At 45.7% G+C, this 71369-nt stretch overlaps 2 protein-coding genes across 5 annotated transcripts; both read right to left on the reverse strand.

Annotated features, from left to right (window-relative positions):
• Positions 1-9309: 9309 nt before the first annotated feature.
• Positions 9310-24420, reverse strand: LOC142856592 (cytochrome P450 4F4). Of its 2 annotated transcripts, none has more exons than XM_075984230.1 (13): positions 24219-24420; positions 23836-24034; positions 21981-22125; positions 20343-20396; positions 20126-20253; positions 18163-18284; positions 15717-15987; positions 13838-13904; positions 13532-13661; positions 10669-10802; positions 10517-10581; positions 10291-10373; positions 9310-9914 (listed from the first exon to the last, which is right to left on the reverse strand). In XM_075984230.1, exons 2-13 carry the CDS (start codon positions 24031-24033, stop codon positions 9743-9745), a joined length of 1569 nt encoding a protein of 522 aa, XP_075840345.1. In that variant the 5' UTR covers position 24034; positions 24219-24420; the 3' UTR covers positions 9310-9742. The 2 variants fall into 2 exon arrangements, with proteins under 2 accessions (XP_075840345.1, XP_075840346.1); XM_075984231.1 differs by having other exon boundaries at positions 24186-24380.
• A 14245-nt stretch (positions 24421-38665) lies between these two features.
• On the reverse strand, positions 38666-58056 carry LOC142856587 (cytochrome P450 4F4-like). 3 transcript variants are annotated; one of them, XM_075984219.1, is made up of 14 exons: positions 57824-58056; positions 57229-57427; positions 53713-53857; positions 49697-49750; positions 49479-49606; positions 47748-47869; positions 46393-46663; positions 44482-44548; positions 44169-44298; positions 42746-42879; positions 42592-42656; positions 42372-42454; positions 41825-42029; positions 38666-38875 (listed from the first exon to the last, which is right to left on the reverse strand). In XM_075984219.1, exons 2-13 carry the CDS (start codon positions 57424-57426, stop codon positions 41852-41854), a joined length of 1575 nt encoding a protein of 524 aa, XP_075840334.1. In that variant the 5' UTR covers position 57427; positions 57824-58056; the 3' UTR covers positions 38666-38875; positions 41825-41851. The 3 variants fall into 3 exon arrangements, with proteins under 3 accessions (XP_075840334.1, XP_075840333.1, XP_075840332.1); XM_075984218.1 differs by lacking the exon at positions 38666-38875 and adding an exon at positions 39884-40918 and having other exon boundaries at positions 57824-58055; XM_075984217.1 differs by lacking the exon at positions 38666-38875 and having other exon boundaries at positions 39884-42029; positions 57824-58055.
• Positions 58057-71369: the final 13313 nt, after the last annotated feature.

The following is a 71369-nucleotide window of genomic DNA, read 5'->3' on the forward strand; positions in this document are numbered from 1 at the left end:
GCCACCATCAGATTGGTTTGTAGATCATGCTATGAGGCATTTTCTTGATTAATAATTGATGTGAGAGGGCCCAGCCCACTGTGGGTGGTCCCAACCCCTAGCCAAGCAGCTGAACCTGAAGAAACACAGCTGAATGTGAACCTGGAGAACAATCCAGTAAGCAGCCTTCCTCTATGGTCTCCACTTTAGTTCCTATCCCCAGGTTTCTGTCATGAGCTCCTGCCTCGATTTCCACAGACTGTAACCTGTAAGCTTACATAAAGCATTTCCTTGAGTAGTTTTTAGTCAATATTTTATCATAACAACAGAGAGGCTAACCATTAGTTAGCCATAACAGAAAGTTCCTATCTATACTTCCTGTACAGACAGGAAGTGATTTGCCTAGGTGGAGAGAAGAAGTGAACAGGCAAGGTAGAGAGAGGAGCTCACTCTCTTTTGGGGCTTAAAGCCATAGAGGTAAGATCTCTGGTGCCTGGCTGCTCTGTTTCTCTGATCTTTCAGCTTTCATCCCCTAATATCTGTCTCAAGCAACATGAGGGGGAAGGGGACCAGGGAGACGGGGAAGGATGTTTGTCCTCTGAATAGAAAGAGACTCATGTGGCCCATAGGCAAATGAGGCAAATGTCAGTTTAAAAAGGGAAGAAGGGAAACCCGTGTTAGGATGAGGTGTTTAATTTTAATCAGACATGTTAATTAGGGCAGCCAAAAGGGGCTTTTGATTGCTGGACTTCAGTTCTTTGAGCTGGACCTTGGTGGTCAGCCTCAGGTGGAGGAAGTGACCAAATAAGGAAGTAGACCTTGATGACTAGCTTTAGGGCTGTACTCTAACAGTTCAGCAAGGCAGAGGAAACCAGAGAGAAGGGCAAGGTGACCATTCCTGTTAGTTCTGAATTTGAAGGGGAGAACTAGATTTCAAAACACTCACTGTCTCTCTTGAGAGTGACATTGGGCTCAGGGGCCATGTGTCATTTGGAAGGTAGGTTGTAAATCTTTGTATATGACTCCACAAGTCATTGGGCTAAGCTAAGTAGTCAGTATCATTAAAGTGTGAACATTTTTGTTTTAATTTTTGTCTCTACAAATGCCACTTATTTGTGTGTTTGTATTTTTTTTTGGTTGAAAATGGAGAGATTGAGAAATTATGTGTAAAAAAAAAGTCTTATTTCAGATTCCTGAAGGTGGGGCTATAGTGTTACTTGCATGGACTTGAGTCTGGAAGGCAACCACCGACTTTCCAGACGCTCAAGCCTTTTCCAGTGAGCTGTACAAGAAAGGAGGAGAGCTTGTGGAACCAAAACAGGAGCCACGTTCTTGTTAAAGAGCCACAGTATTTGGCTTTTGAAGATCCTAGTCTATTTGGATGCACACCTTCCTAAGCCTGGATGGAGGGGAGAGGGCCTTGGACTTCCCACAGGGCAGGGTACCCTGCCCTCTCTTAGGACTGAAGGGGGAGGAGGGAGTGGGTGAGCAGGAGGGAAATGGGAGGAGGGGAGGAAGTGGAAATTTTGAATGGTATTATTTATAAAGCAATTAAAAAAAAGAGCCACAGTATTCATTGCTATTGTTTCCATCCCTTACAAAGGTTTCTGTTTCCTAAGCCTAATGTATACTATGTATACTGCAAAGCATCTTTTTCAACCTACACTGAACCTGTGACCCCATGATGTATGGCCACCCCTTTGCCTGGCTGAACTCCTGAACCTGCAATACACAACTCCCCTTTGTCATAGGAAAATGTCTTTCCAGATACCTTGATGACACCCCGCCCATATAATGTATTCTTCACGTAAGTTTATTGCCTCCTTTCTTCCCACGGCTATTTTCTGTCAACCCTAACTGTTCCTGTAAAAGCGAGCTCAAAACCAGTGAGAAGCTGCTCTCTGCAATGTGAGAGACAGCCAGCTGGCCAGCTCCTCGTGCATCTCTAAATAAAGCTTACTTTAATCAAACAGTTGTGGTACTGTTTCCCCCCTCAGGTCTAACAAGATGCAAAGGAGCTCAGGAGTGTGCCAGATCTTTCCTGTGGGCCCAGTGCCAAGAAAAGGAAGGGGAAAGGGGCTGTGTGACTTTTTTTTTAATTAGTTACTTTCATGTGCATTGGTGTTTTGCCTGCCTGCATGTTTGTGTAAAGGTGTTGGATTCCCTGGAACTTCAGTTACAGACAGTTGTGAGCTGCCATGTGGGTGCTGGAAATTGAACCAGGGTCATCCGAAAGAGCAGCCAGTGCTTTTAACCACTGAGCCAAGTCTCCAGTCCCAGATATATGACCTTTTATGAGTCATCTACACAGTATCCACCTGTCCCTAATTCCTACTGTTAGGTTTCAAACCTGGGACAGATGGCTGAGGTGTCTATTTAACATATCACAGTGAACCTGGCCAGCATCCCTCAGTCCTAATCCTGGCTGGCATACCCTGTTGCCTACCCTGAACATTCCAGTCCAGGGGGCTGGGTTGCCCTTCCCTATATAATCCAACCATTTTGATTCCCTGCTCTCTTTGTGCCTTTGGGTCTCCTGGCTGCTGCACCTGGTTCCTCTCTCTTCTCTTTCCCTACCACTCCCCCTCTCCTCACACGCTCAGTCTGCTGTCCACTCTGGACCCTCAGAGGTCCCCGCCTCTGGCTGCACTCTCCCCCATGCCTATAAGAAACTTTCTCCTCCACCATACTTAGGAACAGTCATGTTTCCTTTCCTTTTTATTTCTTTATTTTTTCATTCATTTGCTACCAAACCCCAGAACCAGTCACATCCCTTCCTTTATTTCATTTGCCTACAACAGGTTTTTCAAGTGCGCGTCCTTGGTTGAGAGAAGCCGGGGTATGTCAAGGGATTCCAGTCTTCCGCTGCTGCCCACTTTCTTGTATTGGTGCCTAGGATCACCTTCTCCAGCATCATCCAGCCCTCCCTTCTCCTCCAGTGTGACCTCACCTGTCCTATGTGGTCTTTCCTCTCTGATGTCACGTGCTGTCGCCATGGACACAGGGGTCTAGAACTCCCTGAGCATACCTGTGACACTTCTTTGCAGAGGAGGAAGCAGGAATTGCCCCAGGTGTTAAGAGCAAGTGTCAGGTCTGGAAAGCCAGGGCCAGGGAAGTGATATAGCTGGGCAGAGAGAGGGATATAAGGTGGGAGGAGACGGGAGCTCAGGATTCAGTCTGAGGTTTCATACGGATGCCATTCAATCAGAGTCATAAACACAGGATGCCCCATTTGGTCTGAGGATTCAGTAGAGGTAAAAAGTCTCTCCAGTGGCTGAGTGCTCTGCTTCTCTGATCTTTCAACATTTAGCCCGATATCTGACTCTGAGCTTTTATTAAGACCAGTTAGATTTTGCAACATGTAACTGTGTTTTGGAAGGAGATCTGCTGGAGACAGAGACAATGGTCTTGTTGCTTTGAACTGGGATCTGCTATCCTGTCATTTTCTGAGTGCTCACTGGGGTCTTCGAGGGCACCTGGGTGCTGGCATCACTGTGTTTCCACAGCCTGGGCAGTACCTGCTAGGGTCACGGCAGGGATTCCAGACTTAGGTTGGAGTTTGTATGCCAGAGGAGCTGTGGAGTGTGGTGCCCGAGGGTCTTGAGCCTGTATGTCAGAAGCATATTAGAAAAGAATATTCTCAGTGTCACACAAGGAAACACACAAGCAAAGCAACTCAGCAAGGCAATTTCTTTTTGTAAAAAGGATGCATCCTGATTCAAACCAGAAAGCAAGCACAGGCCAGGGTGGCGGCGGCAGGAAGTTCACTTTGTGTTTATTCTAAAGCAGATGCTGACTGTGTCTCACTCCATTGGTGGGAGTTCTGTTTCACCATCTCATGTGTTGACTACCTCTGAACATGTGGAAAGAGGGAGCACATGTTAGTCAAGTCTCGGAAGTGTCCAGAGGTGGGGCAAACAGGCCTTTCACAAGATGCCACATGCCTGTACTCCTCGCACTGGGGAAGCGAAAGCAGGAGAAGCAACCTGAAGAGCTCACGGGAGGGAGGAATGAGGACAAAGCATCAGGACACATGTATGGAAATGCCATAAAACCACTGTTGGGAGAGCTTATTCTGAAAGCTTGAGGACTTGAGTTTGAATCCCCGTGACCCACGTAAAGTTAGGCATGGCTGCATTTGCCCATAATCCCAGTCTCAGAAGGCAGATACAAGCAGATCCTGAAAGCTTACTGGCCCAGCCAGCCTAGTTAAAATAGCAAGCTTCTGGATCAGAGACTTTGTCTCAAGTAACTGGATAGAGCCTGTCAGAGGGAGACAGTGTCTTGTTTTGACTTCTGAATGGTTGTGCCTGGGCGTGTACACTTACACACTCACATGAATGTTCTATAGCACATACCTATCAAGATATGGTTCCACCATTGACCCATCAATGTCTGGGCTTCCGTCTCATTCTGTCAGGTGGTCTGATAAGTTATTAGAGCTGTGTGAAATCCCTTTTAGGAGGACAAGTCCCTCTTTTAAAAAAAGGTTTGGCAGAAAAAGGAACTTGCCAAGACTTATGACCTGCATATGCTCCTTGGAGTCCACAGGTGGGAGGAGAAAACAGACTCTCACAACTTGTACTCCAACTTTCATTCATATATGTATGGTGGTGTGCTAATAGGGACATGATTGAACACAAAAATTAATTAAAAGAACACTTCAAAATTAAAGATGTGAGGGGGTCCCCACAGGTGTCATGGTAGGCAGGTAAAATGATCCAAGAAGAGGTGAGAATGAAGACTCAGTTCAGCCGAGCTTTCTCTGCCAGGCTGGATTAGACTCCTAGAAAGTCTGATGCCTGGCAGTTTATTGCCAGTGTATTTAAACACAATAGCAGTTGGGAAAATATCCAGGCAACAATCATATCCATTCTGTAAGCTTCCAGTTTGTACTATTAACAGTGTCCTTTGTCTTATAAAAGCTTTTCAATCTCATGAGGTACTGTACCCTTTATTAATTGTTGACTTCAGTGCCTATACTATTAGTGTTCTTTCTGTCCAGGAAGTTGTTTCCTGTGGAATACATCCAAGGTTATTCCCCACTTTCTCTTCCATCGGGTTGAGTGTAACTGGTTTATATGTTGAGGTCTTTGATCCACTTGAGCTTGAGTTTTGTGCAGGGTAATAAATATAGATCTGTTTTCATTCTTCTACACACAGAATCCAGTTAGATCAGTGCCATTAATTGAAAATGCTCTCCCCCCTTGTGTATTTCTGACTTCTTTATATATAAAAAAAACAGGTGTCCATAGATGTGTGAATTTGTGTCTGGGTCTTTGATTTGATTCCATTGATCGACACGTCTTTTTTTAATGCCAACATCATGCAGTTCTTTGATTACGATAGCCCTGTAGTACAGCTTGAAATCAGGGAGTCTGTATGTAGAAGAATGAAAATAGATCCATATTTATCACCTCAACATAAAACCAGGCAAAGGACACTGTCAATAAGACAAAATAAAAGCTTACAAAATGCAAAAATATTTTCCTTAACACTATATCCAATGGAGGGTTAATATCCAAAATACATAAAAAAACTCAAGAAACTAGACACCAACAAACCACTCTATTCACATACCCCATTTAAGTGCTCTGTAGCAAGAACTCTCGAATGATCCAGAGCTGCCAGTACGAACTGTGAAGTTTTTGCTGCCAAGGCTGAGTCAGGAAGCCTTCTCTTAAGAGTCGCTTCTCTGCTCACCACCAGCAAACAGAGCCTATCTGAAAATATGTGGCTACCAAGAAGCTCAAACTGATTCCCATTTTTGTGAGTCTAGCAGCATTTTCTAACCTTTCTTAGGCTTTATGAGAATGTATGTTGCCAAACATTGGGCTCCATTATGTAAAAGGAGACTCCTTTTGTTTCCTGGCCACCTAGACCCAAAACAATCACAAAAATATATTAATTATATATATTTTGACTAACAGCTCAGGCATATTCCTAGCTAGCACATCTTTTAATATTTATTTATTTATTATTTATACAGTATTCTGTCTGCTTGTATGCCTGCAGGCCAGAAGAGAACACCAGACCTCATTACAGATGGTTGTGAGCCACCATGTGGTTGCTGGGAATTGAACTCAGGACCTTTGGAAGAGCAGGCAATGCTCTTAACCGCTGAGCCATTTCTCCAGCCCTAGCTAGCACATCTTAAGTTAATCCATTCTATTATTTTATATTTTACCATGAGGCCCGTGGTTTGTTACCTTGCATTTTCCTTCTTGGGTGGCTATATGGCATTTGCCTGACTCTGCCTTCTTTCTCCCCGCATTCCGTTTAGTTTTCCTGCCTAGCTATATTCTGACCTGCCATAGTTCAAAACAACTTCTTTATTAACCAATGATAATAAAATTTATTCACAGCATAAAAAGGGGAATCCCACATCACACACCTTTGAAGGAGCTCACTATGTCCCTGTCCTTTTGGGGTTGTGAGTTTAGTGGGATAGGGGACATTGCTGGATGAGTTATTCACATGACAATGTGTTGAGCACTACAGTGGAAGAAGGGGTATCAGAGACCTGCAGGACAACCCTGAATGCCAGGAACATGGGTTGCTCATGAGGTCATACTCTGCAAGGCAGAGTGTCACAGTACTGTCTGTAACAGTTGACTCTGTAACTTTTGTGTCCTGGGGAAACAGAGGGCCACCTCCAGTACTTAACTGTAGGTCTTCCTTGATAAATAGACTCTCAAGTTTAGGCTGGAAACTAAGCAGAAAAACCACCTGGGTAACCATCATTGCTCTGGTGTGGGTAGCATGGTTTCTCCATCTTAACCTGGGGCTGTGTATGCATCAGCCTCGGTTGTCTTCATCTCTGTGACTGGTCCTCAGAGGCTCTGTAATTTGAGCAAATGAAGTGGAGACTGGAATTGTCTGTCAACTTTTAATGAGTCCCCAGGTGCCACTAAAAATCCCCCTGCTGGGAGCCCTGGCAAAACTTGGAATTGGTTTCCTGGGGACTGTTATGGAAAGGAAGTTTGGGAGTCTGTAAGAAGATGTCCCATCTGACTATTTAAAGCCAGTGAAAATAATTGAACTTTGTTCTAATGTGTCCTCCAGGACAGAAGCCCAGGGGCTTTGCCTGATGGGCACGGAAAGTTTCTAAGCAAGGTTAGAGATGGCAGGTTCTTACAGAGCATTGTAACTGCTGGCACATGAATGCCAGGGCATCATCTCAGCTGGAGTCTCCTGGGGCTTTTGTGTTTAAACTGTGACCCAGCTGAGAAGTATTTTTGTTCATGCTTTTATTGTGTGGTGTTAGGGATGGAACTCTTTGGCAAACACTTTAGTATCAAGACACACTCTGAGTTATATTCAACTACTTAAACATGGATCAATTGTCATGGACTGGCCTCAACAAACATATCTCTTGCCAGGGTAGGGGTATGAGGTTTTAGAAATATTAGTAAAGATAAGGAAAATGTGGTACATTTACACAATGGAGTACTACACAGCAGAAAAAAATAACGACATCTTGAATTTTGCAGGAAAATGGATGGAGCTAGAAAACATTATTTTGAATGAGGTAACCCAGACACAGAAAGACAATTATCACATGTACTCACTCATAGGTAGTTTTTAAACATAAAGCAGAGGAAGCCAGCCTACAAATCACAATCCCAGAGAACTTAGACAACAGTGAGGACACTAAGAGAGACTCACATAGATCTAATCTACATGGGAAGTAGAAAGTAGAAAAAGACAAGATCTCCTGAGTAAATTGGGAGCATGGGGACCTTGGGGGAAGATTAAATGGGGAAAGGGAGAGGCAAGGAGGGGAGCAGAGAAAAATGTAGAGCTCATTAAATATCAATAAAAATGTATTAAAAAATAAAAAAATATTAGTAAATAATATTAAGACACATGTGAAAATAATAAGACAAAAACCAAAGAAAGTACTGGGAGGGCATTCCAGTGAATCCTGAAATCATCTGCGTTTATTTTTCCATAGCTTTTTTTTCTTTTTTTTATTCTAATTTATTTATTTATTAAAGATTTCTGTCTCTTCCCGGCCACCGCCTCCCATTTCCCTCCCTCTCCCCCAATTAAGTCCCCCCCTCCTCAGCCCGAAGAGCAATCAGGGTTCCCTGCCCTGTGGGAAGTCCAAGGAACCCCCATCTCCATCCAGGTCTAGTAAGTTGAGCATCCAAACTGCCTAGGCTCAAGAATGGATGAAGAAAATATGGTTTCCATAGCTTTTATACCCAATGTAAACAGGGAATGGGAAGGTCTTAACAAAAAACTTTATTAACATGATACAAAGGACAACTCAGTCAATCGCTTTAACACTTTGAGACATCAAATCATTACCATTCTATTGTTTAGGCAGTGAATCTGCTTTAGACAATGTATCCTGAAGGCAACCACTCCCCAGGTGACCTCATCATTACAAAAGAAGGAGCAGAAGTGCACTCTCATATCCTGACCACCTGTGAGGGTGGCATTGACTACCTGGAAGAGCTATCTTAATGTCAAAGGAATCATGTAATTACATCCTGAGTTGGCAGGTGCAACTATACTTGTCAACCACTTAGAGCAACCTCCAACTCTCTGACCATCGGACAAGGTGGAAATAGGCTCACATTTTTGGGCCTCCACAATTAGTAGCCAGGCATTACTACAATAATCAGATTAGGGATCAAGGACAACTGTGATCCCTATACTAAATTTTGCAGTACACAGCATGCAAGAACAGAGAGGAATGGGGGGGGGTCGTTTTCTCCAATAGTGTAGTCAATGATTACTTACCCATGCTCTGATAAATGAATTCATATCCATGTTCACTAAAGCAATCCCAATAAAGCTCAATGAATCATTAAAGGAAATCAATACCAAAAAACAGACATGGCATTGCCACTGTGAGGATCCCAAGTGAGGCTCTGCCTACTGTCCTTTGAGTTATTGAAGGTGTTCTAGGAAAAAAATATATATATATCCTACACTCTGCTTAAACATCTATATCTTAGAAATGTCTGTGCTTTCTGTTCTCTCCAGCTGCTGTGAGTAGTAAGGGTTATGTGAGCAGAAGAAAGGCAATAACAAGTACCTCAGGAGAGCTGCAGTACTGAAGTGAGGTTATTAATCTGTGGTATGAAAAGACAGTGTAGTAAGAGGATAAACCTCCCCCAAATGCAACGCCTACACTAAAATTCTTCAATTAAAGACTTGAGCATTCGGAAGACCAATAAATCAGCCTGCCTTCATCTTATGGTACTGGTACACGCACACACACACACACACACACACATGCACACACACACACACTACAGACAGACACAAAAGAAAAAAGAAAAGGAAAAGAAAAGAAAACCCGACAACAAATGCTTGACTTGTTAGGTTTAATAAACCGAGAAATGTAGTTTCCACACACTGCAGAATCCCAGAACGAGAGAAATTTGGGGAGTAGAATGGAGGTCAAGGCGATGGGAATGTACCTCAGTTTAAAAGGTTTTCTGAGCTCGAGACTGGCCTCCATCCTGCCCAGACACTTCCCCTTAGCTGTCTATTGTTCAAGAGAGTAAGTCCTGCTAGGCTGGAGGACAATGCGGGGCCTGTGAACAGCCAGAGGAAGTCAGTGGTCTTGGCCCAAGGACTTCTCAGCCCCATCCCTCCCCCAGACCCCAACTGTTGGTTCCCTGTTGTCCTCCAGCGCCTCCTGCTGGTATTCGGAGAGCCTCCAGCACAGGCGACTGCTCTTTTTATTTTGGGATCTACAGAGGTAGGTGGATGGGTGGGATGATCCATCCAAGCTTAGTGGTCACTGTGGGCTCAATGGCTCCACCCGCAACCACAGCCCGCCCTCCGCGCGCAGGATCAGCTCCGGCTGCCTGCGCGGCTCTTGGTCGTCGGGCAGGACGCGGAAGCGCAGCAGTGTGAGCGCCAGCGCCACCTTCATCTCATTCATGGCGAAAGTCTGTCCTATGCAGTTCCTGCAGCAGGGCGAGGTGGGAACTTTGTATCCTGATCTCATTCAGGACCCAGCTATCACTGAAACCTGACCTAGGTACCTGGTCAGCCAGCTGGAGGGGCACCCAAGGGGAACTAACATATTCGGGATTTCTCGTCTACATCTACATTCTGTATCCCGTGAACCTCAGTCAGACTCAGAGGCCAGCTGAAACTATCAGCTGGGTGGCGTGTGAGCACAGGGCTGTGGTTCCTGGACCTTCCCAACCCTGACACTGCACATCTTTGCTTAACCTGCGACGATGCAGGGACGAGACCTAGATCCTGACTGTCCCAAATTTCCATCTTCTCCATCTTTCCTAAACCTTTGCCCCATCACCTCAAGCCCTCTGGCCTCACCTGGGCCCAGCGGAGAAGGGAATAAAAGCCAGAGGTGATCTGTCCTTGATGTTCTCTGGATCAAAGCGGAAGGGGTCATAGACCTGAAAGAGACAATAAATGGCATCTCCAAGCACAGAGTCCTGAGTGTGGTAGGGAAGGGAAGTTCTGATTTCCCCAGCTAAAACCTGCTCCTTCTGCTGGGATCATTGTGGAGAAAAAGAATGGGGAAGGGCGGTTGCAGCACCTCAGGGTCAGGCCACACAGTTGGGTTGTGGTGGGTCCCGAAAATACTGATCATGCAGATGACACCTGTGGTGAAGTAGTGCCATGGGGTTAGACAGTTTCTGGATAAACTTTACTGTGTGCCCAGGTCCCTCCTTCCCTGTCCCGTGGCACCTTTAGGGATGACCCGGCCATCTGGGAGACCAACGTCCTGGGTGCAGCGGCGGGAGATGACTGTAACCGGAGGATGCAGCCGCAGACTCTCCTTGATGCACATGGTCAGGAAGGGCAGCTGGGCCAGGTCGTCCCTGAGGAAGCCAACACACAATTACCAGGAGTGAAACAGAGGCTGCCAGCCCCTGTGTTGCCCGCGTAACCTTTCCCCACAGTCTTAAACTATCCCCATGAAAAGAAGAGACTTAGAAAAGTAGTGGATAGAATTTAGCCAGGTATCTTTAGAAACTTTTTTTTTTTTTTTGGTTTTTCGAGACAGGGTTTCTCTGTGGCTTTGGAGCCTGTCCTGGAACTAGCTCTTGTAGACCAGGCTGGTCTCGATCTCACAGAGATCCGCCTGCCTCTGCCTCCCAAGTGCTGGGATTAAAGGCGTGCGCCACCACCGCCCGGTTAGAAACTTTTTCTGAAGTAAACATGTACAAATGTCTACCATAAAAAAGGAACTCAAAAATGCCTTTTAAAAAGAAATTTTCCTTTGGTAAGGCCAAAATCAAAGAACTAAGAGACAACACAGATATCATGTTTGCCTTTTTTTTTTCTTGGCTGTCCTGGAAGTCAATCTGTAGACCAGGCTGGCCTCAAAGTCACAGATCCACCTGCCTCTGCCTCCAGAATGCTGGGACTGAAGGCAGCGCCACCACTGCCTGGCGGTGCTTGCTCTTTATCTCCTTTCTCTCTCTGCTCTGCTGCCTCTGTTTGAGTCTCTCCCTCCCCGCTCACATCCTTGTATCCACACTGTCTTCTTTTTTCTCTGTTCCACTCTGCTCCTTCACAGGCAAGCTCTCCGTCCTCTCTCTTTTCATTTCTTCCCTTTCTCCTCCCTCCCTCCCTCCTTTCATTCTCCAACTTCTTTTTCCCGTTCCCCCTCCTCCCTATCCCCACCTCACTTCCTTCTTTCTCTTACACTCTCCCTATGCTTTTCTCACAACCCTATCTTTGCTATTTCTCCTTTTTTTCTATTCCCCTTCTCTTTCCAATCCTCTCCCCCTTGTTGTGTAACAAATTTGTCCAAACTAAGACATTCCACCCCAGGGGGAGCTCCAAAAGACTCAGGTCGTACACAAAACTTCTCAGGCTCAAGGTATGAACAACTCACAAGTCTTAGGAAATTCCTGAAACCTAAACGATCCTCAAGGTTAAGTAAAAAGTAATAACTGCTGGACAGAGAGCTCCGGGGATGCAGCTTTTTTGAGTCCTCATCCACATTAGGGTGGGGTTTTCAGCTGAAAATAACCCCTCACTCAAGCTGATGTGAGACATTCTTTTTTTTCTTTTTCTTTTTTAAAGATTTATTTATTTATTTATTATGTATACAACATTCTGCCTCCATGTATGTCCGCACGCCAGAGGAGGGCGCCAGATCTCAGTACAGATGGTTGTCAGCCACCATGCGGTCGCTGGGAATCGAACTCAGGACTCCTGGAAGAGCAGCCAGCGCTCTCAACCACTGAGCCATCTCTCCAGCCCCGATGTGAGACATTCTAATAAACTCCTTGTTTCACTAAATTGGTTTTTCATAGAATCATTTATTTGATCTGTTGTCCAGGAGACAAATAGACTTTTGCTCACATCTTCCCAAGAAAAGTCACACAGCACCACTCCTCTTGTCTCTACCCTTTCCCACCACCTCTGCTTCTCTTCACTGTACCCGAGTCCCAACTGGCTATCTCCTCCTTTCCACTAAGGGTTCTAGATCGAAACAGATCCTTTAACCCAGCCTCGCTTCTCTTCCTCTAAATCTCACAGCTGCCAGTGTGTCCCGGGAGTGCCCTGATGCAGGACTGTACTCCAGTCAGGCTTAGAGCTCCTGACAGCATTTCCTTCAGCTGCGTCCTTAGCACAGGATAGCTGCTCATAAAGTTGTCATGAGAAGGCATTATGGGAGGATTTGCTGAGTGGAAGCGTGAATGATGCAACAGATTCCACAGAGCACTGACGATGACTTTTGCCCCCATGTGTCCCTTATGAATTCCTATTCTTGCAGTGTGGGCCCATATTTCGATATGACACAAAAGCCATTAGCCTGGTCCGAGCTGACCACGTAGCTCTGCAGACAAGCTGTCTCTGCCCCTAACACAGGCCAGGATGCCTGCTCCTAGCTTCTTTTGTTAAGATGTGGATTACCTGAGAAGAGATGTTTGACTGAAGCTGATGACTTAAGAGCTCAGATATTTGGTGCTTCTTTCCTTTGTAATTTGGAAGGATGTCTTATAGAGATGCTAATTCAGGGCCTACCTGACTGCTAGATGCGGATGTGATTTGGGCCCAGGCACTTGGCTGCCTAAGGAATGGCATAATGTGTTTTCCCCCTTCCCCGCTCAATTTGGTGTGGGTATATAAAAGGTTTGGACAATAAACGGCAAATCTGGCCATTTTCCATGATGACGGTGTAAGCTGTGTCGGTTCTTTTCCTCGCGACTCCGTTCCAGCCGGTTTGAGGAATTAGGGAATTTATGTTGGACCCTCACGGGCCACGACATTGCAGGAAATAGGGAACAGAAGAGCAGACAGACAGAGAGGTAAGACAATGAAGCATGTTATATGAGACAGGGGGAAAGAGGAGGGAGAGTTTACATACATTGATTTTCTGATAAGTGACATCATCTGCCCTTACACACTACTGTATTGTCAGTAATTCTCTTAGAAGTTAAAATCCTTCTGTCTCAAAGCACAAAACTTCTTCTTTTTAGTGAGGTGGGCACTGTTCTCACCATTAAATAATGGAAGAATCAGCAAAAGAGCCCCTCTGCCTCCCGAGGAGTGGAGCCAGAAGAAGGACGCATTAATATATTAATATGCTCACCACTCAATCTCTGTAGACTCGCGGTTCTTCAGCAGCTCCTGCACCTCCTGCCGGCAGCGCTCCTGGTATTCTGGGTGCCTCGCCAGGTTGTACAGGATCCAGGAGAGCCCACTGGCTGTGGTGTCATGGCCTGAGGGGCAGATAGGTGGGCTTGGGTCTCAGAGTCACTTCAACACCACAAAGTGGGCAGCAGCCAGGTAGGATAAGAAAAAGGGAAGACAGATGATTGTGAGATTTTAGGGTCCATTCAATGTTCCCGAAATGAAGACTACTGCTCCCTCTATAGTCCCACACTGGGACCCTCACCCTCAAACATGAAGGTGTCAGCCTCTGCTCTGATGTCCTCATCTGACAGCTGCTTTCCATCTTCATCCTGGAGACAAGGCCAGACTCCAGATCACAGCAGATCACAGCAGTTCTGAATCTACGTCTAACCCGAGACAGCTCTTGAAGATCCATATACCAAGCCCACTGCACCTCTGTGCCTCTCTTGATCATCATCACAGTTCCTCAGACCCCAGGGACAGTTCTTGACTGTGCTCTTTCTTGTTTGTTTTTGAAATTGGTTACTACTGGCTAGATCACAATTTCTCTATGTAACCTTGCATATAGGATGATTGCACGACAGCATTCCTTTGAAACTGGAGAAAAAACATTACCCTCAAGACACTGCATCTTCTCCTAGGAGGGAGTAGAACTCTCTCTGTCAACCCTTCCATACTTGTCGTCAGCAGGGGCAATGTTACCCCTCAACAGAAAGGGTTGAACTGACAGATGACGTCTCCTTACATATGACCACTAACTGGACTTCTCCTCTTTTTCTTTTCACTTTCAAATAGTTTTCATATGTTTCCTTCCCCTGGCCACTTTTATCCTGCATTCAATTCCTACTGTACTTGCTTGTTTCATTCTTGGGTGTTACACGCAGAAAATTTATCTTATCTCCTCTGGAGGATCTTAGTATTACATACCTGTAGAATTTACCTGTGATTGGAGAAAACTTGCTTACATTACAGAATAAAGTCCTCCCTCAAAGTGCAAAATTATATGTTCATGAAAATGCTGTAATGAAACGAGTTAGTTTGCACACTCAAAAATTAATTTAAAATGTCCCCTCATGCTTATTTGTCTCGTATTCTCTTACCCTCTCAACATTAATTCTTCCCTACACACTCCCTCCTCTTCTTCTCTCCATGTCCTTCTCCCCTTTCACCTCTCTCCTTTTGCATCTGTTCATATTCCCTGAAACAAAGAAGGCACAGATGTGCCAACTCTGCTGTGAAACTTGCAAGATTCGTAATGTATGGGCTTTCCTCCTGGGGTGTAAAATCTTCTGGACACACCTGATGTAAAATCATGACATCACCTGAGAAGGGAGGAGCTGCAGATAGGAAGCCATTCTTAAAATCCTAATCTGGCTTCTGGTATTAGTGAGGATAACAGATGGGCTGCCCTGGCCATGTAGGTGCACAGTTCTAGGCATACATACAGACTTGAATATGATTCACAACCACACATTAAGTTACAAAGAGAGTGAAGTCTTACGTCCTTCAGTTTCAGATCTGGCAGGCATATGCTGACTGGATACTGATTTTATCTCTATAATATCTCTTTCTAGATTGCACCTATTTTCCTCACATGCCTTCCATGGCCGCTAGGTATCTCTACATCAAGCCTCAAATCTGAAATGTCTTTTTATTCCAATCCCATATTTGACTCCATCATTCATCCTACCACTTAAAGCCAGGATGTAACAAATACACGTAGCCCCATGACTTGGAAAGTTGGGATAGGAGGATCCATTCACTAGCAACACAGTGAGACTGACCTCTAAAAATGCTAACTAGATCTAAGTGATGTGGCACACATCTGTGATTCCAGAAAGTGCAAGGTGAGGGAAGGAAGAACATGAGATTGAGGTTAGTCAGGGCTGTTTAGTGAGACTCTATCTAAAACTTACGCCAAAAAACAAAAAGATAGCTATTTAATGATTTAACAATTTAATAATTATTTTGATATAGGGTTTCACCATGTAGACTTGGCTGGCCTTGGAATTCAATATATAGACCAGGCTGGCCTCAAACTCTTCCTGCCACTACCTCTGGAGTGCTGGAATTAAAGATGTGCACCATCATGTTCAATGAATTAAGTTTAAACAACTCCATTTCACCTCTTGAGAACCCACCTTGGTCAGCAGCAGCACATCAATGAAATCCAAAGTCTTGGACTTGGCCTTGGCCTTGAGGACATCATCACTATCCTTACTGGGAAGAGTGCGTCGCCTATCCTGGATGACAGAGTCTGTGAAGTCGTGCACCAGGCGGCAGGCCTTACGGAAGCGCATCCCATTAGGGGTGAGCTGATAAAGTGAGTCTACGTGCAGAAGCAACTGCTGGTACCGTTTGGACACTAAAGCACTGAGTTCCAAGATGGCAGAAATATATTCACTGGACTTTCTGTATGAGTAGAGCATGAAGAGAAGAAACACAACTCAACCCAACTGGAGCCCAAGAAGCATCTCTCAACTACAAATGCGAATTACTTGCCAACAAGATATTCAGTCATCAGAAACAGGTGGCCACACAAATACATGCCTGCCATTAGTCATAAAATTTGACTATAAAGTCTCTTATCTCTCTGCATCCCATCCTCATGAGCCTCCATGTCTCAAGGCATCTGGAGTGCAGCACAGACATCATGCCTCTCATTTCTCTCTGACCCTAGATCTAGTTCTGACCAACCTGCTTCCCAGTACTTTCCACTAGTTAAGACCTTATTTTCTTCCAGTCTCCTACAGGGCTTCTGCTTTCGGTGACAATTTCACCTTGTTTCTACAAGACAGTCAGTGTCTACAAAACTCTGATATGATCATGTCCATTTACTGTGGTTCGGGGCTGTTTCACAAATGGTCGTCTCTGTGGCTGTTAGAAAATGGCAGAACCATTAAGAAATAGGACTTAATAGAAGCTGGCTAGGCCATTATAATTGTGCCTTGGAGAGGATGTTAGGACCTGATATCTCTCTCTCTCTCTCTCTCTCTCTCTCTCTCTCTCTCTCTCTCTCTCCTTCCCAACTGCCATGAAACAAACACTTTTTCTAACACATGCTCCCACCAAAACAACAGAGGCCAGGTGGTGGTGGCACACACCTTTAATCCCAGCACTTGGGAGGCAGAGGCAGGTCTCTGTGAGTTCAAGGTCAGCTTGGTCTGCAAAGCAAGTTTCAGGATTGTTACACAGAGAAACCCTGCCTCAAATAAACAAAATGAAAAAAAAAAAAGAAACATCAACAAAAGTCTATGAAACTACGAGTCAAAAATAAGTCCATCTTCTGATTAAGTCAATACCCTCAGAAATGTTGTCACCATAACAGAAGTGACTACAAATACAAATACCCTTGGTAGAAAGTATAGGAGAAAGCTTCCACCTTTGTCTGGCTTTTGTATCCTTATAGTTTAGCTCCTATATTGGTGTATACTGATTGTTGACTTGAAAAGATCTAGAATTACCTTGTAGACAAATTTCTGAGCACACCTGGATTCTCTAGATTGGCTTAATTGAGGTGGGAATACTCGTCTTAATAAGGGCAGCACTGTGTCATGGCTGGGCTTTCAGAAGACACCAAAAGGAGAAAGCTAGTTAGTGTAACCATTCACTGCCCTCTGCTTCCTGACTGTGGATGCCATGTGCCTATCACCCCCACACTCCTACCCCAGTAAGTTCCCTACAGTGATGGACTTCCCCTCAACTTCAACCCAAAACAAAGCCTTCCTTCTTTAATTTTTGTTGTATAAACAAGAAACACAAGTAATGTACAAATTGGTACCAGAAGTGGGGTCATAACTATAAAAACCCTGAACATGTGATTCTTAGGCCTTTGAAACTTGTTCTGTAGAAGGAATATAGAAGAATTTGAAATGCTGAGCCAGAAAAGCCCTTAAATTCTGTAAGGGGAACTTAAAGGAAAATTCTGATAGGAGTTTGGTAGATCAGAATGTGAAAAAAAATACAGACAATGGAGACCTAGATCATGTGGGGTTTTCATGAAGGGGGAGACTCTGTGGAAGCTAGAATAGATTCCATTCTTGCTACTTTTCTGGCAACAAATTTGGCTTCTTTCTACCCATGTCCTAAGAACTTGTGTGGGTGACAAAAGGTGTTAGACCTTTAGAGTGAGGACAATTTCAAGATAGCATAGCATTCAGGATATGGAATGGCTTCTCTCCGCCCGTTTTCATATATACAATGGGGAGCAGGTTTCAGACCACACGGAAAGGAGAAAACTAGTTGAGCACAAGCTTTGCTTCCTGACTGCAGACACAGTGTAGCCAGCCTGCTGCCCTGCTTTCCTTGCCGTGATGGAGCTTCCCTCAAAGTGACCTGAAATAAACTCTTCCTTAAATTGCTTCTATCAGCTATTTTGTTGCAGCAATGAGGAAAGTATCTAATCCAGTGCCAACCTACCAATCTCATGTCTAAGGTGCCTCCTCCATGCCAGATTTACATGATCTGCATCCCTGAATCTTGTTCTAAATCATGCCTTCCAGGGAGTCCCCTCTTCTCCCACTGCTAGCCATAGCTCTCACACCTCCTCCCTTAGGTCTATGTTCTCAGGCGAATGGGAGAACTCACTCTTGGCAGTTGCTATCAAAGCTGAAGACACATTTCTGCAGACTGTCCAAGGTCATGAGGCTGATGTTCTCAAACATATCCAGACGGGCACTGCCACCTGAGGCCAGGCACTTCCACTTAGCCTTTACAGAAAAGAAACAGTATCATAATCGGGGTTCAGCTCCTTGAGACTCTGCCCAACCACAGCCACAGGAATGGATACCCCAGATCAGACTCCCAGGTTTCTGCTCCAGACATTGACCCCAGGGATAACCAGGCTGTGGTGAAACTGTTACATTGGAGAGGAAGACCCAAGCCTGAGGAGCAGGAGGTGAGAATTTAAGCCTCATCTCTGATGCCCATGCTCTGTGCACCCTCAGTCAGCTCATTGCCCTCTGTTTCACATGCCATGTCTTCAGCAAGAAGTTGATCTGACTGTGTCTGATAAACCACGATGGAGCCCACGAGCCACTATTTATAGATCACTTACTATCTGGGCATAGTGGGACAAGTTCCTTTATCCTTCCAAACCTCAGGTTCACCCTAATGAGGAAAATGCAGCCTCTATCTTACAGGTTTGATAAAAATTTAATTTGTGGCATAAATTATGGAATTAGATCATGACCATCAGCTCCAGAAGTGCTATAAATGCAATAAATGGTATTATTCCTTATCTTGAGTATAATAAGTCAGGCTCAAAGCTATCTCTATGTTAAGTATGGCAGACTTCCATTGTTTTCTACGTATCCTTACTAAGTATTCCTAACATAAACCATCCCAATATTATTTTTCCTTTTTGACTTTTCAAGACAGGGTTTCTCTGTGTAGCCCTGGCTGTCCTGGAACTCACTGCTTAGAGCATGCTGGCCTCAAATTCACAGAGCTCTGCCTGTCTCTGTCTCCCACATGCTGGGATTAAAGGCATGTGTCACCACTCCCAGGCTCATTCCAATGTTCTTAACGTGGACTATTTCATATATACTTGCAGAAACCCTTGAGCGATCCAGTGATATTCTCCATGGGCAAATATCAGGCTTGCTTCAACTTGGCATGTAGGTCATGGGTTGCATCTGTTGAAGCCCACCTGTGATGCCCCTATGGCATTTAGATGCTTTCAAGAAAGAACAGACGCTAGGAAGATGCACAATGAGTAACTGGCTATCTTTTGTATTTAAACAAGGAATCTTGTGTGGCCAACAAGATGAGCAACCAGCAAGCAAGTAGAAAAGAAAACTGTTGGCTCTTTATTTGACACTCGCCCCTGTGCCTATTTTGTTCCTCAACCCAGTGTAATGTGAGTTTTCAGCAATGTCCATTACAAAGTTGAGCCTATTCTATCACCCTTTGCTTTTGCGTTAGATTTATGACTTAACTATTATAATCTAGGAGAAGCAAAGGAGCTATCACTTTAATGTAATCCAAGCTTCAAGTGACTTCCAGCTTCTCTTCTGTGGAAACGTGTGCCATAGAAGCAAGCCCAACATGCTTCTGGAGAGAGAGAACCTTAGAGACCAGAGTCCAGTCTGCCCTGATGAGACCACGCTAAATTATCTTGAAGATGGTCAAGTCTCCAAATCAGAGAGTTATGCTGGTATCAGACAAGCTGAGCCACAGCTCATATGCCACAAATGACCTAAACCCTGTCCAGAAGAACCAATCCCCTGACCTACATCTCTACTGGCAATATCAGACCTCATTGCTTGCAAACTGGTGTGTGTGGTAGTTCCTTGCTCCTTATTGGCAGTTTCTATATAGTTCTCATAAAATCGTATTTAGTTTTCAGGGCAACTATCTGATAAAAATAGAAACTAACTCTGTAAGCACTCACCATGCGGGAAGATACAGCTCTATAGTATCATCTTGGACACAACATGGAGAGACAAATACAATAAAACATGGCCGCAGTATTACCTTGTAGAGTACAGACCAGATCTATCTGAGGCCAAGTCCCTTCTTCCAGAGAAGCTGGGTTCTGGGGACTCACATGCATGATGTTGGTGCTGTCATTGAAAATCTTCACATAGGGCTTCAGGATGTTGAAATGGAAGGCGGGGGTCAGCATACGACGGTGGCGGCTCCACTTGTCACCAGCACTCACCAAGAGCCCATCCCCTGGGAGGGCAGCATGGCAATGAGCAATGATGGCATGTCCCCACCCACCTCCAAGGATGTCCCTAGGCCCTTCATCTACAGCTACTTACCCAGCCAGGGCTTCAGGAAGGTGTAGAAGATTACTTCCTTTGGGGCAACTGCAACTGACATAGAAAAGAATGATCAGGGGCCATGGAGAGGCTAAGACATGAACTTGCAGAGCGTGTGGGCACCTCACTGAGGTGTGTGCATGTTTGCCCGAAACCCAGCAGGTCAGAGTTAGAGAAATGGACATCGGAAACAGAGAAGAGAGGAAGAAAACAGGATACAAGGTGAGACAGCCTCAACTCACCTCAGGATCCCTTCACTTGGCTTCAACATAGTCTACCATGTTTGCCCGTCAAGTGTAGCACAACAGTCTACAGACCTGACACAGCTGTCCATCACTGAGTGCTGTGACATCTCCTGACACAGATATGTGTCATGGGCATATATGGGGTAACATGGGCTAACATGGCCGACACACACATGACCTGCCCTAATGATCCTATCTACTACTAAATGGACAGAAATGGTCTGATACATCTCAGTATGCCCCATAGGCAGGTCCCAGACAAGAGTTTAAAATAGTCACAATATTTTCACAGATATGGCATTGGTGTGGTGCATTCAGACATCAGACCTGCCTCAAACAAGAAATCTCAGTCATATTTCTATGCCGGTGGGACTCTAGGTAATAAATGCCAAATAACCTCCCAAACACTTGGTATTTTGGTATCCTTTGCTGAAGAAAGAGAGAAAGATAATTTTAAACAACTTCTCAGGCAAGAAACAGATGTTCTGCAAGTGTCCACAGCTCTCTGTGAGCCCCAGATAGAGCCATAGTCATGATTACACTTGGTTGATACCTGGGACAGTATGAAACACCCCAACCAGGTCATGTTTTGAAAGATTTAGTCCTCAGATGCTGCCTCTATTTTGGAAGATTCTAAAAGTTTTAGGAAGTGGAGATTAGCTGGAAAAAGGTCACTGAAGTAAACCCTTGAGAACATATTGAATTGAGTTCCCTCCTCTTCGCTTTCCTCCATCTACCTACCCATGATAATATGTCCATTTCTCTTTTATCATGATGGACTCAGAACCACAATTGAAACCAATCTTTGCTCATTTAAGTTGTAATAACAACAGCAACAAAAAGAGCTGCTGCACCTGGTATAATCAGGAGATGGACACATCAGTCAAGCTTCATACTGAAATACCCATGAGGCATTCCCTCTGCCTGCACCCCAGGAATGTGTAACTGCTGGAGGCAGCACAGAGACCTTAGCAGTGGGCAAACAGGCTGGTTCAATGTTCACCTGGATCAGAAAACAGGAGCCCCTTTGAGGTTTGATGGAAGATGTGGATAACCACCTGCCAGGACTCCATTCACCAGTAGCATACACCCCCGGTGGTGCACACCTTGCCATGGGTGCCCAGGATACCTTCCTCTTAGCTCTGAATGGAGCTTGCCAATAAAAGAATTACCAAGGCAGCGGGCCAGAGTGAGCCCCGAGAATTCTACCCAGCACTCTCACCCTCTGTGCTGAGCCTTTCTTGGGCTTCCTCCTGACAGCTTCAGTGAAAAGTAGAGAAATCCAAGAGAAAGAAGGACTGGGCTGCTTCAGGAATCTCACAGAAGCATGAATGTGGAGACTAGAAACCTTCCATTCCCCACAGCCACACCACTACCAGTTTTCCCCAAGTACCTGAGGCACTGAGGACAGATCGAATGATGTCAGGGTGGCACAGAGTGATGAGCGGGAGGATGGGACCCATCCATGTCCTGAAGCCCTGGGGATAGGTGGCCACCAGCTTAGTCACCTCCTTTAGACCCTGCTCGGTGGGTGGGACCTATAAGCAAGATAGGAGCAGTCACCTCCTGGGATGTTTGGTCGGGGGTCAAGTGAATTATGCCTATGAGATGCTCAGAAAGCTGAAACCACATGATGGCATTTCCAGAAGGCATGGGGTATTTTCATCAGTAGTCTCACATGGTGGGCAGCACCATCCATTCCATTGAAGAACCTATAGAGCAGTGGCTCTCAACCTTCCTCATGCTGCAAGCCTCTCATACAGTTCTTCATGTTGTGGTGTCCTCCAATCATAAAATTATTTTTATTGCTGTTATGATTTGTAATGTAAATATCTGATATGCAGAATGTCTAATCTGTGACCACCCCCCAAATGGTCTTGATCCTTCTGATTAAGAACCACTGGTATAGAGCAATAGATAGAGAAAGGGAAAATTCACTCCCATCTCCAGACTTGGGTACCCATCTTCTTCTGCCCCCAGACTTAAGAGTCCAGATCCTTGACCTTTGCACTCTAACCCATTCCACAGGATCACTCCTCCCCTAAGAATCCCCGCACAAAGGATGTCAAACCTTTGGCATCAGATTGAATTAAATACAGCCTGACTTCCCAGTCCTCCACTTTGCCGATGGCACATTTTAGCATGCTCAGAATCCATAATTATATAAGCCAGTGACCATACCATAATGTACCTTCTTTCTGCCCTCACCCTCATGTGGATATATATAATACATTATTTAATGATATACATAATGTGTTGTATAGAGCTTATATATCTATTATGTATTTGTCTATATATCCAATTAAATATATATACTTATGTAAATATATGAATAAAATCATGTGCTGCGTAATGATGTTCTTATCACTGACACACTGCATACGTGTGTGACTATGGTCCTATAAGATCATAATGACCTGAAGAATTCCCATGCATAGTATTTTGTACGGATGGATGGATGTTGTGAGCTTTGCTATTTGCAATGAAGCAGCCGAGACCAAGTCATCCAAAGGAGAGGATAGACTTGGTCAAAGTTCAAGGGGTGGGTCTCAAAGGAAGGTGTGTGAAAGGGCAAGTGGGTGACTCTTGTCCTGCTAGGGCAGCATGACTCATGGATTCATCTTAGGGGAGAATTGCAAGCTTTAAAAAAGAGGGAAGGGCCGGGCGGTGGTGGCGCACGCCTTTAATCCCAGCGCTCGGGAGGCAGACGCAGGCGGATCTCTGTGAGTTCGAGGCCAGCCTGGTCTACAAGAGCTAGTTCCAGGACAGGAACCAAAAAAGCTACAGAGAAACCCTGTCTCGAAAAAAAAAAAAGAGTTAAAAAAAAGAGGGGAGGGGGGCTTCAGGAACAGGAGGCAGGAAGACAGCCCATAGCTCTCTTATTCTATGTGTGGTGGGAGAGTGATACCAAAGACCATTCCCAGAAAAACACTGAAAACCAGAGATGGACTGACAGAAAAAATGTCACTGACCTTGAACAGGGCTTCTCAGGAGGTCTCAAGTTCCCCAGCAGACAATGGGGGAACACAGGGGTCCTCACTCGGTGTGACTCACCCTGGAAACCCCTCAGTGTACACCAGTGTAAGAAAGACAGCAGAAATTAATCTAGAGCTAACTCAGGGTGGAAGACGGAATAAGCGAAAAGCTAGGGAAGGATATTGGTGGACTCGGGGCTACTGTCTCCCTCAGCCCCATTCCTAATGCATTCACTCCTAAATAGGAGAGCCACAATCTGCTGCCACACTCACCATGCCCAGGTGACCCAAGAACCAATTCCGTTTTGGGGGCTGAGGGAAACCACGAAGATGACGATATGTGCCATAGTAGGTATAGATCTGAGCCAGGACACGGGCCAAGAGCCAGGAAGTTCCGATGAGCATCACAAGCAGCCGTGGTGAGACTGCCTCCAGGCTCAATCCCAGCCAGGACAGGTCCAACTGTGGCATCCTGTAAGGAGGATGGACAGAGAGATTCAGAGGCTCAGAAGCGGTATGGGGCCCTCAAGGATAGTGGACAGAGTGGGGGCTGTCGGTAGGAGGAGCGGTCCATGGGGAGGAGAGAGGCAGTAAGAAGAGGAGAGACAAGAGTTCCCAAATACCTGAATCATAGTGAGGCTGCCCGGGGCTGTTACCTGGAAGTGGACAGAGTCACTGTGGCTTTTGGGTCTCAAGACAGCTGGCTAACTAGAGATAAATAGTCAGGCTCAGAGCTCTCTCTAACCCAGTACAGGACCCTACAACTCTGCCTCCCTTGGCCTGGCACCTCCTCTCAGGAACAGCCTGTTTCCCAGACTTTTTCACCCTCCTCTAAAGCTAGTTTTATTCCTGGCTTCTGCCCTGGAGGAGGTGATGGGAGGCTGGGCTCAGCTGTGTCAGCCAATCCTTTACTGGCTCTTCTGCTTCCTCCCCTCCTGGGAAGATGGCCAAAATGAGGGGTGTTGGTCAGCATGCTACAGAGTGGAATCAATTCAGGTGCACACAGCATGGACACTGCCAGATCTTGGGACTTGGCCCTTTCTGACACAGTGGGGGCCAGGGGTGGTGAGATTTGGGGGTGAGCAAGATTCTGAAGAGAGCAGAGGTGAGTCTGAGCCCCACATTTATAATTGCCCCTGCTCTTCCAAGAATCATTAACAGGAGTTCAGGAGCCAGGGCAATGGAGACAGGCCAGGCCAGTCACAGACCATCTCCCAAGGTCCTCTGCACTGAGCTGCTCTGACAGCCGGCACCGTTCATTTTAAAAAATGAATACATACTATTTTTTAATTAATTTGTTGGGAATTTCATACATGCATAAATTGTATTTTGATCAGATTCAGTTGCTACTCTTCTACTTTATTCCTTGCAGATCAGCTCCCCACCCCTCCCTTCTTTTTTAAAAATAGATGTAAGGCCTACAGGGGGCAGAAGGCCTTCCAGGGCCCAGATCCCCTAAAGAAAACTGACTCTCCCTCCACCCACAGCTGTCAATAGCTCCTCACCTGGGGCTTCAAGACCCCATCCCCAGTACTGGAATGTTGACTGCCTTGATCTTGAACAGGTCTTGTACAGGCAGCGGCAATTGCTGTGTGTTCATGAGTTCAGAAGTTCTGTCATATCCAGAAGGCATTGTTGGCCCTATCCTCCCAGACTTCTGGCTCTTATGATCATCAGCTTCCAAAAGGATCCTTGATTCTAGCAGGTGTGGCTATGATAGAGGTGGCCATTTATTCTCTGCACTGTGACCAGCCATAAGTCACTATAAGAATTGCTGTCCATGACACAAAGAAACTTCTCTGGTGAGCTCTTTCATGGCACAAAGCTGGGAGACTCCAGGATTTCCTCTGCCTACCAGGGACACAAGCAAAATTCAAATCCTACTCTGAAGCAGCTCAGAGTCCGGAGAAAGACACAGTTCTTGGGGTAGGATCAAAGAATATAGCCCTATGATTTCCCAGGTGAGATTCCCAGGATTAGTTGGAAGAACTGTGGAGGTCCACAGATGTGAGCCTGTTCTGCCTTGACTAAAGGTCAGAGAGTTTGTGCTTATTTTTACTCTTTCAAAGTTGTTGAAAACAGGTGCGGCTACAAACAAGATATCCTGACCTAGGGTGTAGTTACTTCCTGTTTTGAACGTTAAGATGGCCCATAGAAGTGGACCCACTCAACCCTGACCAGAAGCCAGAGAATTCAAGCCTATTCCTGAGCCTTCATTTTAAATAGGAGTTTTGACATAGGAAGTGGCAGCCTACAGGATACTTGGTTTAGGGTGCGCTCACTGCATATCCTGCCCAAAACATCAGAATTCTTTACTCAGGAAATAATGACTTGGTGTCTCAAGTACTGAAGCAAGTAACTTTGTATGCTGTTAAAGCAGTCTTTTGCCTTCTTCCCCCACTTTTGTTTTGGGGTATAGAAGCATATGAAAAATAAATGCAGGTGGGTTCAGTATTCAGGATTCACTGAGTTGCCCTCCTGGTACTATCCTATGTCTCATTCTTTTGTATCTCTGTTCCTCCTACCCAACATTTCTATCCACACACCCCTACCCTGGAGTGTATGTACTTGTCATGGCTGAACCCCAGCAGCTATCACCCCATAATGTGGCTTACAACAAAGAACAATGCTTAGGTTGATCTGGTGGTGAGGTCAAGAGGAACTCTGAGCAGATGGTAATCTTCTCTGTATCGTTCCAATTTTAGTATATGTGCTGAGCAGATGGATCCAAGCAGAGGAGACCATGGCACTGGTCAGAGGACAGCCTTGGGTGTCAGTTCTCACCTTTCTCCTTTTTTTTTTAAGGTCTCTTGTTGGTTTTGCAGCTCTGTTCTCCAGGTTAAGTGACTCACTAGCTCCCAGGGATTCTCACATCTCTGCTTCCCTTTCTACAAGAGTACTAATGTTATAGATGTGTGCTACGGTGCGGATTTTGGGGATTTGAACCCAGGTCTTTACATTTGAAAGCAAATGTAATACCCTCTAGGGTTGCAGGAACAATTTCTGTTTGTTTGTTTTTGGCTTGTTTGTTTGTATGGGTTTGTTGGTTTGCTTGCTAATTAAAGATTGAAAAGGCAGGGAAGAAGCATTCCTGGAGGTCATGGGGAGCTCCTGAAGAATCATCATATAATAACAGAAAAATTGCACTCCCATGGGGTTTTCAGTCACGGTAATAAAGTGTGCTTGTTTGAGTGAAAAATATCTCTCATAGTCTCAAGCATTTGAATACTTTATCCTCACTTGGTGACACTGTTCGGGGGAGGTTTAGGAGGTGTGGCCTTGCTGGAGGAAGGATGTCACTGGGGGATGGGCACTGAGAATTTAAGGCCTCACACTACTTGTAGTTGGCTTTCTCTGTTGTTTATGGCTTACAATGCGAGCTCTCGGTTTTCTGCTCCAGCTGCCGTTAAGGACTCTGTATCTCTGGAACCACAATAAGCTCTTTCTTCTCTGAGTTGCCTTGGATAGGCTGCTATATCACAGCAACAGACATGTGACCGATAAATGACACCCATAGACAAATAACAGACTCAGGCAGGGGATTAAGGATAATTTATTAGAGTTTCAAAGGAAATCCCAGGCCCACTAGCTGCCAGTCTCAAGGCTGTGTGGAGAAGAATGGAAAAACCAGCTAGGCATGAAAGTCAGCCACATGGTCACACAATGAAGAGGGGAACTTGAGAAAAGGAGTAAAGAAATCTGGAGAGTTAGGTGTTAAAAAAGGGATAGCCAGGCTCTCACCAGAATCCAAAAGAAGACGTTACTGCCTCAGAAAGGTGGACAGAACCAGTGAACCACATGGAGGCTCCTGGGCATTGCACTAGGACCTGGGAGTTCTGGGAAGGAAAAGTACATTATCTTAAAGTGAGTCCACTTTCCTATGGCTGAGCCTCTAGCCAGATTCCTGCCCCCACCCAATTGGATTAACCTTTAAAGGAAGAGACACGGGTGTGTCTCCTCCTAGATGTAGACTCTATTCACCCATGGAGCCATTTCCTCAGTCCCCTTTCTCATGTGAAGTATAGCTTGCACTTGAAACAACATTTACTATTCTGTACAACTATCATTTATATTCTAAAAAGGGAACTGTTGCATGTCACGCTTGTCACACAACTGGACATTCATATGTGACTTCTGAGAACTGGACAGCATTGTGTGTGGGAACAGACTGCACAGCACCTCTCAGCATCAGCTGTGCTTGGGGCCACTTCTCTTCAACTCTCTGTGTTGCAGTGTTTTCGTATTCACCAGAGGAGCTAGAGGGTTGGTGAGAATATTAAATACATAATATTGAACAAAGAATTAAAGCAACACTCACCCCAGTACAGCCAGCACCAGGACTGAGTTTGTCATCGTCACTCCAGCGATAGAATGAGGACATGGCTACCCACTGGGGTCCCTTTCACACACCCATCAGGAAACTTGGTAGCTGTAAACACCCGCTGAGCATTTTCTGACCTTAGCAGCCTTTTGCAAAAGCTGTGAACTCCTGGCTTGGGATCAGGTAACCTTATAAAAAGCTGGCTTCTGTCCCTCACCAGCTGTGTGACATCGAGCAAGTAAGCTGCCTTCTCTGATACTCACATTCCTAGGGGCATGAACATTGGCTCAAGAGTATAATTTGTCACTATATTTGTCCTACTTTAGGGTCCCCATAAGCAGACAATTTAAAAAACCTGAAGTTCAAATCCTGTCTTTGGGGGTGACCCTTAGGAAAGCTTTTAACTGCTCAGATGTAAAAGATAATCCCTGGACACCAGCAATGCAGTGAGGAAGTAGAATGGGAAGGGAGGCAAGAGTTAAACTGTGTGTTGGAGAAAGTTTGTACATTGGCCACCAAGGCTGAGATCTAGGGAGGGGCTCTGGGAGACAGCCAGCAACATCAAGTACATACCTTAGAGTCATTCCCAGAGCTGGGATGTTGACTGACTCATGACCGTCCTTCAGGACTTAAACATAGCCAAGGTTGCTCCCAAGGGTTGTTTGTCTGGGGTGTGCAGCCTGCACTGCAAAGGTCGAATCTAACAACAGGGCCGGGGGCTCTGGCAGAAGCTCCAGCAACTGCAACACCCTTCCACACAGACACACCCCACAAACACATACACACACAGACACACACACATACACACACATACACAGACACACACATAGACACAGACACACACACAGACACACACACAGACACACACAGACACACATACACAGACACATACACAGGCACACATACACAGACACACACACATACACACACATACACACATACACAGACACATACACACACACAAACATAGACACACACACAGACATACACAGACACCTACACACAGACACACACAGACTCACATACACACACACACACAGACACAGACACACACATATACACACACAGACACACTCACACACAGACACACACACACACAAACAGGCACACATAAAAACCTCCTCAGTACTTTACAATTTGCCTCCACATGTACATACATGGCACACAATATAATACACTTGCACAAGTGCACACAGTCAGACTCAGTCTTACCACCAAACACACCCATAAAGTCTCAGACAAGCTGAACTTGACCTAAGAGCCTGCTGTCCTCAGACTGGCCAGCAGAGGGAGCGTCCTCCACTCTCAGATCCACAGACTCTTTACTATTTCATTCTCATACTGATGGTAGGCAGAATCTCAAAGTCAGTTTGTTCTATCAGAGCAGGAAATGAGACACTTAAGATTCCAAATATCAATATGGAACGAGGCAGTTTACAAAGAATAGATTAGCTGGTGAGAGAGCAAAAGTAAAGGAAGGCCTTTTTCTTTTCTCTACTGAGGGATATTATATTCATTTTGATGCTCAAGGACGTGTAAACTGTTATGCCCAGATCACAACATCCTCCTGCAAAACCAACTAGGAGACCGATCCCTGAATGTAAAAGCAAAGAGCCTTTATTCTTATTCAAGTTCAAACTCGGACTCTGTGTGTGTTAAGGTATTGATGTGAACAGAGAGTCCCAAGTTCAGTTGGGGTTGGGTTTTTATAATAGCAATGGTTGGAGTGAGGAATTTCTAAGGTTTAGGACCCCTGATTGGCTGACATTTGTGAGTGTCCTGGTAATAAGCATTGGGTGTGTGCTGGCAGGTGTTCCTATCCACAATGGTTAGAGCATTAGGAATTTCTTTGGATGATCTGTTCCTGGGTGGTATCTGGGTGATCTCAATTTGTGGTCTTTCGTGGGACCAGGTATTGCCTTAGGGTAAACTACTGAGATTTGGGGCTCTATTGAGCTTGTCATGGCTGGGTCCTACATAAACATCATCTACCCCTTTCTTATAAAGAACCCAAAGCACAATTCCATTAAAGTTGACCCCAGCAATCAATGAGTTTGTTGGGCTTACAGAGCATGAATGAGAGGCAGGAGTGAGGGAGGGTGACAGACTCCATAGCTGCTGCTCCTTGCGTGATGGCTAAGGTCAGCTGTCATATGGACTTGACATCTGGAATCAACTAAAACCCAAGCAGCTGGGTAGCCTGTGAGGGATTTTTCTTGCCTGGATCATTTGAGGTGTGAACCTACCCTAAATGTGAGTCACACCTTGTGATGGAAGCCCACATAAAAGGACATGGAAGAAAGAAGCTTTTGATTTTGCCTGCTTGCCCTCTCTCTCGCTGGCAAGTTCATCTATCCTGTTGCTGAGGCATTCCTTCACTGGTTTGAGAACCTTCTTCAGGAGTCCAGTGCAGACTGGAGACCAGCAGTTCCCTAGGAATCTTCCAGGACTCCAGTACCAGATTAGGACTGCTGAGACATCCAATCTTGTGGACAGAGCAACTACTGTAGACAGCCATTGTCGGACTACCCATATGACCTGTAAATCACTCTAATAAATCCCCTTTTAAATATATGTATACAAATATATATTAATATATGTTTTCTATCAGCTCTGTTCCTTTAGAGAACCCTTATGAATACAGCATAGGTGAGCTCCTTCAGTTAACCTTCCCCTTTATACTCCAGTACCTCCTCCAATTTGGGCAGAGTAGCTTACAAATGCTAGAAGGAATAGCTGGAATCTCAGTGAGGGTCCATCCAGTGACCCTCCCCACCCTGCCTTCTGTGACACAATGTCTACAGTCACAGCTCCATTGTGATGATCATTGACAAGTAGGCAGTAGGAAGATAGTAGCTATTAGTTCAGACTCGAAAGGGTATACTGATTCAAAGATTAGAAGCTGTGTCTGTGATGGCAGATGGGAAAAAGATTAAAAACACAATAGATCTTAGTCAAGTAGGAGCTGAAGGAAACATTACAAAGTGGATGTAGGAGTTTCTCTAAAAAGAGTCAAGCCGCCAGCACACAATGCTTCACACCGTTCACTCTTCTAGCCCAGGAACTATCTAGGCCATGAGAACAGACATCACCTCACACTATTGCTACCATGCCTTCCATACAGTGATAGGCATAAGCCATGAGCTACATAAACTCTTTCCCTCATGGGTTGTTCCTGTCAAGTATTAGGTCCCAGTGACAGATGCAAAGGCTAAGGAATGTAGAGTTCCATTGAACACACACACAAGTGTGTACTTAAGCACCTGCTTTTGTTGTGTTTCTACTTACCTAGAAGACCTGTAGGATCAAGTGAGAGTCACCATCCAAACTGCCAAACTATTTTCCTAGCAGCTTCAGCATTTTATTTTCCCTCCAGGAATGTGTGTGGCCCCCAAACTACTCATCCGTATTCCTCAACACATGTTAGAGTCTATCCTTTCGATGAGTGTCATGTAGCATCTCAATGATTTTCTCTACATTCTATAACTCTTATTGATGCTGAGCATCTGTTCAAGTCCTTTATAATCAACAAAATAACAGTTTTAATCAGGAAAGTGCATTAATATAATACTATTAGATGCTAATAAAATATCCACTGCTGTGCATAATTAATAAATAAAAACTGGAGCCATGCCTAAGAGAATCTTATTAGTGATTATTTGTGATGGTGTCTTGTTATATAAATAAAGCTTACCTGAAGATCAGAGGGTGGACCTAGTCACTAGCTAACCACAGAGATATGGAGATCTGCATAGACAGACAGGAAGTGATATGACTGGGCAGAGAGAAGAAGTGATAAGTTGGGAGAGACAGGAGCTCAGTCTCTGTTAGGTTGGAAAGTTGAGTAGGAAAGGTATTTTTCTCCTTCATTTCTCTGGTCTCAGCATTTTCACCTATATCTGACTCTGGGCTTTTACTACTAAAACCTATTAGAAGTCATGCTACAATTATTTAACATGTTTCAATTATAGATTATGTTTTCTATTCTAAAGAAAATTTGTTTTTATTTATTATAAATATGGAGGGATACACATGTGCCATGTTTGGTGTGGAGGTCAGAGAAACACTTTGCAGAGTGAATCATCTTTACATAGCGTCCTTGTTTGCTTTCTATTGCTGTGTGGTGGTTTGAAAGAAAATGGCTCCCCCCAAAAATGGCACTATTAGGAGGTGTGGCCTTGTTGGAGAAAGTGTGTCATTGTGGAGGCAGGCTTTGAGATCTCATATATGTTCATGATACCACCCAGTGTCTGAAACCACTTTCTCTTGCCTGCAAGATGTAGCTCCTTCTCTAGTACCGTGTCTGCCTGCATGTTGTCTTGTTTCCCACCATGACAAAAGTAGACTAAACCTCTGAACCTTAAGTGAGTCACTGCAATTAAATGTTTCCCTTTATAAGAGTTGCTGTGGTTATGGTGTCTCTTCTTAAAAATATATATCTGTATATATATAATATAACGAAGACATGGAGTAATAAGACTATACCCAATTGATAATCCTCTTCCTACATGACCCTGGTTTGTGTCAAGTTGACAGACTAGCCAGCACATATGGGTTGCAAGAGAGGAACTAATACCATCAGGTGAGTGTGCCTTTACCCACGGAACCACCTTGCAGCCCTTTAGTTTCTATTTTGATTGTACTTTGTTTTATGAATGGGTATTGGAATACTGAAAACATTTCAAATGAAGCAAACAAAATATTTTTCCATCTCCTTTAGGAGTTCTTTCCTGTGGGGATCTCTGCAGCCTCCATGGCCAACAGAGAGATGATCCAAGGGAAGCAAGAAGGCAGTTTGGTTCAACACAACTAAGTAGCTGGTGATGGTTCTAACTTTGTAAGTCTGACCCCAAGTAGTTTATCTTAAGCATATTTAAACACAGTACAAATTTGGTAAAAGCTTTCCTAATGATAATTAACTCAATTGAACAGATCAACATTTAAAAAAAGATCAGATGTGACTACATTGAAACTCTTTGTACAGTACATGTGATGGCTTATAAAATTGGATTATGTAGATTGACCTAGTAAAACAAGCTGACAATAAGGGTCTGGGGGATAGTCCAGTGTGGTCTCTGGCCACACAGACAGCACAGAGGTTATCAGTCTAGAATGCACATCTGTTCCCAGATTTCTGGACAGATTAACAGGTTATGCATTCTTTCTCCTTTTCTTCAACCAAATGATGCGAGTTTCCACCACTCACAAATGACAGAGAACTAAGCATCCAGACGGAGCTACAGAATTGCCTGGCAAATACATATGACGCTTAGCATTTTCTGTCCTAGAGCCATAGTCTCAGGTGAACAAGGAACATGCAGCAGGACCATCACAGTAGAGTAGAGTGACGTGGAATAGTAAGCCCCATTACACACCAGCCACAGCCCTCTCAGCCTTGGACCATCACAGTAGAGTAGAGTGACGTGGAATAGTAAGCCCCATTACACACCAGCCACAGCCCTCTCAGCCTTGGACCATCACAGTAGAGTAGAGTGATGTGGAATAGTAAGCCCCATTACACACCAGCCACAGCCCTCTCAGCCTTGTTGCTGCATAGTCCACTCCCGCTTTCAACATTTCTACCGATGGCTATAGAGCTGCATCATTCCAGATGTCTGACTCTGTCTCTCCTGCACCTTCACTGATCTAACCTCTGGCTATATCTGGTCTGGTCATGTCCCCTCCTCCAGGAATTCTTTCTCCATAACCTAGCAGAGAGCTCACTCCATTCAACCATCACAACCCAACTCCTCTGGTCCATTTATACACATCTCTCTTCTCCATCTACAGACATTTTCCCACCTAGGGACTTTTACTATGGCCTCCCATGAGTTCCAATAACACGAGGGTGGATGGGGTGACAACAGTCGATGAAATGACATAAATTTGTCCCAGTTGGCTTGAGAGAGTCTGGAACAGTGGTTCTCAGCCACCCTAAAGCAGTGACCCGTTAATACAGTTCCTCATGTGGTGATCCTCAACCATAAAGCTATTTTTGTTGTTATTTCATAACTAATTTGCAACTGTTATGAATCATTATGTAAATATTTTTGTTTTCTAATGATAATAGGCAGCCCCAGTGAAAGGGTCATTCGACCCTCAGGTTGAGAAATACTGGTCTAGTGTCCTCTGTGAGGAGAGTTCCAATGGAGGAATTGCATAGCTCAGATCGACAACATGAGAAGTACATAGAAGAGATAAACAAGCCTCAGGTCAGAATGTCAATTAATATAATAAATTAATCCATATTTGTGGGTTAATTTAAGCTATAAGAACCAATTAAAAACAAGTATAAGCTATCAGTTGACCATTTAAATTAGTAATAAGTCTCTGTGTAGTTATTTGGGAACCACTGGCAGGGCAGAAAAGTTCACCTACATGACTGCATGTGCCACAGGTCTCCAGTTCTAATGATGCAAAATGGTCCAAGCCTTGAGGCCACCAAACCTCAGTATCTAAAGAAACTAGAGGGCACAGTAGAAGGGACAGCAGAACATATCTCCAAGCCTCCATGAAGTTGGTAGTTCCTACCCACAAGCAACTGTTCCCACAAGGCAGAGGACCTTGTGTGCAAGCCTTGAACTCCTTTGGGGAGGAAGGCACAGAGCATGTGGAAGAGGACTGGTGGCTTCTCTGATCCTTCAGCTTCTTACCCTGATATCTGACTCCCAATTTTTATTGATAAAGAATAATTAGATTAACTCTTTAATGTAGTAATTGGAAAGAGAACGGCCCCCTTAAGTTTCAGTATTTGAACACTAGGTCCCCAATGGGTAGCACTGTTTGGGGAGGTTTAAGTGATGAACTCCTTTTAGAGGAAATGCATCATTGGGGGTGGGATTGAGATTGAAAAGCCTCACCTACTTCCATTTTGCTCTCTGCTTGATGATTGTGGTTCCCGATGTGAGCCCTCAGATTCCTACTCCTGCTGCCATGCCTACCTGCCATGATGTCTCTTATCCCTCTGGAACTTTTTCTTCTATAAGTTAGCCCTGTCACGGTGTTTTATCACAGCAGTAGAAAAAGCAAATGCTACAGAGGACATGGCCCAGAATAGGAGGTGGAGAGTCGGGTTGGGACCCTCCTACAGCCTTGATGTGTCTTGGGTGTGTGTACACAGTGGGGAACGAACATCAAAACCTTTTTCTGGAATAAAACAGAAACCTAAAGGTGAATGACGGAAAGGAATAGAGCAATCAGGAAGCTGAGCCTGGGACAGCGCTCCTCAGAAGACCTAAACAGCAGAAATGCAGGACTGCCCTGGGTCCCGACTCTGTGCAGTTCATGCCTAGAGTCCCTCAGTATGTACCAGAGGCAGAAAAACAGGCTGGAAATGAATCTAGAGTAGACTGGGGGAGGACAGGGATGTGAGGGCTTGAGGTAGAACACCCAAAGAACCCAGTTCATCCTGTCCCCAACTCCCTGACCCTTAGGAAGTTCCTGCACTCTCATACTCAGGCCTCAGTTCACTCTATCCCAAACTCTCTGACCTCTGGGAGATCCCTACACCTTCATTCCCAGATGCTAGTCCATCTTACCCTCAACCCCCTCAACCCTGGGACGTCCATGCACCCTCATACCCAGACACATCCTGTCGTCACATTTGTTATGCTTAGGTGACTCAAAAAACTAAACTCCCTTGGGGGGCCGAGGAACACCTTGGAGATGATAATGTCTTTTATCCAAGGCATAGATCTGAGTAAGACTATGGGCCAAGATCCAGAAAGCCCTAACCAAGAGATAAATCACCCATGGTGAGACTGACGGGGCTCCAGCCCCAGCTAGGACAGGTCCAGATAGGAATTCTACAGGGCAGATGAGAAAGTGTGGGTTCCTGAGGTTCAAGTGAAAAGGCATGTCTGGATACAGGCCACATAGCAACTTGGGATGCTGGCATCAGAGCAGGAAGCAGTGGGATCCAAGGCAATACAGAGACGAGGAGGTGAAACAGGACATGAAGGAAATTCAAGGGAAGAAGAGGATGAGAAGGAAGTAGAAGAGTAAGTACAAAGAGAAAGTCTGGCTACTATCCCATATTGCCTGAATGATATTGAGGCTGCCAGGGGTTGTTGTCCAAAAACAACCACTACTACCAGAGCCAACTGGAGCACTGTGGCCACCCTGCTTTAACCAGCTGGGTCCCTAACAATACCCCAGACATGTGCTGAGCTCTCTAAGCTAGGACAGTACCTTCCATCTAAGGCAGCACCACTTCCCCTAGCCTGGCACCTTCTTTGGCAGGGTCTTCCCCACAGCTCCTCTCCCTCCTCAGTAGCTGAGTTGTTCCTGGATCCTGATATGAGAGAGGTGATGGAATGCTGGTTTAGCCGTGCCAACCAATCCCTCCCAGGCCTAGCAGCTTCTTCCCACCCTTGACAGGAGGCCAAAGAAAAGGGGATTGGGTCAGTCAGCTACAGAGAGGAACTAAGTCAGGATCGCAGAGCATAGAAGCCAGACCCTTAGCATTTGGTTCCTCCATGTATTTGTGGAAGAGACTAGGTAAGGGCAAAGGTGATTTTAAGCCCCACATTTATAGTTGCCCCTGCAATTTCAAAGACAGAATATATCTAGTATAATTATTAACTCAGGACTTCAGGTGCCAAGAGACTAGGACCAGGCCTATCCATGAACTTCTTTGGAGCTCCTCTGAGCACTGGCACGAAGGAAGGCCTGCAGAGTTTCCTGGTGCAAAGCTTGGAGGCTGCAGAATGCCTGTCCATCAGCTGCACACCAGGCAGAGGTCAAGTCCTGCGTACAAGTAGCCCTGGGTCTTGGAGGGCGGCTTTCTCTTTGAATCTGTTCAACTATTGATTTTCCAGGTCAGATTCTTGAGATCAACAGTTCAGCTAGAAGGACATAGCTGAGGCTGGTCTGTTTGTAGACTGGAGATGGGGAGGGAGAAGACATATGGAGATGAGCCTGGGATGTGAACTGTGCAGATGAGGTCAAGAAGGGGAGGCTAGAACTGCTGGAAATAGGATGATAACACATTAAAGGAATGAGTGAAAATGGAGCATGTTGTAATGTACAACCCTACAGAAAAGACAAAAATGATGACTTGTGCACTGATTTGGCAAAAGTATTTTGTGTGTTTCTTTTTATGAGTATGGGTGTCCTTCCTGCATATATGTCTGTGCACTACATGCCTGCAGTGCACAGGAACACCAGAAGGGGGTCAGATCTCCCAGAATTGGAGTTACAGATGGTTGTAGGCCACCATGTGAATGCTTGGGAAAGAATCCCAGTTCTCTACAAGAGCAGTGAATGCTCTCAGCTTCTGAGCCATCTCTTCAGTCAAGACAGCCGTGTTTATAGTCTTCTGATCATAAGAAAGTCCCATTTTTTTTTCTATAGTCTGGAACTCATAGCCCTCTCAAACTTCCCACTTCATAGACCTAAGACACAAAGCCTCCTCCAATGAACCTCTTTCCCCATGCTAGGTTCTATCACATAGAACTTTTCTAACTCGAGTTCTGAGACAAGCAGGCACCAGAGGCCAACTGGGGGAAGGAGACCTAACACCTCTGGAAACTCGGATTAGTTACCTGGGTTTTATTTTATTATCACTACTATCATCTCATATAAAATATATTATATTTCAATCATCCTGATGTTTTGGAGAATTCTTATTATACTCAAAAGTGTGTCAAATTACCATCTAACTCTCAGTTAGTTGTTCTTAGTAAAATTTTTATTTACGTGAAGGGTGGATGTCACATATAATATTCACTATTCTGTATGATTTTCATTTACATTTTGAGAAGAAAACTATTTCAAGCCATGCCTAGCATTGGGCAGGACTCATACATGTGTTCTCTGAACAAAGACTAGCACACAGATTGCATGGCTGTAGGAGAAGGGCCCGCTTGTTTGTCCCAGCTGCCCAGAACCAAAATAACCACACAGAAACTGTATTAATTAAATCACTGCTTGGCCCATTAGCTCTAGCTTCTTATTGGCTAACTCTTTCATATTAATTTAGCCCATTCCTATTTATCTGTATATCACCACATGGCAGTGGCTTACCGGTAAAGGTTCAGCATGTCTGACTCTGGCCACTCCATGGCATCTCTCTGACTCTGCTTTCTTCCTCCCAGCATTCAGTTCCATCTTCTCTGCCTACCTAAGTTCTGCCAAGGCCAAGGCAGTTTCTTTATTTATTAATACTAATCACAGCACACAGAGGGGACTCCCACATCTTACAAAAGATGTATGACCTTGGAGACTTCTATTCATTTTGATGTTTCCTTACATACAAATTAAAGGGCATATCAATGTTTTATGAACATTAAACAAGCCATAAACTGAGCAAAGGGCTAATGCAACCCTCCCTGTCACACATCCAGCACTGAGCTCCTGTCTGTCAGTATGACTTTGTGACAGAATAAGACATAGTTTGGGTAACTTCATGAAATTCATCAGGGAACTACTTGTTTGTAAACACCCATTGTCCATTTCCTGGCCCCTGGAAATCTTTTACAAAAGTTGTGAGCATGTGATTTTGGGTTAGAAACTCCAAACACCGGGATTTTCCATTCTCCAGCTGGTGATCTTGGATACACAAACTGGCCTCTCTGAGACTCATAGAAGCAGTATGTCTGTGAAGATTTCTGGAGCCATTGAATATATGTTCTGCAGAAGCAGACCCTGATGTGTAAGGTCAAGTTATTTGGGTGTTATTCAAAAACAAGTTTCAGTTGCCAGGTATCTCTTTGGGAAAGAACTCCTGAAAACAAGTAAGGTGGTAGGAAAGTCAGATGGGTCAAGGAGGCAGGAGAGAAAGGCAGCTGAGGAAGGAGGTTGCCACACAGGCAGCCAAGGCTCAGACATGGTGGGGAGCTCTGGAAGACAAAAAGCACATATGTGCATTCTTACCCAGAGTGAGTGAGCTGCAGCATTCACCCACCCATACCATCCCTGAGAGCTTGGGCTGATTTGAAGGTCAGTGTCTCTCTGGAGTGTGTGATCTTCATTGTAAGAGAAGGGCCAGGCCTGAGGACAGGGGCAAGGGACTCTGACAGCAGTTTTAGCCATGGGCACACCATGTGTGGACAGTTTAGTCACTCATTGGTTCCAATGTGCATGCACACACACACAATCTCACATGTACATCCCCCTTCCCAACACCCACACATCAACACACCCTTCACACCACACACACATACACACACCACACACACACACCACATACACACATATCACACACACCACATGCACACACATCACATACACATACACCATATATGCTTACATTCAGATACCATCCAAGTGTTAGTATTCTATGTGATTTCATTAATACAATAATGTTTTTGAATATTTTTCTTGGATTTCATCTAATTTATTCACACAGAATCTATTGCTTTGGATTTATATATTTTTTAGAATGGTCCTAGAGCCTTGATTTTTCATGTCCTTTATATCTTTGCGTCAAAATTGAGCTTCTAGTGTTATTTCACTGGTTAGATTTTCTTAAATCAGCCATATTCTTTCAGTTGCTGAATGAGCAGGGATAAAATGAGGCTAGGCTGGAGAAGGTTGGGGTTTATAGTTAATAGCTAAACCCATCAGTTAACATTCTCAAATATGACGGTCTATATCACTCCAAGAACAACAGCATATCAACAGTAGAGCCACAATTTGAGGATATCTCCACTAAGCAAATGTCACAGTGAGTTAAAAACGGCCAGTCACTTAATTTAAAAAACTATTTGGATAAGTGGTGGTGGCAGCGGTAACAGTGGTTATACGCAGTGATGGAGATTCTAGTTTCTAAGGGTGGGAGTGGAAAGGGTAGTGGCTGGGTAAGTATGTGGATCACTATTAAATCTGAAAAAAACTAAAATGGAAGAAAATGTCTGGGAGAAGTTGGAATACTATTAGAATTTAAAGATTACTAAAAGTTCTACTTAGGGCACAAAATGAGGAGGATATGGAGAATGTATTAATTACTCATCTCTCTTACTGTGGCACAATAACTGACCAAGGCAACTTAATGGAGGAAGGTTTATTTTAGATCACAGTTAGAGGGCACAGCCAACCGCGACAGTTGGCACCATCAGATTGGGGCAGCTGGTCACATATCCTCAGCCAGGCAGCAGGCAGAAGAACCTTATTCTTTATTCTCTCCTGGCAGTTAGGCTGGTCTTCCCACTCCAGTTAATATAATCTGCACAATCCCTCACAGCCATGGCCAGAAGCTAACTGATCTACATAATCCCTCAAAGACATGAACGGAAGTTTGTCTCTGACATGCATTTCGACTATGTCCAGTTGACTACCAATAGAACCACCACAATTCCACTCCTTGTCATTTTGACAATAAAATACATCACTTTAAAACCACTTCTCATCCTTATTGGCCCATGGCCATCTCGTAATACAAAGGCATTTCATCTAACTTTGAAAGTTCCAATGAGACATCAAGAAAGCCAACAACCCATTTAAAAAATAGTGCATGGAACTGAACAGAGAGTTCTCAAAAGACAAGTGGCTGGAAACCATGTGGCATGTCCATTAAGGGCAGGAAATTAGTAAGAAGCCATGAAGGTGGGATTTCTAGGAAAGGGTCCAGAACAAAGTGGTATTAAGTGTTAAAGGGAAATAATGATACAAAAAAAAGTTTAATGGGGGAAAGATAGATGAGAAATAATTAACATTAAGGGCACACAAAATATCATGTGGAAACGTACTACTGTAGAAGCCACCTAAGATATATAATACACACATATATAAAGGTGTTAAAATGGGGTAACCCTGTGGCAACAATGTCTCTCCTAGACATCAAAGGATAACAAAAAGCCCAGCTCCAGGACTGGGTTGCCTCTTTTGGAGTTGTTGGAAAGTGAGGGACTAGCAAATAGAATGATTTCATCATCGAAATTTATTTGGGCAATTAGAGGTTAAACACTGCTCCAGGGCATGGCCTTTGTTCTCTAGGTGGGGAGAGCTGACCTCAGTTTTACCAATGCAGTGATTACATGTCAGAATAATAAAGGATATTCTTTTCCCATTTTTCTTACTTCTGTGAATGGAGTTCTGTGAATCAGAATAAGAAAAACACTTGGAGTAAAACTAAAGGCAAAGAAAACAAATGTGGTTTCCAAAGAAAAGACATTAAACATTTTTAAAAATCTCTTTTGGAGTCCTGTTTTACTATTTTCCCCCTGAGTGTTTTTAATGTGGGACAGCAGGGCTTTACCTGTGCTGAGCAGGGGCTGCTCCACTAAGCTACTAGGCCTGCAGTATGCCAAGGGCACTCAGACCTTGGGTTCCATGCCCCAATGGACTCCCCAACAGCCAGAGTAGGAAGGCCCCTGCCGTTGCTGTCCACAGTGCTGAAAACCACTTCCTTGGGTTCCTCTCACGAGAGAAAACGGGCACAACAGCACAATGATCAAACATACTACATAAAAGCCAGGACTAGCCTGATACAGTGTCCCAAAGACTGCAGTCTCAAATGGCTGGAAGGCTTAAGCTGAGTTTCCTTTAAGACCAGCAGTTTGAGAATGACCCAGGACAACAGAGTGCAGCAGCATCTCAAAACAAAGCAAAATGGTGGCTTGTTAGATTTAATATCCATAGTAATTTAGAACCCGCAGAATTAGAATTCCGCAGTGAGAAAAGAAGAGAAGATGAGATTAAAATGGGCGTCAAGGTGGTGCTAAGGGTTTGCCTCTGAGGATCTGAATCTCACCCTCATCCTGGTCCCTCTCTTGCTCAGTCACCTTCTGTGGCTCCAGAGTAGTGCAGCTTGACTAGAGAATGAACCCTCATCATAGGACCCTGTGATCATCCAGAGGAAGTCAGGGATCTTTGGCTCAAATTAACCATCCTAGCTAATGAATGAATTCCTTACAGCTCCTGCTTGCAGGGTAACAGCAAGGTAACAGCACAGTTTGTGTTTTGCAGTCTACAAAGGCAGACTCACGCCTATCTACCTACTAGGAAGTCCGGGGCAAAGTGGATGGATCAGTGTGCACCAGAGCTCAACGGCTCCACCCGCAGCCACAGCCCGCCCTCCGCGCGCAGGATCAGTTCAGGCTTCCGGCGTGGCTCCTTGTCAACGGGCAGGATGCGGAAGCGCAGCAGTGTGAGCGCCAGCGCCACCTTCATCTCGCTCATAGCGAAAGTCTGTCCGATGCAGTTCCTGCAGGAGAGCGGGGTGAGGACTCTGACTGTGCGGGGACCCAGATGGGCATCATAAGAACCAACCTGACCTGGTCTGCTGCTGCAACAAGCAGCCTAGGAGCAGCGAGGGATGCTAATACATCGAGGACTCCACTTAAAACTTAACTTGTCCCGAGTTCAGACCACAGCGGGAGGGCAGCACTCTGAGCATCTGTGGCTCCTCTTGGAAATTCCCAAATGGGTTCTCCAAACCTTGGTTTTTAATTTGATTTGGAGGTGGGGAAAGGGGACTAGAAACTTCGACTATCTCAACTCCACCTTTCCTCACCACCAGGCCCAGATCCCGCTCCATAATCCTCACCTGGGTCCTGCCGAGAAGGGAATAAATGCCAGAGGTGACCTATCCAGGATGTTCTCTGGATCAAAGCGGAAGGGATCATAGACCTGCAGAGGAGACCAGCCATGGTGAATGAGTGGCATCTACCAGCACAGCCAGAGACAGAGTCTTGAGTGTGCCGGGAAAAGTGAGGTCTGATATCTTGGGTCCACTAGGGGATGAACAAGAAAGCGGCACAGCGCACCTCAGGGTCCCGCCACACAGTTGGGTTGTGATGGATTCCAAAAATATCAATGATGCAGACGACACCTGTGGGGAAAAGGGACAGGCAGGGTACGCTTGCGGCCTGATAAACCTTGCTGAGTGCCCAGGACCATTCTTCCCTCTTCTGCGGCTACCTTTAGGGATGACCTTGCCATCTGGGAGGCAAATGTCCTGGGTGCAGCAGCGAGAGACCATTGCGACCGGAGGATGCAGCCGCAGACTCTCCTTGATGCACATGGTCAGGAAGGGCAGCTGGTTCAGGTCGTCCCTGAGGAAACCAACACACAATTACCAGGAGTGAAACAGAGGCTGCCAGCCCCTGTGTTGCCCATATAACCTCTCCCCGCAGTGGTAAAATAATCCCAAGATGAACAAAGAATTAAGAAAGTGCTGGAGGAAATTTAGCTGCTGCTTCTGCTTCCCCTTCCTCCCCTTTCTCTTCTTCTTCCTCCTCCTCCTCTTCCTATCCCTCCTCCTCCTCTTCTTCCTCTTCCTCCTCCTTCTCTTCTTCCTCTTCCTCCTCCTTCTTTTCCTCCTCCTCCTCCTTCTTTTTCCCCTGGAACTAGCTTTTGTAAACCAGGTTGGCCTCAAACTCACAGAGATCCGCCTGCCTCTGCCTCCCAAGTGCTGGGATTAAAGGCAAATGCCACCACTGCTGGGCTCCTCTCATGCTTCTTGTCTCTCCTCTCCTTGCTGTATATTTCTCTCCTCTCATCTTGTGTTCTCTCAGAGTTCCTCTTCCTGTCCCTCCTCCTCATCTCCTTCCCCCTTCTTTACCCTCTATCTCCCCTTCTCCATTCCTCTTTATATTTTTCTCTTTCCCACACCCCTTCTGCTCCCAGTCACCTACCCCCACTTCTACTGTTTTCCTCTTCCACCAGCCCACGTCATCCTTGGTACTACCCCCCATTCTCCAGATATTCAGATACATAGATATTCAGTGACTTTCCTGATGAGACATATCCTTTCCTCCCACCCTTGCTTCTTGTATGCTCTACCCCATGCCTGCTTGTGTGTCCTAGGGGTGTCTTGCCCAATGACTGTTCTCCCACCAAGCTGAGAGCTTCTGGAAGGATGGTCTCTGGGCTGAGTCCATAGCACAGACTAAGCTGAGCACAAAATTAGGATGGAAAGACAGTGTGGGAGGGTTTGGTGAACAAAGACTGAATGTATGGATGAATCACAGGTTCATGACAACATAGACGAGTCCTTTATCCCCAGATGTTCCCTATGAATCCTTGGAAGAATAGTAAGGAAGTAATTAGGGAGCAGATGAACAACCTATCAGAAAGGGAAACCATAGGAAAATGTTATTTAGGACAGAAGTGGTAGAGGGGAAGGAAAGTTCATTTACTCGACACATTATCTGCCTCCACATCATGTTATCTCATCAGTAATTCTCTTTGAAGTCCACATCTTTATGTTCCCATGCATAAACCTTTTCCTTGCTGATGAGGTAGATGCCTTGCCCACCAGCCAATAACAGGAGGATCATTTAAAGAGTTCCCTTCCTCACCAGGAGGGGCTTGGGAACAGGCCAGCAGGATCTGCACTCACCACTCAATCTCTGTAGATGCTCTGTCCTTAAGAAGATCCCTCACCTCCTGCCGACAGCGCTCCTGGTATTCAGGGTGTTTCGCTAGGTTGTACAGGATCCAGGAGAGCCCACTAGCTGTGGTGTCATGGCCTGCAGAGTGGGCAGTTAGGCTTGGGTCTCTGGGCTGTTTCAGTACCAATAAGTGGACAGCACTCAAGCGGTGAAGTCCTCAGGAGGGATGGGGAAAGACACAATATAGGGAATGAAAGGACTCAGCTTCCTGAGATGGAGAGATTCCTACCCCCTTCTCTGGTCTCACAGTGAAACCCTCACCCCTAAACATGAAGGTGTCAGCCTCAGCTCGGATGTCCTCGTCTGACAACGCCTTTCCGTCTTCATCCTGGAAACAAGACAAGGTCTAACATTACACCACTTCTGAAGACTCCTGTGTCTAACAAAAAATAGGATCTGGAGATCTTTATCCAACCAGGCACACAAGGCCTCTGTACTCCTGAATTTCTCTTGGTCACTGAAGGGACTCTGCTAGCATGGTTCTGTCAGGCCCTGTCCTTCTCCCCAATTCCCTCTGCCTTAGCTAAAAAACCATGAGGTTATTTTCCTGAGGCTGGCAACCAATTTCCCCTATCAAAGTATTGAAGTCCAACAATCAAAAGCCCTCTTTCATTCACCTAATTAGCATGCTCAATTAATACTAAACATCTCATCCTAATAAGGGCTCTGCCCTTTTACCTTTGTAAACTGCCATTTCCCATGTGCCATGTCTGTCTACATTCAATCCAGAGGTGTTTTTCCCCACTCAAGGACATATATCCCTGTCCCTTTCCCTGGCTCCCTTTCCCTATTCCATTTCCCCCTATTTCCTGTCTTCGTCTCTTATTTCCTGCCCTCTGTCACTCTAGGGTAAATAAATCTCAGTTTTGCTGAGAACTTGGTCTTGGTGGTCGTGAGCCAATGTTTTTCCTTTCAGTCACCATCATCAGAATCCCCAACATACAGACATTGTTCTTGTCTCCCTTGCTTCCTGTTTTTTCCTAGTTGAAGGAACCAAAGAGCCATGGATATTTTCCACTTCTGTATGATGAGTGATTTCTGTGGAAAAGAGTGACTAGCCACCTTGCATGGTACCTTGTCTAGGCAGTTTAGAGATTAAGCATTGCTCTAAGTCAGTGGTTCTCAATCTGTGACAGACCTCTATCTCCAAACATATTTACATTATGATTCATAACAGTAGCAAAATTACAGTTATGAAGCAGCAACAAAAAATGTTTTATGGTTGGGGGGAGGGGTCACCACAACATGAGGAACTGCATTAAAGGGTCACAGTGTTACTGTGAGAACCATTGCTCTAGGTCATTTGTTTTGTTCACTAGGTGAGTAGAGTGGATTTCCTTTTTTACCAATTCTTCCTTTACTGCCATCTGCTTTGTCACCAAAGGTTGTGTCTTCAGAACTGAAAAATTTAGAATGACAGGAGAAATGGGGGCAAGATGGCAATGTATGAGGACAGATGATGCCACACTGCTTGTGGTAAAAAAGTAAGCTCACCCTCCTTCCTTCTTTATCGCTCAATTGGTTTTCCAAATGCATTCCCTCTCCTTCTTTTCTCAACTTGTGTTTCAATTCCTTCCTGACTCTCCTGTTCCATCCTTGGGTCTAAATCTGGAGAACTTATCTTATTTCTTTTGGAAGCTATCATCCTTCATTCAATACCAGCATCCATTCTGTTTTTCTTAAAATCATAAAGTGTTGGGGCAGGGGAGATGGCTCATTGATTAAGAGCATCCTCACCCACATGGTGGCTTACAATCATCTATAACTTCAGTTCTATGGGATTCAATCCTCTCTTCTGGCCTCTGCAGGTACCAACCACACATGTGGTATACATGCAAGCAAATAGTCATACACATAAAAGATTAATCATTTTTTTAAGTCATGAGGGATTGTACAAGCATGTAGTATCAGAAGTTGGGGCAGGCAGATCCATTTACCCAGCCCTGAAGGCAAGCCTGGCAACATAGTAAGACACATCTCAAAACAGCAATATAAAACCAAAAGGCTGACACCCATCTGTATTCCCAGCACTGAGGAAGTTGAGGCAAGAGGAACATGAGATTGAGGGCATCCTGGCCTACACAGTGAGACTCTATATAAAAGAGGAAAACAAAACAAAAAACTCACCTAATTAATTTTTAAAAGCTCCATTGCATCTCTGAAGAAGCTCACCTTGCTTAGCAGCAGCACATCAATGAAGTCCAGAGTCTTTGACTTGGCCTTGGCCTTAATGACATCATCACCGCTGTGACTGGGCAGAGTCTGACGTCGCTTCTGGATGACAGCATCAGTGAAGTCATGCACCAGGCGGCATGCCTTGTAGAAGTGCATTCCATCAGGTGTGAGGCGGTAGAGCGGGTCTATGTGCAGAAGCAGCTGCTCGTTTCTTTTCACCACAAGGGCACTGAGCTCCAGGATGGCAGCGATGTACTCGCTAGGCTTCCTGTACAAGGGGGCATGAAGGGAAACAAGAATGCGATAGACCTAAAATCAGAGGTACGTTCCTCAGCAGACGGTGGGAACTACTTCCGCACAGGATTAACCTGTTAGCCTGAGTAGCCCAACTAATCTGGAAAAGATAGCAACACGTGATAGACATGGGCCCTGAACACTCAATCTCTTCTTTCCCTTTATTCTATCCCCACGAGCCTAGGCATTTTCTTAGGCATCCACAGCAGCGTGTGGATACCAGACCCCTCTCTCTCTTCTCTGCTCTGCTCCCGAACATTGTCCACCCAGATCGGAACTCATCAATTCTTCCAGTTGTCCCGTGGCCAGTTCCCTCCCTTGTCTGTCAATTGACCATCTTCAGAGCTCTGCTCTAACCATGCTCGTCTTTGGTCTACTATGTGCGTTCCTGGCAGAGCAGTTGCTTTAGACAGCTTGCCAGTTCTTTGGCTAATACATCTATACCCTAGTCAAGGCAGTGGACACCTCAAATGTGCTATAACTGTTGCGGAGAGAGGGCTAGAGGGCTGAGAAATAGCTAAGCAAACACAAAGAGCCAGAGCGGGATGGGATTCAATCATGGGGGGTGACTTTAAAGGGGTGTTAAAACCCTGGCATTTTTGTGTCTCGACTTCCTCCAATACATGCTTCCTCCGTAATATAAGTTTGTTACAGACCCAAAAGCAATGAAACCAAAATGTATTGAAACAATGAGCTAAAAACTCCTCTATATATTGTTATAGAAACAGAGCTCATGAAGGCCTTTCATGGTTTCCTAGAAACCACAGCATGAAGTTCCACACTTTCCCTGGCTTTTAATGTCTGTATGCTTTAGTTACTGTCTACTCTCCCAACCTCATCCCCAAATGCCTCATGTCAGATGCCATTATCTGTCTCATCTGTATCTCTGTGCCCTTTTCGGAACAATTTCACCACATGGGAGGGGCTGCCACATTCCCCAGGGGCTTCTGACCCACTTTCTCCATAGGGGCTCTTCCACTTCTCCAGGCAGCCTTCCCTCTGCCACCTCTTGCCTTGATTCTACAGACTGGGTTCCAAGGCCCAGAGATGGAACTCACTCCTGACAGTTGCTGCTGAAGCTGAAGACACATCTCTGCAAAGTGTCCAAGGTCATGAGGCTGATGTTCTGAAACATGTCCAGACGAGCGCTACCCCCCGACGCCAGGCGCAGCCACTTGTCCTTGGTAGAAAAATAGACAGTGACATAGTTGGATCTTGGTTCCCTGAGACTCTGCCCAACCCCAGCCACAATGGACACCTTCAAACCAGCCTTCTGGAATCTCCACCCCAGATGCCCGGCCCCAGAGATAACCCAAACTGAGTAACTGTGGAAGTTGTTATTATAGCAGATGATGGCCCTAGACTGGCTCAGGAGTCCTGAGTTCAAGACCAAGCTCTGATTCCCATGCTCTGTGCTTTCTCAGTCAGTCCATTTCCCTCTCCTAGTTCTTGTCTGTCACATCTTTAGGAAAAGCTAAATTGTTCTGATCTAGTGTCTGCTAAACTGAGGGGAAACCATGTGCCGCCTTGTGCTCCCTTCCTGCAGGAAGGTTTATCATTAATGAGAAAAGGCAACCCATGTACCTCACAGACTCATGGAGATTAATTTGGCCAGTATAGATTATTGGTTTGGGTCTTAGCATCAGCTCTAGCCTATGGTAAGCACTCAATACATGGTACCCCTTTTACTGTCACTACCATAAGTGGGTTTCAAAATTATCCCTTTGTTGAGAATGATAGACTTTCATTGTTTCTTGAGAAACTTTGTTAGACACGCCAAGGATGAACTGTTATAATGTCCCTAACTTGGGCTATTTCTCCAATGTTATTGCAGAAAACCTGAGGATACAGTGATGATTCTCCATGGGTAAAAATAAGACAAAATTCTGCTTGCTATAAAAGCAGATTCCCTGAGACTCAGTAAAAATTTTATATAATGATATTCATTATAGCTTATTATTAAAATTCTATAAGACTCAGTCATATTATTGTAATATCATATTATGTTAGCATGTGAGATGTCCCTATTGTAGCCCACTTGCATTGCTCTCATGGAAGGGGAGTCTTTTGAAAAAGGATAGAAACTGGAATGATACACATGCTGTATGCAGTGCAGTGAGTAAAAGATTGGCTTTTATATCTAATCCCAGAATCTGGTGTGTTCGAGCAAAATCCATGACAAGTAAACAAGCTAACATATCAGTTTGCAAGGAAGGAATCATTCTGTGACCGTCACCCCAGGTCTTGTCTTCTACATCCAGTACAGTGTGATTTTCTGGCTTTGCCCATTAGAAGGCAGAGCCTGTTTGATCCCTTTTTGATTCTGTGTTTGACTTATGATTTGACCTGGTAAGATGATAAGGCTACAGTTCCAGGTGAATCTGAACTCCAGGTCCTGTCCAGCTTCTCTCACTGCCATGGAACTCAAACATGCGAGAATTGAGCCAGGATCAATTGAGCTCCCACCTGATCCACAGCTGGTCATAAAACACCAGGGACCTAGACCCTGTCCAGAAGAAGCAGCCAGTGTTCGGAAGTACCAGACTGTGTCTGTGTACCAAAAATTAACACCTGAGCACCCACCACATGCAGGGCCATGACTCTATGGTATCACGGAAATAAAGCAATGATTTTAATCCCAAATCACATATGGGAAATCAAACCCTTTGGAACACTGCAATGAGCCAGCCTGGCCCTTCAGAGCCAGGATTGGGGACTGGATCTGTTTGAAGTCCCTTACCACTCCCACCTCCAGACTCCAGCTTGGGAGCTGGGTTCTGGAAACTCACATGCATGATGTTGGTGCTGTCATTGAAAATCTTCATATAAGGTTTCAGGATGTTGAAATGGAAGGCGGGGGTCAGCATACGACGGTGGCGGCTCCACTTGTCACCAGCACTCACCAAGAGCCCATCCCCTGGGAGGGTGACCATTGGCAGTGGGCAAGGGTGGCAACTTTCTCTGGGCCCCAGGGCTATCCCCAGTCATCTCACCTGTGGGGACTCACCCAGCCATGGTTTCAGGAAGCTGTAGAAGATGGCATCCTTTGGGGCAACAGCAGCTGGCATGAACAGGGATGATCAGGGACCAGGAGAATGAAGGGGAAGAATGTGGTGCCCTCATCAGGGGTTGCATGTCTACCTCAGGCCAGCATAACAAGATTGAGGAGAAGGGCAGAGGCAGCTGAGAGTAGCGGAGAAGTAGGCGGGACTCAGACCAAGCTTTAGAAGGAGGTCAGACATAAGAACAGCCTGACATTGCACAACACACCCAAGTGTGCGTTCACATAGCTCCTACACAGTTTAACAAGCTAAAATAACACAACACTTTTTTTTCCAGCTTACATAGACCTAACACATCCATCCATCCATCCATCCAGCACTTTCTGTCATCTCCTGAAATACACGACACAGATGCACATGACCTAACGTGTTAACATGGCTAAACACATATAATCTTCCCTGACGTGACCATACCTATTGTAACACAGAGAGAAGGTATGATGAATCTTAGTGTGTCCTGGAAATTATCTTAAAATGGTTACTATGGTGTAGGGAGGCAGCTGACTCAGTAAAGTATTGCCATGCAAGTGTGACGACCTGAGTGCCACCCACAGCATCCACAGAAAAAGTCGAATGTGGTGGTGTGAACTTTTAATCCCGGTTCTGGGGACGCAAGATTCAGGTGGGCCTCTTACTGTCCAGCCCAGCCTAATCAGTGAGCCTCAAGGCCCAAAACAAGGTGTGTGGTTCATGAAGAATGATACCCAGTGTTGACCTCTTGCCTCCACATACATGGGCACACAAGTGTAAGCATGCTCTCATAAACACACACACACATATCTGTACTGGAGAGATGGCTCAGAGGTTAAGAGCATTGCCTGCTCTCCCAAAGGCCCTGAGTTCAATTCCCAGCAACCACATGGTGGCTCACAACCATCTGTAATGGGGTCTGGTGCCCTCTTCTGGCCTGCAGGCATGCACAGAGACAGAATATTATATACATAATAAATAAATAAATAAACAAAAAATAAAAGCTAATAGTCACCTTAACCTCTCAGATGTACAGCTCAGTCATGTCTCAGTGCAACCCTGGATGACTGCCACCAGACAACCCTACACATGGTCAAATGTTATCAGAAGGAGGAGAATACAATCCCAAACAGCTGCTGGGACAACCACACGGAACCCAATGTGCCACATATGTTCATGGCCCCATGATTCCCAGAGGCCCCTTCACATGATTCCAAGTATGAACCATGTTTAGTTAGGGACAGCATATACCAGATGTTATGGTTTGAATGTGAATTTCCCCCCAAGCTCCTGTGCAGTATGGTTGGCAATCAGATAGTGGCTCTGCTTTTGAAGATTCTGGAGACTGTAGGATGTGGGACCTAACTGGAAAAACTTGAGTCATTACCTGGGGACTATGTCTTCTCTTTTTTCCCTTTCTTTCTCATCTCTCCTCTCTTTCCCACTTCCATCTTACCTTTCCTCTTCCCAATCTGGCCAACATCTTATAAGCTGTTATATATCCCCACAAAAGACTTTGAAACCATTAACCAAGACCTATCCCTCGTTTAAATTGATTAGGTCAGATACTGTGTCACAGCTACCTAGCAAGGCTGCCTCAGATTACCTGACCAACTGAAGAGAGAACAGATTCTTAAGCAGTGAGCCAGTGCAGTGCCCACCTGTAGCAGAGAGAGGGGCATCATGAAAGCAGGAAGATGCTGAGCATGGTGGTGCACACCTTTAATCCCAGAACGCAGGAGACAGAGGCAGGTGGATCTCCAGGAGGCCAGCCTGATCTACAAAGCTAGTTCCAGAACAGCCAGGACTACACAGAGAAACCTTGTCTTAAAACCCAATCCCTATCTGAAGACTGCACAGATGGCCACCAGCCAGGGCTCTTCCAGCATGCATGCCCAATTAGTGCACACTAGGATGTTGGTAAAGGACACCTTCTTCCTCCCTATGAGTCAGAGGAAAGAGGCTGCCAGAGAAGTGGATTAGCTGTGCAAGAGACAGATAGAGCCCTGAGAATTCTGTCCAACACTTTCTCGTTCTCTGTGCTGAACCCTGCCTGGGATTCCTCCAAATATCTTTTATTCCCACTAATCCTCAGCCCTTGAGTTAGAGGGACAGAAAGACACAGTCACACTTATGATCCCAAACACAGCATTAACCTGGGTTCTCTTTCATCCCATTCTCCAGACTGAAACCCAGGCCCTCAAGTCCCTTGCCCACAGTCAGGGTTAGGGTTAGGGTTGGGGTTAGGGTTAGGGTTAGGGGTTAGGGTTAGGATTAGAGGGTTAGGATTAAGATTAGGCTTAAGATTAGAAGGTTAGGGTTAGGGGTTAGGGTTAGGATTCGAGGGTTAGGTTTAGGGCTTAGGGTTAAGGGTTAGGGTGGGTCAGTGTATCTATAGCCTGAATCCTTACTCATGTGTCTCCAGGCACTAGTACCAGGATCCCAACACTTTCCTAGACCAAACATAGGCAGTGATGTTGTGGGATATTATTTTATATAGGCAAAAAATATGTTCCTTTTGTTTACGCTGCATTTGTTTAATTATGAAAGATGTGTTGCATTTTTTTTACCTTGCCTGCCTAAGGCACCTGATTAGTCTAATAAAGAGCTAATTGGCCTGTAGCAGGCAGAGAGAATAAATAGGAGGAGAAATTTAGCCTCAGACGATTGGGAGGAACAAGAAAGGAGTAGGAGAGAACGAGGGAGATGCCTGTTGCCAGACAGACAAACGAACAGCAGGAAAGTAAAATGTACAGAAAAAGAGATGGCAAAAAGCCCCGAGACAAGACATAGATAAAGAGAAACAAGTTAATTTAAGTTTAAGAAACTAGCCAGACTGAATATTCAAAATTAATAAGTCTCCGTGTCATGATTTGGGAGCTGGTTGGTGGTCCAGATGGAAAAAGCCTGGTACAGAGTGACTTAAAAAGGGATTTGTCCTATGTCTCAGGCCCAGAAATTAAAATTAATTATAAGCTGAGAATGCCTGGGAGCTCCAGAAGGAAGGCAAGCTCCCCCTGGAAATGAATGTCTGAGTATCATCACTTGGATTTTGATGAAAAGGCTTTCGTGCAAAGGAAAATGGACTACATGAAGGTAAAACAGACCTAAGGACACAGATTCCGATGTCATTGCTTAAAAGCTGGGTCCAGCGATGCTGGAAGACCATCCTCCCAGGTCTTTATAGTCTTTAGATTCCCTTTATTTCCTTCAGGGGAGTCTTCACCACCCACACCTGTCAGAGATCTAGCCATGCAGAGAGAGCCAGGGGCCAGCTTGGCAGTTGCTAGCATGAGGTCACTACAGAAGACTGATCTCTCTCTCCTCAGCCTGCCCCATGCCCTATGGTAATGTCAAAGAGCAGGCTAAGTGGGCCAGGCTGGAGTGTAATTTCTTAAGAGAGATTCTAGGCCTAGTTGGTGAGCAATGACCATATGATGGGCAAAGCACAGAAAGAGAAGGAATAGAGACATAGCAGCTAGACCCCTCATTAGCATAAGCTGGGAACGGGACGGGCTGCAGTCATACATAGGCCCTGCACAGTCTGCCGCTACTATGTCTTCATTCCAGATGCCTAGCTCTGTCTCTCCTAGACCTTCCCTGGTCTGTCCTCTGGTTGTGTCTGGTCTAGACATATCTCCTCCTCCAGGAAGCCTCCCCACCTGCCCTAGCAGAGATCTCACTTCTCCCTTCTGCCATTGTTTGTCTTCTCTAGGGTGATCCCTGACCACAAGTGGTTGGAGTGTCCATCTCTTCAAGACTGGGTCCCTCTAGGACAGAGCCTTGCTAGCAGTCTCCTGGCATCCCAGGGTACCAAGAATGTTAGGACGGGGAGGGAAGAAAGCACAGCAGTGAAAGAACAGGGTGGCTGAGAGGTACAGCAGAAGGAAAGATGAGATTGCTGCAGGGGTCACACAGAAGCACGGAAGCCAGGACCAGAGGCTCTCAGATTCCCACAGCCACACCACCAGCAGCTCCTGGGGGTAGATACCTGAGGCAGTGACGACAGATCGGACGATGTCAGGGTGACATAAATGGATGAGGGGAACTATTGGACCTAACCAGGTCATAAAGCCCTGAGGATAGGCGGCCACCAGCTCAGTCAGCTCCTTCATGCCTTCTTCTGTAGGAGGGGACTGGAAAAAAAATAGACAAGGGCAATCCTTTCTGAGATGGCTCTTTTCAGGGATAAGATTGGCCGAGCTAAAAGTTGCCCACAAAAGAGGAGGCAACCTGACTTCTGACTGTATTGGTGATGGTGTTTTCAGAACACATCAGTGTTCACGTTGTAGACAGAGTCAGGATGACCCACCATTCACAGTGTGGGGAGCCCCATCCAATCCACTGAGGATCCAAATGAAGCAAGATACAGAGGAAGGGAAAATTCACCCTTTCTTCCAAAGCTGAGACACCCAGGTCTAAACTTGGATCTTTGACCGTTGGACTCCAGCATTTATATCTAACACTCCTTACTCGACTGCATTGTTAGACCACCAGCTTCCTGGTCTTCTAATTTGCGTGTGGCATTGTAGGATTTCTCATTTGCATAAGTCCAAATTCTTTCTTTCTTTCTATCTATCTACCTACCTATCTACCTACCTACCTGTCATCTATTTATCATCTATCACCTATCTATCATCTATCACTCCTTATCTCCTCTTCTCATTTATATACCTGTACATGCTATAAGTCTATATGTGTGCATTTGTTTATCTACATAGCTATGTATAGAATTGTGCTACATAAAGAATTTTAATGACTCATTTATTTATTTTATGTGCATTGGTGGTTTGCCTGCATGTATGGATGTGTAAGGGTGTCGGATCCCCGGGGACTAGAGTTACAGACAGTTGTGAGCTGCCATGTGGATGCTGGTAATTGAACCCAGGTCCTGTGGAAGAGCAGCCAGTGCTTTTAACCACCGAGCTCTTTCCCCAGCCGACATAATGATTTTTTTAATCAACAACAGAGTCGCATAAAATTATAACAGACCTGAACATTATCTATGGCTTACAATTTTTTGCTTATACAATTCTCATGTTTATATATGTTTAATTAAGTAAATACCTGATCTAAAGCTTTCCTGCAGTCTCCTCAACAGCATCACAAGGGACAAATTTGTATGCTGTGAGTGGGTACGTGGTCTCTCATCACGTAGATGTGCAGTTGGCTCTGCCATGATGGTTTGACTAAGTGTACTCTATAGTGTGGATAAAATGACAAAAATCACCCAGTGATGAATTTTTTAAAATTTGTCCCTATTGCAAGCTGGTGCAAGATGATGTGTCTGCGTGCATATGTGAATGTGTATATTCATGTATGTGTGCATGCATTTGTGGGGGTGTCTGCGTTACTGTTTGTGTGTGCATGTATGTGCATGCCTTGCTTCTGCTCCTCCGCAGATCACTAATGCACCTTCCTCAGCACCTCAGCAGGTTCCTCCTGAAGCCTCTGGAGGTGACACAGCCTCTGCAGTGAACACATTTGGATGTTGCAGAGTGGAGGAGGAAATACTTCTTCTTGCTCTGTCCCTATCAGTCATTTCTCAGTACTAAGAGTGACCCTTATGGTCAGGAAAGAAGTAATATTGTCACACTGTCTGCCTCAGAGAAGATTTGTCTTGAGAAGATTAATTTTCTCAGAGAGAATCAATTCCAGCCCCAGGTGAAGCCTCAAGGCAAGGTCCTGATAGGAACATTGTGGACTACTCTGTGACCTCAGGGATTTTCCTCAACGTTTCTCTCACGTGCTCTTCTGACTGCAGAAGTCTTCAGTTTCACCTATGCAGAAGGGTTCAAACACTGGAGCCTCTAGAGGTGGCACAGCCTCAGCAGACCCCAGGACAGCAGAGGAAACCGCTAAGTCTCCATGAGAGTAGCAGCTCACCTAATAAGCAACTGCCCATAGGGCAGAGGGCACTGTGCAAGGTGCAAGGACTTGTGTGCATGCCGTGAGCTCTGCAAGTTGTAAATGAAGACCAGGTCGGCCAGTGGAGAGAATGGGTCTATGCCAAAGTCCAAGTGTTGGGGAAAGGTCAGAGCGCGGGAAGGCTCATGGGAAGATGAGTGTACGTTCTCATCCAGGTTGTGCAACAGGCCCCAGTGATCCATCTAAGCGGAAAAGAGCAATCCAAGCAAGATATGATCCAGGAGGTAAGGGTCAGAGCAAAATGCTCCTATGACCCTAGGTATATTGGGGGAGGCATAGAAGTCCCTTCTGGAATAAAGTAGAAACCCAAAGGTAGACTGACAGAAGGAAATGGACAAGACAGGAAGCTGACTCTGAACCAGGGCCCTGTGGGAGGCCTAAGCTGCAGACAGTGAAAGAATGTGAAGGGCCCTGGCTCTGTGTGGCACATGCTGGGAGGCCTTCAGTGTATACAGACATGAAAAATGGCTAGAAATAAGTCCAGAGCAGATTAGGGATGGAGAGCAGGTGGCAGGGACCGCATGGCGACCGTTGCTGCTTGACAAAGTTTCAGCATTTTGACATTGTAGACCACCCGTCTCCAGCACCTTTTTGCTTTCATTTTTAATGATTATCAATATTAATGCCTTCCCCCTTTGGGAAATTTTGTGAGGGCTTTGATAAAGGATAAAAATGTGTACAATAGTGGCCTTTCTAAACAAAATAATTTTTTGGAAAAACATCCCCACCTCAGTGGAACCAGGAATTTCACTGTGCCCTCCTAATTACACCAAAAAACAAGAATGCTAAAGGTTTACCAGACACCCCTGATCCCAAGGATGAAATGCCTACAGTTCAGATCCAGAGCCTGAGGCCACTAAGGGCAAGAATTCAGTTAATAAATACAGAGAAATCACAATTATACGGTATAATGGGAAAAGAGTAAGGCACCGGGACCTTCCCTTCCGGAGCGTTACGAGGGGAACAGGTCCACACAGTATGACTAAGAAAGTGTGGTGTGTCTGCTCCCCGGAAGTCCTTTTCCCAAGGTCTCCATTCTCTCAGGGCTTGAGGAGAGTCCATGCTTGATAAAACAGTTCTCCTTATCTCCGGTAAAATGAACTTGTGGCCCTTTTATTAACATGACTGGTACCTATTGCCTATGGCAGTACCAGATTCCACATCCCCTGATCTCAAGCCACACCCAGCTCACATGCCCCCTCCTCTCCCTTTTAATCTTACGTGCAACTATAGAGTGTAAATGATGTGTTCGTTTTTGATTAAACGCTGCTGGCAGCCACCCCGATTCAACCCCAGATCATGACTCCGACTCTACACAACGTCTCTGGGACCTGAGCTCCCGCCCACAAGCCAGTCTCCAGCAAACAGGGATGCGAGAAAAGCTTGAAATGAGCACACTAAGACCCTTATCCATCCTACTGCCAATTGCCTGATCCGATGGGGGAATCTCTACACCCTCAAACCCCAGCTCCTAACCCACGCCAATCTGTCGATGCCCCCTCATACTAGATGCCAAGCCATCCCACTACCAACCACTTGACCACTGGGAGGTCCCTGCACCCTCATAGCCCACACTCACCATGCCCAAGTGACCCCAAAACCAACTCCTCTTGGGTGGCTGAGGGAAGCCACGAAGACGACGACACTTTTCATACAAAGTGAAGATCTGGGTGAGGCAGCGGACCAAGAGCCAGGAAGCCCCAACCAAGAAAAAGAGAAGCCATGGTGAGGCTGACATGTGCCCCAGCCCCAGCCAGGATAGGTCCAGATGTCGCATCCTACAAGACAGATGATAGAATCTGAGTTCCTGAGTCTCCAGGAATGGACAGGGGCATCCTGTGACAGTGGTCATGGAGACGGTGAATCGTGGTGTCCAATCATGTGATGGAGGGGACCCAATGCAGGGGAGAGGCAGTAAAATAGGACCTGAGGAGTAGGGCAAGAGGCTGATGGAAAGGAGAAAAAGGGACCAGGGAGTCTTAACAGTGTCCCAGACTGCATGAATGGTACAAGGAGGAGCTGTTACCCAGAAGCCACCATATATTCATGGCCAGCCTAATCACTGTGGCCACCCTTCTTTAGCCATCTGGCTCCACAACACCACCCCAGACATGGGCAGGTCTCTCTCTAACCCAGGATAGTACCCTTCAGCTCCACCTCCCCTAGCCTGGCACCTTCTCGCAGGAATGGTGTGTCTCCCACAGCTCCTCTCTCTCTTCTCGGCCTCTTTGTCTTTGAGTCATTGCCTAAAGGAAATGATGGGAGGCTGGGCTCATCTGTGCCAGCCAATCCTTCCCAGGCCGGACTGTTTCCTCCTGGCCTGGGCAGGAGGCCAAGAAAAGTGGGTTGAGCCGGTTAGCTGCACAGTGGAACTGAGTCAGGGTCACACTGAGCAGGGAGGACAGATCCCCAGAACTTGGCCAGTCCCACATGTGGTGGGAGGCAACACTGCTGTGGGCAAAGGTGGCACTGAGCCCCACCTTTTTGGCCCTTCTACTCTTCCAAAGGCAAGGTATACTGTGCTTTTAAACAATCATTAACTTTGGATTTCGGGTGCCAAGAGGCCAAGGTCAGGCATGTCCCAGAACTTCTCCGGAGCTCCTACATGTGGGAGAAAGGCCTTCAGGATTTTTTGGTGCTGTACTGGGAAGATCTGGAATACCTCTGTCCACAGCCAGACAGCAGTCAAGACTTGCCTCCAAGAAACACAGGAGATTGGTAGCCACATTTCCTCCAGAAGCTGTCCAATAACTGAGTTCCCAGATCAGATTCCAGGGATCAACAGTCAAGCTAGAAGAACGCAGCTGAGGCTGGGCTGGGCTGGAGCTAGGGTGTGAAAGGAGAAGCTAGGGTGTGTGAGTGAGGCTGTGAGCCGCTATCTGCAGATAAAGTCCAGGCAGGCGAGTTCAGGGCCTTTCTTGTTCTTATATGAAGCATAGATAGCACTTACAAAAATATTTACCCAGCAAATCACTCCAGCAATGGCCAGAGCAATGGTTCAATGGATTTGATTCCCAGTGCCCACATGGTGGCTCACAACTGTCTGTGACTGAGTTGCCAGGGAACCCAACGCCTTTTTTTGCGTCCAAAAGTTCTGCATGCACATACTACACAGACATATGGACAGACAAAATTAATTTAAAAATTAAATGGTAATATTTACTATTTTGTACGTTGATTATTTAAATATTCAAAAGATGTTTAACACCCTGGTTGGTGCATAGTAGAACTCCATATGCCTGCCTTGTGAGACACAATGTACTTTGGTGTGAAGACTATGAGTTTCCTGTTAGCACCAGCTGTGGCCAGCATCTAGACTGTGCTTGCCATTACTTCTGTGAAGGAATAAAGACATAGTCAGGCATAGGTAAGATTCTTGGGTCCCTTTGCCATAGCTGTCAGGGAATATGCTATCTTCAACCATCCCTTGTGCATTCCCTGACCCTCAGTAGCCTTTTAGGAAAGCTCTGAACATCAGGATTGACATCAGAGAGCCTCAGACAAAGCAAGGTTCTACAGCCGCTTGCTGAGGGAGGTGTGCACTATGGTCATTGGGGCTCAGTTCAGTGGGGGTCTGGGAAACACAGTACTGAACCTGTTTCTTAACCACCCCACCAAGACCAAAGGAATACGGTGTTTCTCCACACATACACACACCCCTGAGGTCTCGGAGCTGCTCCCAAGCTGGTGTGGAGTGTGGAGTTTGCACTGCAAAGGCCTGACCTGGGAGCAAGGCCAGAGGGCTCCAACACCTGCCCCAGTGGTATGCACAGCCCAGTATAGACAGTTCAGTGAGCCCAGTAATACACATATACACACATCCTCAGACTGTATACATATACACACATACAACATATACACATATATACATACACACACATACATATCCTCAGACCGTATACATTATACACACACATACACATATATGCATATCACATACATACATATACACATATATACATATATACACACATACACACATACCAATGCACCGTATAAACACACACATACACAAATAGGCTCACAGGAAATTTCTAGGCTATATTACCTCCCTCCACGCACATATAAAATACATATACATACACCTGCACAAATGCACACACTCATACATATTCATACATACAAATATATACATATAGTCTCCCACTTTGAACTACTAATAAGGCTTCTTAAGGAAATATTATTTTGTTACATTAATATAATTATGGAATTGTACTTTTCCTTATATTAGTATTATTGTTACTGCCAATCCTGCCACCAAAAAGGGAATCTCCTCCACCCTCAGGAGACCAACATGTCCCACAGCAGTCAGTGACAAGCAGGCCTGGGTTTGTTTTGAAAATTCACACAGGCAGTTGTAGCACAGCTCTAGGGACCTGCAATTCTACATTCCTCCACCCTGAATTCCTTCACCATCCCAGTCCTAAGCAGACTCTCAAAGCCTGTTCAGAGCAGGAAAATAGACCATCAGTACTCCAAATATCCCTTGCTCTAGAAGCAGCTTGAGAAGAATGAAAAAATAAAACCGAGCTGTGTTGAGCCCTACATGAGGCATCTATTGTTAACCCCCACTGGAAAGAACAAAACCACCACCACCACAATTTTTGAGTCAAATTTAAAGTAGACCTTAATATATGTTGGGTTTTTTTTTTTAAGACAGAGTTTCTCTGTGTAGCCCTGGCTGTTCTGGAACTTGTTCTGTAGACCAGGCTGGCCTTGCACTCACAGAAAACCTCTGCCTCTGCCTCCCAAGTGCTGGGATTGAAGGTATATGTCACCACCACATGGCTGATAGCTGTGGTCCTTTGAGACTGGGGTATAAGGGCACAAATCTCTATTCCCAGTCCACCCACGTGTGTACTACCCACTGAAATAGCGGGCCCCTGATAGGTAGGCTCCCCCTTGGCAACACTCAAGCTCTTTTCCCAGCTTCTGTGTGGCTTGGAGTCGCTCTTTAGTGAGCGGTCTGCTCCTGAGGCATTTTCTGGACCAGCGTCTGGGGCTGACTCTTGCTCTAAGTCTATGGATATGCCTCTCATTCTGTATGTGGCTCCTGCTCTAGCTTATGCTTTGCCTCTGCATCATACCCTGGAAGTCATGATATAGCAGGATTCCCAATCCAAGAGACAGGACCCCCTAGGTTTCTTTTACCAGGGAGAAGTTCATTAGGCCTGGTTTCTGATGGGTTTCTCATTACCCAAGCAATGAGACCCTCAAATGTAGCAGGGTTGAGACTTTTGAACATTTTTGACTTTTTGTTTCCCATATATGGCTACACGCATTCTGATTGGCTGCATCAAAATACCAGGCAGCCATGACTAGAATGAGAAGGGGGGGTGGGGACTGGAGAAATGGCTCAGAGGTTAAGAGCATTGCTTGCTCTTCTAAATGTCCTGAGTTCAATTCCCAGCAACCACATGGTGGCTCACAACCATTTGTAATGGGGTCTGGTTACCTCTTCTGGCCTGAAGGCATACACATAGACAGAATATTATATACATAATAAATAAATAAATAAATAAATATTTTTTTAAAAAAAGAAGGTAAAGAAGAAAGGAATTGCAGGAGAGATTTGGTCAGGCTTCATGTGCACACTAGCCAACAAGCCCATACAGTGCCTGCATGGCTGTTTCCTGTTTTGTTTTGGTTTTTGTTGTTATTGTTTCTTTTTCTTAGCCCTTGGGGTGTACCGTTTGTCAAGAAAGTCCTCCACCTTTTAAGCTGTTTCTGGAACTTTTGCATAGAGGGAGCACTTAGTGCAGTGTTTGCTGTTTCCCTCACCCAAAATAATCACACAGAAACTTCATTAAGTCTCTGCTTGGCCCATTAGCTCTACCTTATTATTGGCAAACTCTTATATTACTTTAACTCATTTCTGTTCATCTGTATATCACCACGTGGCTGTGGCTTACTGGTAAAGTTCCCAGCATCTGTCTCCAGCGGCTCCATGGTTTCTCTCTGACTCCTCCTCTCTCTCAGCATTCCATTTAGTTTTCCCTGCCTAGCTTTGTTCCCCTATAACTCTGGTATTGGCCCAAAGCAGTTCCTTTATTTATCAATGGTAATCACAGCATACAGAGGGGACTCCCTTATCAAACAGATAATTGTGGGCTTTTGCTGGGACCTGAACCCCAATCCTCTACAACAGCACTATATTGTGGGCCGTTGCTGGGACCTGAACCCCAATCCTCTACAACAGCACTACATTGTGGGCTGTTGCTGGGACCTGAACTCCAATCTTCTACAATAGCACTACATTGTGAGCTGTTGCTGGGATCTGAACCCCAATCCTCTACATCAGCACCACATGCTTTTAATAGCTAAGCCACTTCTCTAGCCCCTTATTTTTTCTTTTGCAGCCTCTTCTTTTATGGATATATGTAGAAGAAAAATTAGAATCATTGCTGTGGTCCACAGGTTTATACAGTGATAATATAGCTGACAACATCACTGGGCTGACCCACTGGGAATCCACACAAATCTCAGGGCACTGGGGATATTTGCCTTTTGAATAGTCGCTGTCATTTCTGTAAAAACTCTTTGAAGCCGTAGCACTCCCTTTTCCATAGTAGGACTCGTTCTCAAAAACCCCAGCAGTATATTAATCAATTCTTGGGCATAACTCCCTTATGCACAGTTATACTGGATTGCCTTTTCACACACCGTGGGGCCCTGGTGTGAAAGTATTCACACAGTCTAGAAGCCTTTGCTCTCATAATCAAATCTATGCCCATTCCCTGATATAAACTTAGAAGCTAGCTCCCCACAATTATCTTTAATGGAAGGACATCTGGCCAGGAGAGAAGCCTTACAAATAGTCAGAGTCTTGAAGAACAGGTGCTGAGAAGGAGGATATAGCATGTCTGCTCACGTGATAAGGAGAATTGGGCACCCTGTTTCCTCTAACAGCCGATTTAGGAGAATGAGACCTACTGGCCCCTGCTCTACCCTAACAAACTATTAATATTCTGTACTTACCTTCACTTTGGTTTTATTGATACAAGATCTATGTCTAGGAAATTCACTGGCTTTGCCTTTACCCCTAAAGACACAGGAAGAAGTTATGGATTACTTAACCAGCCCCAGAGAAAGGAATCTTTTCTCATTCAGGCTTCTTTGGGAACAAATGCCCCAGCCACTTAGCCCAAGGCTGGAAGCATCAGCTTCTGGATTTTACACAACATAGCCATAGTTTTTCTTTTTTCTCTTGATCTAGCTACTGTAGATGTAATCTCTAGGGTTGAGAGGTCCTCTCTAATCAACTAACATTTGGCAAATATGCTAACATGGACCAAATGTCACAGGATCCCCTGCTTGTTTACATAGGTTTCCTAGTAACCTGATTCTTCCTCTGCCCACCGGTAAAACATGGCATGCCTTGCTCATGGCTCTTACTGATTACAAATTTTTTTAGCTCTTATGTTATTTAAGAATATAGTGTACCACACAAATTTCCTTCCTAAACTCCCCTAATATCTCTCTCTCTCTCTCTCTCTCTCTCTCTCTCTCTCTCTCTCTCTCTCTCTCTCTCTCTCTCTCTACCTCCTTCCAAGAGTTCATGGAGGCTTTCACAAACCACTCCCACTTTGAGCCATAAGGAAATCTGACAGTTACAACTGTGTGTGAAAACTGTTCTCTGCCTTTTATGACCCTGAAGGAATTCTAGCCCTGTACCTTGTTATCGCCAGAGAATTAATTGTGTCTATATGTGCATATAAGTTAGAAACTCTTGCAGAAGTTTAAATGAAACAGAAGGATGAATGGGACATGATGAGAAGAAGTGTGTGAGTTGATTCGTTCCTGGGGATCCTGAGAGGTTTAGGGGTACCAGAGTTGATTTGTTCCTTGGGGATCCTGAGAGGTTTAGGGGGTACCAGAGTTGATTTGTTCCTGGGGATCCTGAGAGGTTTAGGGGGTACCAGAGTTGATTCTTCCTGGGGATCCTGAGAGGTTTAGGGGGTACCAGAGTTGATTTGTTCCTTTCACCCTTAGATCCCTTTAGCCAGTTCCAACACTTTCTGTAGTGTTCCTTCTGGATCCTGAGAGTTTAGGGAGCTGGTACCCAAATAAACCCAATAAACCTCAATAAATCATTGTATCTAGGGTAAATTGTAAGCCCCTTGAGGCACAAGAGGGGCCAGATCCCTACCCCAGGACCCCTAACTGTCAGGTTGCACCCACATAAATACTCTAACTGCCCTAACTACTGGACCCTGCCCCCACCCTACAGATTAAAAAGCCCTGTGTCTGGATGTGAAATCCCACCAATCTCCATCCTGGAAAGCTCCACCCTGAAGAAGTTCCACCCCTTTCCCAAGAGTCTCTATATAAGCCCTGTGTCCTGTTCTATTTGCTGCTGTTTCTCACCTGAGCAGAGGCAGTCACCGTCCTGTTTTTTTTTTTTTTTTTGCCCTCCTAATAAATCTTTGTGTAAGGTTTGTTGTGCAGTGCGTCTTTGTGGTGTTCCTTGGCACCCTGTTGCCAGGATACCTTTCCATCCAAGCTGTAACATTTATATTGGTTCTGTGACTGGATAGGTTCTCCTAGTGTCTGTGTTCCCCTCATGGTCTAAGCTATCCCCCATCTCCATCCACAACAGACTTACCTTCTGGCTCACCGATTGCTCAGCACCCCATCCACCAGCAGCAATTAGGTAAATTTCCCTTTGGGTGAGTATAAACATTTCCCCGCATCTGAGGAAGTGACTGTTCACTATCTGGAACCCCTTTGGTACTCTTGGAGGAAGGAGTGTCCCCAGCCATGGTCTTTAAGGCTGTGGATGGTCCTCTTTACCTAACCCCAACCCACACCTCACAGAGCTTCAATCCTGCAGTTTCCTTAGGCTAAATCAGGCTATTGCACCCCTTCCTGCTCTCTTCTCCCACCTTCCCCTTGAAGCTGCCCATAATCCCACAGCTCCTTTAGAACCTCATGGCTTTTGTGACCCCATTCCCTGACCCTTTTCTGTAGATGTGACCCCTGCCATCTTTCACTGGGATCCTCTGCCATCTTTCACTGGGATCCTCAGGAAGACATCGAAGTATCAGGGTGATCTATCTCTCCCCTTCTGGACATTGGGACACCTATTTAGTCCTGATGGAGTTTTAGAGACCCACATCTTCTTGTTCCCCTATCGGCAGGGTAGGGTGATGGCTTTACTAGCCTCATCAAACCCCACCAAATACATCACTTGGGCTCAATACCCTCTCTTCCTCCATAGCCTCGGGGGAATTAAGCCTCTTATCTCTGACCTTTTAAGAAAGAATCTTCTACTCCCTTTGAGCTGCTCACCACACAGGCATATTCCCTGCAACGCCCTTCAGGGTCCCACCACATACACAATTCTACTTACTAAGACACCTGCACTTCTCGGGCTATTTTCTCCTCTACCACTTGTCTCTCCCCTTCTACTGGGTAAATGTCCCCAAACAAAGCTCGTTACTTTGTTTACTTTTACTACAAAAGCCACGCAGGTGTGCCAGGATACCTTTCCCTTATGAGCTGTAGGTATTCCTTGGATTCCGACTGCCAGAATACTGTTCAGCTGGAATCTCCAGCCGGGTCCCATTTCTGCCTCTCCAAACCCCACCCTCTCAGAAAAACCACCGAGCGGTGGCTCCTCCCCTGAAGCTGCTAGCTGCTCAAGACCCTGCCTAAAAACGTACCATACTTGGGCACAAACCCAGCCTGTGTCATACACATCATCATCCCTCGACTACAGGGTACATAACCTCCCCTCTTTAGATGGGTCATGTGATTTTTCTCCTGTCCTTCCCCCACCCCGCCTCGATCTCTGGGGGCTGGAGGGTCACCAGGGAGTGCTTTACTCAAATAAACCTGATCTTTTACTTTTAAATCCGGCTTGATCTAGCTTACTGCATCAACAGAGAAACCTATTATTGGGGTACAGAAAACCTGTTATCTTGGTGCCAAACCTAGTTGAGCCTTCCTGTCAGGCCGACCTGGTCCTCCGGCCTCGTAGAAGGCCACTCCTTTATCTCCCTCTCGATGAGACAGGATTGACTTTTGACTTACAGTAAGTCACCCATTTCCATGCCACCACCAACAGAGGTCCGGGACCTCTTCCGAGTCAAGACACCTGGGTCAAAGACTCTTGGGGTTCTTGCCAAGCCACTGCAGTGCCAGATAACCCTATCCGTTTCCAGAGCAAAGACCATCTTTGTCCTGTGGGAGCATTTGAAGGAGATGACCAGCCCAAAGACAACCTCAACACCCACCCCTCAATCCCAGGATATAGCGGTGGGCACATTGCTTTAGTCTTTAGTCTCTGGCACAGGCTTGGAAATGGGCAACTGCAGGTCTAAACCTGACCCTCAGTCATCCCTGGAGTGTCTACTGTAAAATTTACCCAGATTGGGGCTGTCTGACACCGTATGTCCAGAACGCCTGATTTTCTTTAGCTCTGTGACCTGGTCTCAGTACATTCTTGATAACCAATCAAGATGGCCACTGGAGGGGAATCCTGACTTAAAATCCTCCATGATCTTGAGAATTTCTGTAGGTGTATGGACAAATGATCTGAGCTCCCTCACATCCAGGGTTTTGGGGTTTCCATGCTCCTGCCCCTCCCTCTGTAGCCAGTGCCCCATGGCTCAGGTTTTGTTGGCTAGAGTTGTGGCACCTCTATACCCCCATTTCTCTGGGGACTTGGACTCTGAACACTCCACCCTATCCATGCTGCCTGAGTCATTGGCGTCTCTGCCCCTCCCCTAAATCCTGCCCCCTCCTACACCTACACATGCTCCACTCGGTGGCCAGCCTTCTTCCCTTTACCCACCCTTCCTCACTTTCTCTCTGGGACAAAGGTTGATGGCCAACTTCCCTCCCCTTACCCACCTGCCCTTCTCACCCTCCCTCTTACTGCCCCTCCTCCCTCTCTATTCCCTCCCTCATTCTTCAGTGCCACAATCTACACCCTGGTCCCCATCCACACACTGGGCTACTCCCCCTGAATCCTCCCTGTGTCTTCTCTTGGTCCTGACAGACTCCAACCCTCCTCTGCCCCATCCCTTTCTCCCTTCAGGACCTCTCACAGAGAAAAAAGTAGTTGGGTTCCTTCTCTGCTAATCCTTCTGTCTATATCAAAGAATCCCAGTCTTGTGAACTGACCTGGCATGACCTCTATATCATCCAGGCCTCCACTCTCACACCCAAGGAGTGAGGCCGGATTCAGGCAGCAGTTAGACAATATGCAGACCAAACCCGCCTAGTGGACAATACGGTCCCTGTGCGTGATATGGTGGTGTCAGCTACAGAACTATACTGGGACTTTCAGCAAAGTCAAAACGGTCATCAGGAAAAGGACCTCATGGTTCACTGCCTCCTTCAGGGTATTGAGATGGTCTCGAACAAAATTGTTAATTTTGATGAACTTCAAGAAATTACACAGCAATCTGATGAAAATCCAGCCATTTTTCTAAATCAATTACAAGACATCATGATTCAATATACCTGCCTTGATCCAGCCTCCCCAGTGGGAGCCACGGTCCTAGCCACCCATTTCATTTCTCAGTCATCACCAGATATTAGAAAAAAAAGTTAGAAAGACTGAGGAGAGTTTCCAAATTCCCATACAGAAATTGGCTAAAATGACTTTTAAGGTTTTTAATGCCCGAGAGGAAGCAGCTGAGTCTTCCTGACAGACTCAGTTGCAGCAGAAGGCTATGCTCCCTGAGACCATCAACACACGGAAAGAGGGACAAGGGAAGTCTGCAAGGCTTCATCCCACTAGAGCCTAGCCAAGGTCAACTCCACAAGGGGCCCACTTCAAATGCAGCCAGGAAAGACACTGATCCCAATGCAGCCCTGACCTAGTGTCTGCTGGCAGCCTGGACACTGGAAATCAGAATGCACACATGCAGCCTCATTCTCTGCCATGGCACGAAGGTCCAGCCTCACCAGCACCAGCATCTGAGACTCTTCCAGCCTTCGAGTTCCTCAGCCTAGTGAAGGATTGACCCCATCCAGACTTGGAGACTCTGATCACCTTCACTGAACCTAGGGTAGTGCGTAACTCCATCACCTTTCTGGCAGACAAGGATGCTATTCTATCTTGACCTTTCACTTGGGTCCAACAGTTCCCTTGCCAATTTCTGTCACAGGGGTGGATGGGACCCCCTCCTTTCTGTCTAAGACCATGCCACTTCCCTGCATTCTTGCAGGGTGATTCTCCTTACACTCTTTTCTAGTCATACCCATTTGCCCTGTAACTCTACTTGGCTGTGGTATCTTCAGTTGCTTTGGGGCTGCACTCACCTTGGCCCCCACACTCTCCTGACTCCCGTTTTCTTCTTCAATAAGCCTCACAGGTCCCTACCCCAGACTGTCCTATCCCTACCCTCCCAGATCCAGTTGACCCCAAACATGGGATGTCTTCACCCCGGTAGTTGCTACTCGCCACCAGCCAGTCCTAGTTAGCTTTAAGGCCCCCCACTTCCCATTCAGACCCGTTTCCTATTTCCGAAACCCATCACCCAGACCTCAAGCCCATTATTACCCGCCTTTCATCTCAGGGACTTTTAATTCCTTTAGTTCACCCTGCAACAGTCCCACTCTCTCCAGTGCTTACCAATTAGTTCAGGACCCCATTAATGAGGCAGTTATTCCAATCCACCCAGTGGTCAACAGCCCACACACCTTTCTTTCTAACATTCCTGCTACAACTTCCCACGTTACCATCCTGGACCTAAAAGATGCCTTTGGCACTGTCCCTCTACATGCTGGCTCCTCTTTTCTCTTTGCCTTCACCTGGGAGGACCCTGACACATAGACCTGCAGTCAGTTCACATGGACTGTTTTCCTTCAGGGTGTCTGGGACAGCCCTCATTTCTTCAGCCAAGCCTTGGCCCAGGACAGCCCTCATTCCCAGAAACCTTGGCCTGGGATCTTTTCACCTTTGACCTCAGTCCTAGCACACTCCTCCAGGATGTAGACAACCTCCTACTTTGCAGTTCCTCCCCGTCTGTGTCCCAACCGGCCACCTCTTTGCTCCTAAGCCACCACGGTGCCCTGGGATTCTGAGTTTCCCCCTTAAGACTCAGCTGTGCTCTCCCACTGTTGTGTATTTGGGCTTTCAATTCAGCCCCAGGTCTAAGACCCTAACCTCTTACAGAGTCCAAGCCCTTTGGGACTTACAGCCCCCGACCACAGCAAACCAGATTTTCTCATTTTTTGTGCCTGACGGAATTTGTCTGTCACTGGATCCTAACTTGGCGGTCATGGCCAATCCCCTGCACCAAGCAGCCAGAGAGACTCCCACAGGACCCCTCACCCACCCGGCCACCATCCACTGCCACTTCTCTTTACTGTGGGATGCCCTCGTAACAGATCTGCTCTACCTCTCCCAGATCCCACCCCACCCTACCTCCTGTATACAGATGGAAAGGTGGGAGTGGCCACTGGGCCTTTGAATGGTGCTGTTGCTTTCCTATACAAACTAGATAGACCCCACCATGTGTGGGTAGGAGCCATGTTTGAGAGCCCTAACAGCAGCAACTGAACTCATATGGGAGGTCCTCAATATCACTCTGTTTCAGTCAATCACTGTATCCTCTACCCACTGCCTCTCAGACCTTCTGATTCATTCTTCTCTTTTCCTTCTTGGGCTCTCATGGCTACAGGTCTTTCATTGACCGTCTCTAGAAAACTTTCAAATTACCTTGACCTCCAGCCCTGCCCTAAATCCAACCCCAGGTTCTACAGACCTTAAATCTTGAGTAGAAAATGGGAAAGAGGCCCAGAACCACCCATCTCAACTCCCCACTGTTCCCATCCTCGGTCCCAGACTACACCCCTTCACCTTAAACCCTCTGGCCTCTCCTGGGCCCCATGGAGAAAGGAATAAAAGCCAGAGGTGATCTGTCTTTGATGTTCTCTAGGTCAAAGCGGAAGAGGTCATAGACCTGGCAGAAGACACAAAGCCATGGTCATAGGTGACATCTCCCAGCACAGCCAAGGATAGAGCCCCCTTTGGTTCATCTAATTAACACACCCAATCACAACAGACTACTTTATCCTAATGCCCCTGTTTTTCCTTTATAAACTGCCATTTGCCTATGGGGCACATCTTTCTCCTCTCTATCCAGATGTAGTTCTCTGTTTCTCTGGGGTAAAAATCCCTTTGCCTTCTCCTTTCTCCCTTTTCTCCTCTCTCCCTTGTCTCCTATCCCTGTCTTTGTCTCTCTGGGGCAAATAAATCTCCTTTGTGCTAAGAACTTGGTTTTGCTGTGTTCTCTTCTGACTCTGGTCTTTTAACCATCTTAAAACAATGCCCTAAAGTATCAAATATGTAAGAATTAGGAAAGCAGAGAAGCAAGAAGGAAGGCTGTAGGGATGGTCCAACAGTTGAGAACACTTACTGGTCTTGCAGCGGACGTAAGTTTGGTTCCCAGAACCCACATGGTGGCTCACAACTGTTATGCCCAAATCTGAGAAGTCCCCCAAAAGCCAACAAGGAGCCCAAGTCCCCTGTGTAAAAGCAAAGAGCCTTTATTTTATGCAAATTTGCAAACTCTGTCTCTCCACCTGTCCAACATATTGAAATAAATGAAGAGCCCCAAGCTCAGTTAGAGTTGGGTTTTTACAGTAGTAAAGGTGAGGGTGAGGGGTTTCTGAGATTTAGGACCCTTGATTGACTGACATTTGTCTAGGTGTGTCCTGGTGAGTGTGTGCGAGCAGGTGATTCTATCTAGAGTGGTTGGAACTTTAGGCATTTCCTTTAGATGGTCTGTTCTTGGGTGGTGTTCGGGTAATGTCAGTTTATGGTCCTTCCTGAAACCAGGTATTGCTTCAGGGTAAACTACTGAGACTCAGGCCCCATTAAACTTATGAATGGCTGAGTCCTACTCTGGCAGGTGATAATGGTTGGAAGTAAAGAACTTTCTTTGGGTGATCTGCTCATATTTAACTTATCATGGCTGGCTCCTACAACAACCATCCATAACGCCATTTCCAAGGGAACTGACCTTATCTTCTGACCTCTGTAAACACATGTAGACATACACATAATATGTGTACAAGCAGGGAATACACTATTATGTGTAAGATAAAATACATTAATCTAAAAAGGTGAAGAATTGGGCAAGTGTCCTGAGTGATGATTTTCCCACCCATTTGAGAGCTTCCGTGAGGCAGAGTCTTGGCTTGAGCCATTTTGGGTCTCTGCAGCCCAGGTGGGGCCAGTTACAAAACTGAGGTGAGATGACCATTGACAGGGTTTAATGAATGAACAATGATGAAAGGATGACCCAGCAGCACTGGACAGCACATAGGCCACCACCCAGGTGTCCCTGTGAATCCCTGGACCTGGCAGTGCAATAGGAACTAAGGTGCGTGAGCAGAGCAAACACTTAGGCAAGGAAAAGATGCTACTGGGGAAAGAACTGTAGGGGCAGTGCATTCCTTGAACACGTCATATATTGTTACTGCTCCCTCAGTAACACAAATCTTTCTTTCTCATAAGCCCGCAATCCTTCTCTTGCTGGCCAAGCTGAGTATCCCCTTCTGAACCCAGCTCCTGTGCGTACTGAACAATAATGGGAGAATTAGCAAAAAGAACTTCTCTTCCCCATCCGGAGAGCAGAGAAGAGGAGATCTACAGAAGAAACCATAAGAACCAGAGCACACTGTTCATTCTCCTCAGGATCACGGTCCCTCAGCAGTTCCCACACCTCCGGTAGGCAGCGCTCCTGGTATTCCTGG

The sequence above is a fragment of the Microtus pennsylvanicus genome, chromosome 8 (assembly GCF_037038515.1).
Source record: "Microtus pennsylvanicus isolate mMicPen1 chromosome 8, mMicPen1.hap1, whole genome shotgun sequence".
NCBI lineage: Eukaryota > Metazoa > Chordata > Mammalia > Rodentia > Cricetidae > Microtus > Microtus pennsylvanicus.

What these genes read in the sequence shown, in the direction of transcription:
- LOC142856587 (XM_075984219.1), bottom strand. Translation starts at nt 57,426, where the DNA reads ATGCGACATCTGGACCTATCCTGGCTGGGGCTGGGGCACATGTCAGCC. An exon ending in TTCAGCAGCAACTGTCAGGA is followed by an intron (nt 46,664 to 47,747) that starts GTGAGTTCCATC and finishes CCCCTTGTACAG; the next exon opens with GAAGCCTAGCGAGTACATCG. An exon ending in GCATCTACAGAGATTGAGTG is followed by an intron (nt 42,880 to 44,168) that starts GTGAGTGCAGAT and finishes TGGTTTCCTCAG; the next exon opens with GGACGACCTGAACCAGCTGC.
- LOC142856592 (XM_075984230.1), bottom strand. Translation starts at nt 24,033, where the DNA reads ATGCCACAGTTGGACCTGTCCTGGCTGGGATTGAGCCTGGAGGCAGTC. An exon ending in TCTTGGGTCACCTGGGCATG is followed by an intron (nt 22,126 to 23,835) that starts GTGAGTGTGGCA and finishes TCTTGCTTATAG; the next exon opens with GTCCCACCCACCGAGCAGGG. An exon ending in ACAGCACCAACATCATGCAT is followed by an intron (nt 18,285 to 20,125) that starts GTGAGTCCCCAG and finishes TTTTCTGTAAAG; the next exon opens with GCTAAGTGGAAGTGCCTGGC.